At 36.7% G+C, this 57,280-nt stretch overlaps 2 protein-coding genes across 2 annotated transcripts; both read right to left on the bottom strand.

The window, feature by feature from the left end:
• Window positions 1-4,963: 4,963 nt before the first annotated feature.
• On the bottom strand, window positions 4,964-23,150 carry LOC129257722 (uncharacterized). Its single transcript, XM_064097955.1, has 6 exons — window positions 22,944-23,150; window positions 18,376-18,509; window positions 15,740-16,007; window positions 10,162-10,265; window positions 6,644-6,785; window positions 4,964-4,974 (listed from the first exon to the last, which is right to left on the bottom strand). Exons 1-6 carry the CDS (start codon window positions 23,050-23,052, stop codon window positions 4,964-4,966), a joined length of 768 nt encoding a protein of 255 aa, XP_063954025.1. The 5' UTR covers window positions 23,053-23,150.
• Window positions 23,151-38,353: 15,203 nt separating this feature from the next.
• On the bottom strand, window positions 38,354-55,619 carry LOC129257723 (mucin-2-like). Its single transcript, XM_054896116.2, has 3 exons — window positions 55,087-55,619; window positions 47,472-48,694; window positions 38,354-38,738 (listed from the first exon to the last, which is right to left on the bottom strand). The coding sequence occupies exons 2-3, from the start codon at window positions 48,289-48,291 to the stop codon at window positions 38,470-38,472; spliced, it is 1,089 nt and encodes a 362-aa protein (XP_054752091.2). The 5' UTR covers window positions 48,292-48,694; window positions 55,087-55,619; the 3' UTR covers window positions 38,354-38,469.
• Window positions 55,620-57,280: the final 1,661 nt, after the last annotated feature.

Here is a 57,280-nt window from a genome sequence, read left to right as displayed (position 1 = left end):
GATTTGGATATTTTCTGTAATTCAGTAGTTTCTGTCACAAAAAATTCAATACGATATACCCATGAAAATAAACATTGTGATAGTCCTTCAAAAGGAAGTATTATGTACGCAGTTACATGTATATAACCCCTGTACATAAAGCCCGGGATGTGATACTTATACACCACTTGAAAGACGATTTTGGTCATCATGTCTTCCAACTTCTGAAAATTTACTCGCTCGCATTTGGATATTAAGTTTAGTTCAATAGTTTATATCACAACAAATCAATTGTTACAATATAGCCTTAAAAAAAAAAAACTGTGAGGACTTTAACTGAAAGAAAAAAAGCATTATGTACATGGTTATATACCCCCCGCCCCTGTATACATAGCCCTTGATGTGGGGTGCCCACTAAATTTTGAGGTAAATAACTGCTAACATCCCTCCACTGCTCGGACCGGATTTAAGCCAGTGATGTTGTACATCAGACCTGCCAACCTCTGGGAATGAAAAATTGTATTCTGTGATAAAAAAAGTGTATTTTTCCCCCAAAAAGTGTATTTCATAATAAAATGCGTGGCGCACCCACTTATCGCGGCGCTCAAGCTGCATGCAAGCTAAAATGCACACTGCTCTTGCAGATGAAAAAAAACATCATTTAAACAAGTGTATATCTCACCCTGGTTTAAACAAAATGATTGAAAAAAAAAGTTACCTGAAATAACATTGATCTAATAACCATATTTGTGTAAGTTTTATGAAATAGAGACATACATGTATAGAGATGATTTTTCTCAAAAAAATATGATTTTGTAATAAAAGATTTTTTTTTTCACAAAAATATTTTTTAAAGAAAAAACGTATTACCGTATTTTGGTTGCAAAAATGTACTAAATACGCCAAAAACGTACTGGTTGGCAGGTCTGGTACATGTATTACTATTTTGGTTATCCAATTTGACCCTTTGAGCCAGGGGGGGGGGGGCAGTTTAATGTATTGCTGTACACATGCATGACCAAATTATTTCCAAATACCCCCTTAATGAGTTTTTCTCCGTGTGCAAATAACCCCTACACAAGTTTCTCGCGGGCTTCATTTACACATTTGGACCCCTAAATAAGTTGTCGCCAGAATATGACCCCTGAAATTTTTTTGTCTCGGGGCCTGAACACTTTTCAGGAACGAGGAGGAAAAAGCTTGGGGGATAAAACATACCCTAAACACGTTTGGCTAGTCTTTAAAAAAAAAAAAAGCTTTGGAAAAAAAAAGACCCTAAATACGTTTGACCCCGAGATTGAACATTGACCAGCCTTTCAAAACCACCTTTTTTTTAAATCGGTGTTTTTGATACCCTTAACGAGTGCAAGCATAGCTTGCGTCCAAAACTGAAAAAACAACCCACCACACATGTGTACAGCAATATATTTGATGGGCCCCCTGGCCTTTTAAGACCATACCTGGAAATGATTTAAATGCCTTCATCTGATTCATATATTTGCTTTGAAATTAGCTTTTATTTGATACCAAACATGATATGTTCATTCCAGAAAATACGTAACATTCCATTATAATTAGGGTGCATTGGCAATAGAAAATGATCTTTTAGGAAAGGTAGATAAGCAAAAAATCAAGAATAATCAAAAGGCAAACAAAATGAATTAAAAGCAATTTATGATTACATAAGTGAAGGAGTGAAGATTAGATCTAGAGCATATTATGAAAGTGGTGAAAGTGATACAAGGTATGTTACTCGACTGATGGAATCTAATATAAGAAAACAGTAATACGTAAACTAATGATAGAAGGACAAGGCAAAAGCGATTTTGTGTCTCGCCCACTTATGGAAATAAGGAGAAATATCGTGATTTGCGAGGGCACGCAACAGAATTGTATTGAAACTTCATTGTGAAATGACTGGGATGGAATAACACTTGTCATAAGGGCCTTGCACGTAAACTTTAAAGTTGACCTGAAAATGACCTTTGAACTTACCATGTGACCTCTGACTGCAGCATTAAATGCATGTCGCCTAAGTACATCTACCATCCAAGTTTGGTTGAAAAGTGACTTATGGTTGCAGAGTTAGGTGTCATAAGAGAGTCTTGCATGTAAACTTTCACGTTGACCTGAAAATGACCTTTGACCTTACCATGTGACCTCCGACTGCAGCCTAACATGCAGGTTGCCTAAGTTCATTGACCATCTAAGTTTGGTTGAAAAGCGACTTACGGTTGTGGAGTTATGCGTCATAAGGTTTGTGACGGACGGACCAAGAAGGGACGACAGACGACGGACGACATTTGGATCCCTACATTTAAGTCTCGCCTTCACCTCTGATGGGCGAGACAAAAAATTAGCTTTAATCAAAATGAAATAATACAAGAGATACAAAGATTTACAGTAAATCATACTCGCAACAGGAAGGCAAAGAGAACTATATCAATGAAGATGCTTTTTCAAGATATACCAAAATAACAATCGGCTTCATGGGATATCTATGAAGGAAAGGTTACTCAAGGTGAATGTCTGGAAGCCTTAAAACAATTAGTTGATAAATCACCAGGAAACAATTGGCCAAGTGTTGAATTTTGTTTAGTATTTTGGTCAATTCTAGGAAATTGTAGATGCTTTAAATGAATCTTTTTCTACTAAAGAGAAACTTTCAGCACATAAAGAACAAGCAGTTATTAATATTATTATGTTTGAGAAAGATGGAAAACACCCTTTGTTTACTAAAAATTACAGGCCAATTTCATAACTAAATATCGAACTATAAGATGTTAGCACACACCCTCATGATAAGAATTAAACAGGTTTTGCATGAAATTATTGACATTGACCAGGTTGGATATATAAAAGACAGAAATATAAGAGGCGATAAGTTAATAGACTACATGATTTTCTATATGAAACAAAATTCTGGGTTATTTAATGGCAATAGACTCTGTGTCCCATATATTTTTACAAAATGTTTTACATCATTTTGGTTTTGGAGTATCTTGGTGTAGGTGGATTAAAACATTATATAATAAAGCCTCAAGCTGTGTTTTTAATGGAGGCATACATGTATCTACAGGGTACTTCTGCATTGAAAAAGGTGTAAGGCAGGGGGACCTCCTCTCTCCCTATTTATTAATTTTATGTATCAAAGTCCTGGCTCATTTGATTTCTAAATATTCCACCATACATGGAATTAACTTTGGTGATGTTGAGGTTATATAAATACTTTATGCAGACGACATGACCCTTTTTGCAAGAGATCCATTATCAATAGATAAAATAGAAAAAAATCTTTGAAAATTTTGAAAAAAATATCAGGTTTGAAAATGAACAAAGACAAAACTTTCATACCGCTGTTAGGCATCTCAGAAGAAAAAGTTACAATACCTTTTTGGTAAAGTAGTAGAAGACATTCAAATATTAGGTATAACTTTTCGAGGTACAGGAAAGGAATTAATAATAAAGAGATTTTAAGTAACATGTGCCGATACGTTTGGTATCAAGAGCCTTCAGCGTCGCATCAGACAGCAATGCATCTGTGCCCGCTGCTTAGATCTCCCAAACAATCCAACAGGAGAAGAATCGCGGGAAACTGCAGAAAAAAATGGTTTGCATGAGATGACAAAGTTTTGTCAAGATACCACTTGAGTACCCTGACCGGACACAACACCTTGTCCTCTAGAATATAGGAAAAATCTGACGGCTTAAATGGACCTCAACAGAGCCAGTAGAAATTGTGTTATTCTTGGCTATGACTTTTGACCTTACCATGTGAACTTCAACTGCAGCATAACATGGAGGTCTCCTAAGTACATCTTCAACCCAAGTTTGGTTGATAATGACTTATTTTTGCAATTTTTGCAAAGTTATGTGTCATATTTGTTTATGACGGACGTACATTTGGATCCCTTAGTCTCGCCTTCACCACTAGTGGGCGAGACAAACAAACCAAACCTCAAGCACCGAAGTAATAAAGGACAGCAATGATTTTGGTACAAAGGAAAAGCAATAAATACGCAAAATAAATGTATTTTGGAAGTGTACTTAGCTCTTTCAAGCAGAATCATCCTTTACTCTGTGAGATTTTAAGAGATCTATTTTAAGTAACATTAAAAGTTTGTTGAATATGTGGAAACAGTCGGATCTTACTTAAATGGGCAAAATACAATTGTTGAAAACATTTGCACTATTGAAAATAATTTTGATATGGTCACTTACCCTGGTATCATCATGGGTTCTTAATGATATTGAGATGTTAATGTTTGAATTTCAATTGAATGGGAGAGACAAAATAAAATGGAATGTTATGTGTATGGATTACGACAGAAGGGGGCTTAAAATGATAGATTTTCACTTATTTGTATGAGCGCAAAGGATATGTGGCTAACGAGGCATACCGCCCTTTCACACGGTAAAAAAAACTATCGTAATTTGAATGAAGATTCCAGTTCAAAATAAGGCTAATGACAAATTTTTAGCATGTGTGAAACCAAACTAGAATCCCGAAAGCTTAGCACAATCACGAATTCAAATTCTACTCCGGAGGTGAATTCCAGTTAAGTTTCAGGGTACCAATTTTCCGTGTGAAAGGTCCGTTGATTCTAAAGATGTATTGCAATCATCATTACAATGATGATTCAAGATTCATGGGTGAAAAGGCCCTAATACTAAGAGATTTGAAAATAAGGTGGAGATGGTTTTTCATATATAGGATACGTGAGTTTGGGGGTTTACTAATGCTCTTTTGTAACATATCTTTAAATTTGTGCAGATTGTCTCTACCAAGCTTTTACATAAACATGTGGAAATAAAGGGTGATACAAAAGATGCATTACTTAAAAAGGAAAAGGAAAAAAAGAAATGAGATATTCTTCAATATCAAGTTCATGTGTTTGTAGGACACATGTTATTTTAAGAAAGTTTATTTCTTAGATTCTTAGAAATATTAAAAATAACATCATCTCGTTGAATTTTGAATCATCTAGAGCCTTCCTGAGGATGGGGTTAAAAAGAATGAGATAGGATACAAAGAGTGGTGGTGGTTTTCCTCAGTAATAGGCATAATACATGTATACACTGTCCCACATGTGCACATCAGTGTTGGTAATACTCAATATGGTAATTTCATGATTTCACAGAGTTATGTCAACGTTAATAAACTAGATCTAGATCAACTATGATATGGTGACAATCAATTTTAATTTAACCCTAATTCTCCCGGGGGGGGGGGGGGGGGGGGGCCATTATGGCCCCCCCCCCCCTCGACAATTTTTGCGATATATCTGCTGCGCAAAATTTTTTGACCTCGCCGCTCACTGACTTTTTACTTTCAAGTCTCGCGCAAATTTTGAGACCAAATTTGTGACGCCCGGGTACGCGGTTACGACATTACGCAACATTATGTAAGTGCATGTCAGACCCAAAATTGCTCATAAACGTGATTTCATGTACAAATCCAATGCAAATTGTGTATTTGGCCAAAATTCATAAATGTATCATTATTTCTACTTTTAATGATTAAACTTAATTAATTTTGCCTTGTTTATGATTAGAATTAAGTCTGGAACGATTTCCATTGAAAAAACAATAAAAAACAAAAAGTAAAAAAACAAAGAAATACATAAGAAATTTAAAAAACAATAAAATACATGAGAAATCGGTCTTGGTACCAGAATTTTTTTCATTCACAATTGTTAGGAATGCTATAAAGAATATTTTCACCAAAAAATAGCATTCTAGGAGCTTTATTTAGTGAATCAGAGCAAAAAGTATGATTTCATGAATAAATTAGCATAATTAATTCATATAAAATAAAAATATATGAATTCAGTGAAATTTAGCAATGCAACTGCGTAGATTACGTCATTCTCTACCATCATGCAAATTTTCGTTGTGATCGCGCAATCCACTGCTGAGATCTTAAGGGGGGGCCATAATGGCCCCCCCCCCCCCCCCCCCCCGGGAATGACAAGAATCAGAATACCCCGGGAGATTGAGGGTTAAAGGAGAATGAAACCCTTGAAACCAGCTGAATCCATATCAAAGAGAAAATTCAAAGAAACATATTGTTGAAAGTTTGAGGAAAATTGAATGAATAATAAGAAAGTTATGAGCATTTGAATATTGAGATCACTAATGCCATGTAGATCCTCCTATTGGCAATGCGACCAAGATCTGTGATGTCACACACGTACAACTCCCTCATTACTTTAGTACTTATTTCACATATATTCTCACTTTTATAGAGTCTATCACAAGGTGAGGTGTTCTCTTTATGAGAGGACAAGTACAGAGGTTTCACAACATTATATCATTGATGAATCGTTTGTCATATGATTAGAATGAGCAAAAAGAGATGTTTTGGGGTATATTTTCAGTGTCCAAAAGGGGAGAGTTGTTCATCTGTGACATCATAGATCTTGGTCGCATTGCCAATAGGAGGATCTCCATAGCATTAGTGATTTTGACATTCAAATGCTCATAACTCTTCTATTTCTAGTCCTATTTTACTCAAACTTTTGTTGATCTTATTCTTTGATTTTTCTGCTTTCACAAAAGCTAACTTGCTCCAAGAGTTTCATTCTGCTTTAAGGACTTTTTAATGAAAACAATGTTTGCAAATACATATAACTAGCTTTACCCTACATAATTTTGTTTTTACCTGTTCTACAGTTTGGGCTCTCTTTGTACCTCTCTGATATACACATAACAATGGCACATGCATTCTCTATGGCTTCTGCCATTGCTTGTAGTGTAGAGCCATACATACAGTCAACATCTACCCAGAGTTTGTAACCAGCTCTCTGCAAAGAATCAAAACAAATTTTTGTTGCTTCTGCTCTGCAATCAAAAAAGGAAATAATTCAGACAGGCATTCATTAGTTATAGATATGAATTTCAAACTTCTATCAAGACAAATCTCACAGGAAAATCCTCAGGGAGAATTGCCTTCTGAAAGGAGGTCTTCCCGGGAGAGTTGTACATGTATGAGCAGAATAATCCTAACAATCGCAAACATGAAAATACTTACCTGATTCTCTTATTTACAAGATAATCTAATGTATTCATATACTTTATTCTGGTTTGTGTTTCATGAACTCGCCCTTGAATATATGTATACAGAATTAATGCGCAACAGCACCATCTCCCACTAGACTAAAGCCATGCACTTCTGATTGTATCAACCCTATGTCTTCCTCTTTATGAGCCTTCGCAGTAGTGACATGTCGCCACGCAAGGCAGGGGGATGGCGGTAGGGATAGTAGATGGATACATCAGATTATCAAGTATTAAAATAAACAAGTGGAATGCCTCTGGCGGTCTCACCTGCATCACGCGATTCAATATAGCAGCAGTACTGACTTTGAAAAACACCCTTTTAATAATTATTCACAAAAAACACCATTCACATGACATTCATTGACATTTGACCTTGATAATGTGACCTAAAACTTGTCAGTGATACTTGATTACCCCTATATCCTCATGTTATACACTATATCTATAAACTTTGAAAGTTATGACAGCAATCTAAAAATTACCTCTAAAATGGCCAAAGTTCAATGACCTTAAATGACCTTTGACTTTGGTCATGTGACCTGAAACTCGCATGAGATGTTCAGTGATACTTGACGACTCTTATGTCCAAGTTTTATGAACTAGACCAATACACTTACCGAGTTATGATGGTAATTCAACAAATACCCCCAACATGGCCAATATCCATTGACCTTTGACCTTGGTCATGTTACCTGAAACTCGCACAAGATGTTCAGTGATACTTGGTTACTCTTATGTCCACGTTTTATGATCTAGACCAATACACTTTAATACAGAGATATGATGGTAATTCAACAACAAAAAACCAACATTGACAAAGTTCATTGACCTTACATGACCTTTGACCTTGATCATGTGACCTGAAACTCGCACAGGATGTTCAGTGATACTTGATTACTCATATGTCCAAATTTCATGAGTCAGATCCATAATTCAACAGATACCCCCCATTATGGCCAAAGTTCATTGACCTTTTACCTTGGTCATGTGACCTGAAATGCGCACAGGATGTTCAGTGATACTTGATTACTCTTATGTCCAAGTTTTATGAACTAGACCAATATACTTTCAAAGTTATGATGGTAATTCAACAAATACCCCCAATTTGGCTAAAGTTCATTGACCCTAAATGACCTTTGACCTTAATCATGTGACCTAAAACTTGCACAGGATGTTCAGTGATACTTGATTACTATTATGTCTAAGTTTCATGAATCAGGGGGGCGTTTCATGAAAGGACTTGTCGGACGTTTTATCCGACAAGTCCCATTTTATCCGACAGTTACCATAGTAACAGTACCTCTCAGCCAATCAACATCAGAGAAAGATGTCAGATCTAACAACTTGTCGGATGAAAATGTTGATGAAACACTCCCCAGATCCATAAACTTTCAAAGTTATGATGGTAATTCAAATTTGGCCAAAGTCCATTGACCCTTAATGACCTTTGACCTTGGTCATGTGACGTGAAACTCATGCAGGATGTTCAGTAATACTTGATTAACCTTATGTCCAAGTTTCATGAACTAGGTCCATATATTTTCTAAGTTATGATGACATTTCAAAAATTAACCTTAGGTTAAGATTTTGATGTTGATTCCCTAAATGACCTTTGACCTTGGTCATGTGACATGAAACTCAGGCAGGATGTTCAGTAATACTTGATTAACCTAATGGCCAAGTTTCATGAACTAGGTCTATATACTTTCTAAGTTATGCTGTCATTTCAAAAACTTAACCTTCGGTTAAGATTTGGTGTTGATGCCGCCGTCGGAAAAGCGGCGCCTATAGTCTCACTCTGCTATGCAGGTGAGACAAAAATCAGGTTAGTATTTTCATGATTTACTTCAATACTTGTGATGTGTCCATCTACTTTATGCTAGACCAATGCAGGTAAAATCATAGGAAGTATGTCAAAAACCAAGGAAGTAACTAAGTTCTAGGGATGTGCAGATGCCACTGTCTTCAAGACGGAGGGCGCAAACCTCTCCTCACCAGAGGAAATGTCCTTCAAGTAGGACGCATGAAGCAGCCCTCAAAAAGTCGTCTAGGGGAACACCATGAAAAGGTGCCCAAGATAGGGCCTTTAGCATCGCATCAGACAGCAATGCATCTGCACCCGCTGTTTGGATCTCCCAAACGATCCAACAGGAAAAGAATCGCGCAAAACTGCAGAAAATGGTTTGCATGAGATGACAAAGAGTTGTCAAGATACCAGTTGAGCACCCTGACTGGACACCACACCTTGTCCTCTAGAATATAGGAAAAATCCGAGACAGCTGAAAGGGACTTCAACAGAACCAGTAGAAATTGTGTTATTCTTGGCTATGACTTTTGACCTTACCATGTGACCTCCAACTGCAGCATAACATGCAGTTCTCCAAAGTACATCTACAATTCAAGTTCGGTTGAAAAGTGACATATTGTTGCAAACTTACATGTATGTGCCATAATGTTTGTGATGGACGGTCAACATTTGGATCCCTTAGTCTCGCCTTCACCTCTGGTGGGCGAGACAAAAAACCAAACCAGCACCAGCACCAAAGTAATAAAAACAGCAATGATTTTGGTGCAAAGGAAAAGCAATAAATATGCAAAATAAATGTATTTTGGAAGTGTGCTTAGCTCTTTCAAGAAGAAACCTCTATATTCCGCGAGGGCCCAAAAAAAAAACAAAGAGAAAGACATGGTCTTGTTATAATAGGAAGTGCATGGCTATAGTTCAGCGGGATATGGTGCTGTTGCGCATTAAATCTGTGTACATATATTAAAGGGCGAGTTCATGCAACACAAACTAGCATAAAGTAGATGAATACATCACTAATAATGGAGTAAATAATCCATATTTTTAAATTTTGAAATAGAGATCAGAAATAGGAACCGAAAATAAGAATTTTTTTGCCCAATTGATTGTGCGCCCGGCAGCCATTAAGCAACGCCAGATTGATGTTGCTCTATCCCTTAAATCATTGAACGCCGAACAGGGAAGCAGCAACTCCCATTTTTTATCGACTCTTGGTCCAACATGGCCGGGCTTGAACTCCCGACCTTCCATGTGAGGTGGACACTAACAACTGAGCCAACATACTAAAATAGTAACCTATACATGTAGTAAACTACCTTTATTTCATCTCTCATTTGAAGGATCAATGGTTGATTATCCCACTGGTAGCTGATCATCACATGCTGCCGTCTGCTCTGAACGCTCTTCATTGTTCCTGCACCTGAAAGTTTAAAGGGTCAAGTAATACATTCGGTTAAGTTGAAAGGATAGTCAGGTGTCAAGTATATCCAAAAATCGAAGACGGCTCTAAAAATGGGGGTCTTAAATGACTGTTGTTACTTAAAAGCGGATATAGAACATTATAAATACACCTTGGGGTTATTTTTTAGGTGTCTACACTAGGGTTTCAAGGGTAAAAAAATACTTTGGGACTGGTTACCATGATATGCAGTTATCCATTTTGGGTTTTAAAATGACTGCTGTTACTTAAAGGACAAGTCCACCCCAACAAAAAGTTGATTTGAATGAGAAGAGAAAAATCCAACAAGCATAGTTTCATCAAAATCGGATGTAAAATAAGAATGTTATGACACTTTTAAGTTTCGCTTAATTCAACAAAACAGTTAAATGCACATCCTGGCTGGTATGCAAATGAAGAGACTATGACGTCATCCATTCACAATTTCTTTTGTATTTTATTATATGAAATATTCTAATATCTCCTCATTGTCAAGTGCAGGCATGAAAATTGGCTATGAAAAAAAAAGCTGAAAGGGTTTTGGAAATGTCGTTGAAAAGACGGTGGGCGAAACCCACCGGGCGAGCGGTTTGCCGCTCGCTGCTAATGGGTGGGGTCCAGGGTTTTATCAATTTTACAACTCCAAAAACCTGTTTGAGTTGAATGATTGTAATGAAGTATTTATATGGATTTTTTGTCCAAAATTCAATTAAAAAAAACTAAAAAATACTAAAAAATCAAGTACCGTAAACCGGGGTGACTTTGGACACCGGGGTGACTTTGGACAGCACATTCAGCTTCTTTATCGGTCTTCCACCGGTCCGATATGATATGCGCGCCCGGTCGCTGCATGCCCGGCGCGCCGGGTTGCCCCCAGCGATTGCAAGCACACCACTGCTGCACTGCATGCACAGAAACGTAAAACACACTGCGAAATACACGTGTAGAGTTGAGATGTGCTAGATAAGAGATTCCTGCGCAATCGTTGTAAAGGCCGAACGTCATATAACACGTAAGATATGCTAAAACATTTTAGCGCTAAAAATCGGAAATTAAAACGCGGATTTTAGGAGTAAAAAAAATGGAAATTCAGCAAACAAAAACGCGGAAATCCGCGGAAACGCGGAGAATTTTCATGCCTGCAAGTGATACGATTAATTCCTCCCTGAACATGTGGAATTAGCATTGTTTAATACTATATGATTCAGTCAAGTTGGTCCTAATTGTCATATCTATAAAAAATGAAATATTGTATAATTCAAACAATAAAAAACAAAAGAAATAGTGAGTGATGAACATCATCGACTGACTCACCTAGTTTTGCATATCACTGTTTTGTGAAAAATAGCGAAACTTTAAAATGTCATAACTTTCTTATTTTACATCCAATTTTGATGAAATTTTCAGCACTATGCTAGTTTGATTTTTCTCCATTTATTCAAATCAGCATTTTCCAGAGGTGGACTTGACCTCTAAAAGTGGACTTGACTTTTAAAAGCGGACATAGTTCATACAATATCCACCTGTGAGAAATAATTTTGGTGCCCACACTTAAATGCATATAAGTTATCATATTGTTTTATGAGTTGGTAACACCACCCATTTTTATGAAATTTTAGAATCTACCTTGGATTTTTTGACAAATGAAATACATCCTTGTTACTTGTCCCAATGTATTATTTGACCCTTCATACCACAGTTAAAAACCAACATTATTTCTCACAGATTGATATTGTAGAACTCTGACCATTATTGAGTGATAAGATGCGTTTAGATGCGTTTTTGGAAAATTCTCTTGGATTTTTAGGCAAACTGGACAACTGCATATCAATGTAACCAGTCCAAACGTATTACCATGAAAACCATGGTGTGGACACCCAAATCATATCTCCTTGGTGGATTTTAAATGAACTATGTCCATGTTAAAAGTAACAGCAGTCATTTTTAGACTCCGATTTTTGGAAGCCATCTTGGATTTTCGAAATACTGGGCCACTGACTGTCCTTGTAACTAAATTTCTGATATTTAAAACCATTGTTTAGACATCAAAATCATATGCCCTTGACGGATATTACATGAACTATATCCATTTGTAATTAACAGCGGCTATTTTATACTAAATTTTGCATGCCTCCGGGGACTTTTGGACATACTTGACCATCGATTGTCCAATATCCCAAAGTATAATTTGACCCATTTAAGCATGGTATAGACACCAAATTCATATCTCCCAGTGGCGGCCGCACAGAAGCGTTGTTAGCGTAACAGAACACTAGCAGAAGGGCCAGTCACATCTTTCACGGGCGACCACTGTCTAGACGCATTGTTTTCACTAACAGAGCACTAGTAGGCCTACCGGTATCAATAATCTCACAGAAGCTTAGCCGAATTCCTAAAAATCTAACAATAAAAGGCCCAGCAGAAGCTAACAGTGGCGCTAATGTTCATACAAATCACTAACAGTGCCAAGGGCGCCAATAGTGACGATGTTAGTGAATAACTTCTCCCTTTAAAACTTGTCTCCCTTTTTTATACCAAGTAATTTAAAATATACCTCGACCGAATTAAAGGGGTATTTCGGGCCCACACAACAATATACCTTTCAGCCGTATACTTCTTTCGCCGCTGGTCAAGATAACACTGAACTAGCTATCAAAAAGCTTGAAGAATGTATTAATGATGTACTAGATTGGATGTGCTCACACTCTCTTAAAGTAAATAATGCTAAGTCTGAATTCATGTTGCTTGGTTCTAGGGCTCAGTTATCTAAGTCTAATGTTTGCTCCATAAAAATAGGATGTTCTGTAATCAGAGTTTCAGATAAGTGCAGAAATCTTGGGGTTATGTTTGATGCTAATATGTCCATGTCTACCCAGGTCTCTAGTATATGTCAATCAGTACAGTACCAATTACGGAATCTGGGGTTCATTAGGAAGTATCTCATTAAGTCTTGTACAGAGAAGATTATACATGCACTTATTACAGCCCGTCTTGATTTTTGCAATGCTTTAGTATATAATGTTTCACAATCTCAGTTAGATCGCCTTAGGAAACTCCAACATAATGCTGCCCGTATCGTCACCATGTCCCCCAAGAGGAATCACATAACCCCCATTCTCAAATCTCTTCACTGGTTACCTGTTGTACAGCGCATTACATTTAAAATCCTCCTACTTGTTTTCCATTCTATTCACAGAACTGCACCTCAATACGACTCTTCCTTGATTACTCCATACAATCCCTCTCGCAACCTTAGGTCTTCTAGTTCATTCTTACTCGCTGTACCACAATCTCATAATTCATGGGGGGATCGATCATTTCAACATGCTGGGCCTTTCCTATGGAATAAACTGCCAATAGAAATCCGCAATATTTCTTGTCTCACCACTTTCAAAAGTTCTCTTAAAACCTGGTTATTCACGCAAGCTTTTAGGTAATTGTTATTCCACCCCTCTTTTTAGTAGGTTTTCTTTCTTTCTTCCTTCCTTTCTTTTTCCTTTTCTTTTCTTTTCTTTTCTTTATTGCGCCATGAGCATCTTTTTATGATGGATACCGGCGCATTACAAATGTTCATATTATTATTATTTATTATATACGAATAAGGAGTAAAATTAGATGAGCAAATTGCTGAAAATTTCATCAAATCTGATAAAAAATAACAAAATTCTTGAATATTAAAAATCTTAAACTGTTTTTTTGCAAAAGATATTACTGAGCAGCATGTGGCCATGAATATGTAATAAATGGAATGATGATGCCATATCCTCTAGCTCTTTCCCCTTTTCTGAATTTATTGAAATGAACTCATAATTGTCTCCAATGTGTGTATGTCGACTGAGTAACAAAATGATGATCTTTGAAGCAATATTCTGGGTGGACAAAATTTAAATAAACCTAATTTTGTATGATACAACAGACCCTCATTGCCTATTCCTGAAGACATGAATATAAATTTCACCGAAATAGGGCCCAACACAAAATTTAAGATACCATAATTTTTTGTATTCATTTCCAATTTTCATCAATTTGTCAGTGTTTTGTTTGTCTCACTTTACTGTTCAAACCGTATTATTTTCTTCAGCCAGAAGTACCCCTCTATAAAGAATTGGTATATAGTGGGGAATGTTGATTAGTGCCAAGATATGATCCTTTTCATCAAGATTTTTTTTCTTCCAAGATATATCATGTTTTTAAGTGTTTGAAGACATTTTTAAGAATAGACCCTACATTAGAAAGAAGAACAATAGCTGATGGAATTTATCGCATGATAATCATCATTAGCAAATACTCTATCATGAGCATGATGAGTGAAGTCTGTGAAGAGCATTTTCAAACAAAAGAAATTGATGAAAAGTGGGATTGCATTTTTTTTTGTACAGAATCTCCATCGTAATATCATGATAGGCTAATTTTCTTGATCGTTTTAAAGCTTATTCGATATTTTTTTAAATTAAATTAGTAAATATATATTTACTACTTGTTATCACTCATGTTTAAAATGTAATAATAAGTAAATTTTTGTAGGCCTATATATAATAATGAATTATATTCCTTTACCCTTTAAAATTTTAAACTTGTAGGAGGTGCAAATAATCATAACTAAATCTTAAGTTAAATCTAGATCACTATGCACAAATTGTAGATTTTGCCTAACTCAAATCACCAAACAACACTCGCGCCTAACGGCACCTTAACAGTACTTTCTGTGCCTTCTATGCGGTAATTCTACCCATGTTGTTAGTATCTGATTTGTTAATGAATAATAATATACAGATTGTGATGTCAAGCGTTGATCCCAGATGTAAATAAAGCATTACTTTGACATTAGCCATTGCGGCGACGCTAACAATGTTTCTGTGCGGCCGATACAGGTGGATATGATATGAGCTATGTCCAATCTAAGTATCAACAGCCATTTTAAACTCAATTTTTGGAAGCCATCTTGGATTTTGGGACACACCAGACCACTGGCTGTCCCAATGTACTACTTCACCCTTAAAACCATTGAATAGAAACCAAATTAAAGCCACATACATGTTAGTATGAATTGTGGATTTTTAGCCTACGGCAGCCATTTCGGGCGCCATCTTGAATTTTCCTGGTACCTGGAGTGCTAATACTCACTCTAACTTGTATCAATAAATTTGTTTATCCACTGGACCATGGAATATGAACCGAAATAGGATTCTTGGGTAGATAATGAGTGAGTACTATCCATTTTCTGTGAATGGCGGCCATCTTGAAAATAACTACTTTCCTGTATGCGGATTTTGGTAGATTTTTAGTATGTTATTCCTGAGGTCAAAAACTGCCAGAAACAGTTGAAAAATCATTTGTTGCAATTTGTTACGGGTCAAACCATATATTGACCCGTCTATGTTACAGTAGATGATCCTTCTTTACATTTTACATCATTGGCACTTTTAGCTGGGCTTTAATTCTTTGAAAAAATTTACCTTCCGTGCTCTTTTTCTCAAGGTCTGTCTTTTCACCTTCTTTGTTGATTACCCACAATGCACCGTGAGCTGCCTTTGAGACCTCCGGCGATGAACTTACTGAGAGCTCTTGCAATATCTCCATGCAATCTGTATTAGTTCTCAGTTTCTCACTCACATCATCACAGAATGCCAAGCTCCACAATGCATTCACTGCAGCTTCCTGTGCCACTGTAGTTTTCTCATGTAGCATGTTTATAATGAGAGGAAGACCTCCAGCTTCTACAATCTATTAAAAGAGAAGATGGTAAATCATCTTATTGATGTTAATGCCTACTTCACTTGCATATTTTGGTACATACCATGCATTCCATCAGACCCCATGTTTTCAGTCTGCCAATTTTTCTTGAACTTCCCTAGACCCGTTCTGAGACTAAGGTCACCTCCCCCAAATTAGCCTACTCGGTGACCGGGTGGCGAGTTTTTAGCCAATTTCGCCCAGGCACCGAGTGGTGGCCATCCGGGCACCACTGGTTTTGGGGGCATCGCTCAGTCGCCGCTCAAGATCTAGCGCGGAGTTACCCCGCAAGAAAGTGAAATTTTATAGGGGGATATATGTTATTCAGAACTACTTGATGCAGTTAAACAGATTAAATTGGGTAAAGCGCCTGGTCAAGATAGCTTTACAGCCGAATTTTTAAAGTACTTTATAAATGATATAGGAATTTATTTGTGATGAAGTGAGAAGCATGCTTTTTTGACCGGCGAGTTATCTCTTTCACACAAGGCAAAAGCGATTTTGTGTCTCGCCCACTTATGAAAATAACCAGAAATATCGTGATTTGCAAGGGCACGCAACAGAATTGTATCAAAACTTCATTATGAAATGACTGGGATGGAATAACACTTGTCATAAGAGTCTTGCACATAAACTTTAATGTTGACCTGAAAATGAACTTTGTCCATACCATGTGACCTCCCAATACAATAGCATGCAGATCCCGTTAGTACATCTACCATTCAAGTATGGTTGAAAAGTGATTCACTGTTGCAGGGTTATTAGTCATAAGAGATTCTTGCACAGAAACTTTAACGTTGACTTGAAAATGACCTTTGACCTTACCACGTGACCTGGGACTGCAGCAAGACATGCAGGTCTCCTAATTACATTGCAATCCAAGTTTGGGTGAAAAGTGACTTGCAGTTGCGGAGTTAGGTGTCATAAGAGAGTCTTGCATGTAAACTTCAACGTTGACCTAAAGATGACCTTTGACCTTACCATGTGACCTCCAACTGCAGCATAACATGCAGGTTGCCTAAGTACATCTACCATCCAAGGTTGGTTGAAAAGTGATTTACGGTTGTGGAGTTAGGTGTCATAAGAGAGTCTTGCATGTAAACTTCAACGTTGACCTAAAGATGACCTTTGACCTTACCATGTGACCTCCAACTGCAGCATAACATGCAGGTTGCCTAGGTACATTTACCATCCAAGTTTGGTTGAAAAGTGACTTACGGTTGCGGAGTTAGGTGTCATAAGAGTCTTGCATGTAAACTTTAACGTTGACCTGAAAATGACCTTTGATTTTACCATGTGACCTCTGACTGCAGCATAACATGCAGGTCCCAAACTGCCTAAGTTCATTTACCATCCAAGTTTGGTTGAAAAGTGACTTACGGTTGCGGAGTTAGGTGTCATAAGAGTCTTGCATGTAAACTTTAACATTGACCTGAAAATGACCTTTGACCTTACCATGTGACCTCCGACTGCAGCATAACATGCAGGTCCCCCAAGTCTATCTACCATCCAAGTTTGGCTGAAAAGTGACCCACGGTTGTGGAGTTATGTGTCATAATATTTGTGACGAACGGACGACATTTGGATTCCTAAGTCTCGCCTTCCACCTACATGTATGGTGGGCGAGACAAAAAGGGGTAACTTTTATGCTTTTCAGATATTGAATTCAATTTTTTTTTCAATTTAAAGAAAAAAATGACAATTACAATTTATTCAGTGCTCAAATGGATGGACAGCTACAATTCTTCACTAGATTGTTTGCGATTTATTTTCTTAGTTCTTATTTGGCCTCAATTGCTATCGCTTATGTCAGGAAAACTTGTTACACATTATCTGAATGCAGATATAATTTGAAAACTGTGCCAAATAGCGGTAAGCAGGAAATAAAATATGGTGAAAAATTGTCAAAAGCCGTAGATTTCATAGATTCAAGCTTGCAGAATAGATATTTATGATATCTCTATGTGACAGAAGTGAAGAAAATAAAATGCGTAATCTGAATGGGGGAAAATCACCCACTTTTTCTGTGTACAACTATTGAATTGCACAGCTTCTAACAGAACATGACATCATGGTCTCATGGCTGGTGAAAGCATTTACAAGAAAGTCTCGTTTTGAAGCCTGAAAATTGGAGCTATTCTTAAGCATCTTAAGAAAATTGGAGCTATTCTTAAGCATCTTAAGTGATGAAAATGCATAAAGCTGGAATTTCTGTATTAAGTTGTTTATTAGCTTCCGATTGGTATATGATTTGTCAATTTCATTTTGGGGTAGGGTCTGGGTCTTTAAGACCTGCATAGCATTAGGAGCCCTGACCAGACATAAACTTTGATAAAAAAAAGAGTAAATTACACCATACCTTCTTTTTATTGTTGTCATGTGCAGCTAATCTTCCCAAAGCAGCAGTTACTTCCTGATCAGATAACCCTTGACATCTTTTGTCTTTGCTATTCTGGGCATCCTTCAAGATTTCAACGAGATACTCTATCGTGTCTGAAAAGTAGCAATTCAAGAAAAACAATTTAGGTTTTGAACTAGATACTCTATTGTATCTAAAAGAAGCAATACAATAAAAACAATATAGATTTCAACTAGATATCTCATCAAATCTGGAATACTAATTCCACATTAAACTACATTTCAATTTGTCTTAATAAGCAGGGAAAAAAAAATACATGGGGTTGGGGAGTTAGGTGTCATAAGAGAGTATTGCATGTAAATTTTAACATTGACCTGAAAATGACCTTTGACCTTACTATGTGACCTCTGACTGCAGCATAACATGCAGGTCTGCCAAGTCCATCTACCATCCAAGTTTGGTTGAAAAGTGACTTACGGTTGCGGAGTTAGGTGTCATAAGAGAGTCTTGTATGTAAACTTTAACGTTGACCTGAAAATGACCTTAACCTTACCATGTGACCTTCGACTGCAGCATACTATGCAGGTCCCAAAGTACATCTACCATCCAAGTTTCGTTGAAAAGTGACTTACGGTTGCGGAGTTATGTGTCATAAGGTTTGTGACGGACGGACGACATTTGGACATTTAGATCCCTAAGTCTCGCCTTCACCTCTGGGAGAAAATGGACACAAAATCTGATCGAAGTGGACCTTCCTAAAAGCAACACTGTCGTGTGTTGCTGCCCTCTACGTTTGTTGGACGCTACTTAGCAATTTGAAACTGCGCTCGTCGCTATTTTCAAGGCTTTTTCATGATTTTGACAACAAAATTTGGACTTTTACATAAATTAAAGCACGGATTAATGTGCTGGTAATACCTTGGTCACATTTGCCCTATGGCGGCCGTACGGCGAGTTGAAAACAGCCGTTTTATTGATTTTAATTCAAACCACCTTTATCATGTATATGCAGTTGGACAAAAAAATATTAAAACGGCTGTTTTCGACTCGCCGTACGGCCGCCGTAGAGCAAATGTGACCAAGGTGTAAGAAATTGCATTTTTCATGGCTGGTACTACATGTATGTGACGGGATAATTCCTTCAAAAATCATATTTTTCCGGTTTAATCGGGACAGTTGACAGGTATGCATTCAGTTGTCAGCGCAAGTTCTCTACTAGTCTCCCAAAATAGACCAAGTTATAATTCAAATGACAAAAAATTGTAATTTTGAAAGGTATTTCAAATGAAAAATATTTTGCAAAACATTCTTGAAAGATAGTGTGTAGTATCATGGGCAGGGCCACAAGAAATGAAAGGCACCACCAGCATGTTTGTCTCAAAGAATGCTTCATAAATGAGTTGTTAACCAAGACATAATTGGACTTTGGACTGCAAGACTGGTGACTGATCAGGCGGGTGTTTCATAAAGCTGTTCGTATAAAGTTAAGAGCGACTTTAAGAACGACTGGTGATCCTTTCTTGTAGTAAATGGTACACACCATTACATGATTGGCGATGATTTAGCGCGCAAGATTAAAGGATCACCAGTCGTTCTTAAAGTCGCTCTTAACTTACGAACAGCTTTATGAAACGGCCCCCTGGAATTATTCATTCATATGATGCAGGGGGTGGCACTTAGAGGGATGCATAATTTGAGCACTGATTTTGAAAGATTTTTAATTGGAACATTAAACTGAACTTTCATATGGTTTCTTTTGACATAGAAATCAAAGAAAAGGGGGAAACAAAAAAGGCCTGCTTTCATTTGTGAGGAACAGACAATACTCTTTACCCTAGGTGTTCAATAATTGAAACCATAATTGATGTCTAAATTTGTAACATGTGGCTTTGCCAGTTTGCTGGAGAAGTTCTTTATTTGGGAGGTCACCTAAGTAGGTCAACAATTGTGACTTACGAGACGTGATTCCTGATGAACAATCAAATCATTCGACTGTTCTTTCAGGAAATAATCAAATGGTAAAAATGGCATACGTTCCAGGCCTATTACATATCACATCAAAACAGTTTGATAATAAGTGTTTGGGTCTTGGGATGGGAATAATTGCAGACGTTTGAAAATCTTTAAATCAAGTTGATACATATAGAGAAAATAAAGGCAAGTTGTTGGCAGCATGGTTCAAGAACCCTATTTAAAACATAGTCAGGACCTGTTGTTTAATGTAGCTCTTTGACAAATTTCCTCGAATTCTTGAAAGCAAAGCGCAGCTTCAAAGAAAAGCACTATCATGCAATGTGTGTGTATCTTTACCCGGGGGGGGGGGGGGGGGGGGGCATTTACATTGATGAGTGGATACCATGCGCGACCAAAAAAAACATGTAAAAAGGATGTATTTTTCAAGATAGGGCAAGTTAGGTACGTAACGTAATAAGGGTGTAAAAAACACTAAAATAATTTTAAAAGGGTATCTATTCCGCTGGGAAAGCTACATGTTTAGGGTCAAATTTGTGGGGGTAAAAAGACTCAAAATAAAGGATGTACTTTTTGCCCCAACAGTCAACACTGCGTGCTTAGAGTCCGACTTGCGCGAAGTGTGGGAGGTGAGGCCGTATTAAACCCTATGATGTAGGTAAAGGTAAAACCGACGTCCATGACATATAACAATTAAAGTATCGCTGTACTTGTTTAGGGGTTCATTTCAGCGAATACTTGCCAAGGGTATCGTTTTGTTTCCAATACTTGTTAAGGGATGCATTTTCAGAATATGGAAAATACTTGTTTAGGGTGCTATTCGAGACCCCATGATCGTGCATGGTATCCACTCGCCAATGGAAGTGCCCCCCCCCCCCCCCCGCACGGGATCTTTACTCACACTTAGTGTATCTTCAATTGCTGGATGACAACAGATGGTAATATTTATTTTTGACTGTTGAGCCTGATCGTGAGCATTGGGGTAAAAAATTCATTTTTACATTCTTAAGATGTAATCACTGCCGGATATTTCATTGATATCTAAAGTTACTCAAATCCATATTTGTTACTTTGTTAAGGTCCGGAAAGCGACTGGAATGATTAAATTTCGAATAGGGGTGTTGAACACTGCTGTCACGGACGGACGCTTTTGAGAGATATTGATTTGGTCCTATTTTGACAGTCATTAGATTTCCTTGAGTTTTGTTTGCAAGTAATTATAGATGAAACACCAGTTTGCTAAAAATAATACAAAAGAATATTTGGAAATATTTGTCAAGGAATGGTCATACCACATTTTTATATTCATGTTTATGCAATTTTGTCCGTCCGTGACAGAAATAAAATTAAAAAATTTAATGTTCTATTGCTGGAGCAATAAACTTAAAGAAAAACATGCTCAGCTATCTCACTAGCAAAAGACCTAAAACGTGTATGTACAAATACCCAGATCAACAAATATTCATATGCGTAAGTTGAATTTGAATATTGTCACAGACGGATAAAATTTTATCACGGACGGACATTTGCATTGTGTTACAATGGTATATGTAGGGGGTTTCTTATTCAATTATTTTGTAATCGTGTTTTATCAGTTTGGGGAGATATTTCATTACATAAATCCAATAAATAGTATTGTAATTCATAAATATTCCCCCAAATAACCCCTCCCCCCAACACACACTCTCACACAAGTATGTTCATGCCCCCGCTGACAAAGTCTCGAGGGGGCATTAAATGTTGCTCTGTCGGTTCATCCCCCTAATTTCTTTCGGCATGACAATTTCAAAAATATTTGACAGATTTTAAATATTTTTGGGGTGTATGTAGATCACACTAAAATGCAGGTAATTTTCAAATTTGGAGTCCTCAAGTCCAAGCTCAAAAGTCACAGCTCATTATAGATGCAGATTGGTTTCTGGCTGATTGATAGATATTCAACGGAATTTAAAAATGTTTTGGTATGTAGGTAGATGACACTGAAATTCAAGTTCGAAATTGAAGTCTGTCGGTAAAAGGTTGAAGCTCATTAAATATGCAAATGGTTTTGGAATGATAACTTGATAAATATTCACATTGAAATCTGCAGGTCAAAGGTCACAGCTCATGCAAAATTGTTTCCACACATTGACTGCATGATAGCTGGGACATCTCTTTCCTGTGGACACAGAAAATTAGTTTTTTTTTTTTTTTCATTTTTCAAGTTTATCTGTGACATAAAATGTCCGTCTGTGACACAAAATGTCAAGCCATGACGCCAAATGGCCATCCGTGACACTGGAAATGTCCATCCGTGACAAAACTTTTTGTCCTTCCAGTAAAATTTACAGCTTGCTTCAAAATTACATTCATATGCCAGGGAAGTAAATTTATTAGATTAACATCTGCAATGAAAATGAATTGTCAGCATTGTTTTGTTTAGATAGAAACAACAAAAGACCACTGACAAGCGTAGAAACCCATTTCTATCCTGTCCGTCTGTGACAATGAATATTTAATGTATTCTATCTTTAGTAGTTAACCATGGCAACAAAATTCTATAAACATTTAATAATTTCAGTGATTCTCTTTGCAACAGATCAAGTGATCTGACTTACTGGTCCCTTTCTCAGCTAAAATCTCCTCTTGACCTTCCTCAACGATGTAAGCGAGTGTCATCATGCAAACCGCCTTGAGATAAGGATCGCCCTCAAGATACAGTTCCATATGCTCCGCCACTTTCTCTTCTCTGTAAACATGCTTGTTTCCTGGTGCCTTTGCCAAGTTGTGCAAAATATTCAGAGATGCTCTGATCAGGAACAAGACACCCTGTGGACAGATATGATACAAATACTAACTAAAAATATCACTCAAGGAGACCATGCCCTATGCTGTTACCATGGTAATGCAAATTCAAACACATTTAAAAAATCAATCTTGCATGTCTTTACCCAGGGATGAATATTTTCTGTCAATTTTCATGAGCACAGATAGAAAACTAGGAAGCAGTTTGATGCATAATGGGTTTCCTGCATTTTTGGTTCTAATGGTCACCATTGGAATACAATTTCTGACAAATGTGAAAAATTAGTCATGCACATCTTTAGCTCAAGACTTGTGTGTGTGCCAAATTTCATGTGCATAGGCCATAAAATGAAAAAAAGTTGCTCAATGCGCATGATACTTACACATTGTTATAATTTGGCATTACCATGGCAACCCAGTTTCCAACACATGGAAAAAATATGTCTTGCCCATCTCTACCCCAAGATGATTGTGTGAGCTAAATTTCATGAGCATTGGTTAAAATTTGATGAAGTAGTTCTAACCATAAAATTTTACTTAATTTTCATCACATTATATGTTGTTACCATGGAAACACTTGGTCTGACACATGCAAAATATAAATTTCACAGAACTTTACATTAAGACCAATTTGTGTGACAAATTTTATGAGAACTGCTAAAAAATTAGGAAGTAGTTCAAACTGCAAGACTCTTACCTAATTTTTGCCATAATATGTTACCATGGCAACACATTTTCAGACTTATGCAAACAATTAGTCCTGTACATCTTTACCCCAAGACCAACGTGTGTTCCAAATTTCAGGAGAATTGCTTTAAAAACTGAGGAAGTAGTTTGCACCAAATGATTTGCAACGGAAGGAGTGACAGTCGACCTTACTCTGATGCCCCCTTCAAATTTGTTTGGCAGGGGTATACAAAATTAATTAGGCCTAAACATCATCAAGACAAGACCCCAACTGATTGCAACAGTCATACACATAACATGGGCAGAGTTTAAAACACACTATGTGACTAAGATCCAATTGCAACTAAATCACAGTGTGTCCCAACCAACAACGTGCTGCAACTGTGACCCGCTTCATTGCAGACCAAATCATTTCAGCCAATCAGATTTGTCCTCGACAATCACATGATGACCAATTTGCTGTGCAAAAGAAGAGGCGCCATGAGATGCAGCGCACTGCAGAGCTATTGCATTGTGCGCGCTGGCCTCTGATGTGATTGCACTGAGATCGGATTGGCAACTTGTTTCAATCGGATCCTAGTGCAATTGCATTGTATAGTGTGTGCTGGACTTAAAGCCTGTCTTAAGTTTTGGTAAATACCCCCTGAAGTACATGTCACTATTCTATTTCATTACACAATTATATTACCGGTAATACACACGCCCCAAAACGGTTGAAGTATGAAGAAATATAAACTAAAAGTGTGTTTTATTGGATAAATTCACAGAATTTACATCAGATTTTAATTTGATTGGGTGGCCAACCATAATAGAATACATATGCGACAGTAAGGAAAGACACTACGATCACATCATGAAAGGAACACATATTTGTTAAAGCGTATAATTGGAAGTATTATCAACCCCCCCCCCCCCCATTTCAACCTATCATTGACTTCTGGTCACTAGCGTACCTACGGGGGGGGGGGGGCAGTCTCCCCCCCTGACGAGCCACAACCCATGCAAAGGACGTATCCCTGCCCCCCCTGACGAGCTTAAAAGACCTTTTTTGCCCCCCCCCCCTGACGAGCTTGAAGACCTTTATTGCCCCCCCCCCTGACGTGCTTGCTTGTCAAATTTTTTGGCGGACGGTTTTGCCCCCCCTGTGGAAAATCCTAGGTACGCCACTGCTTCTGGTAGTTTCCCCTCATTGATGAAAATCTCCAGAGTTAAACCTATTTATAAGAAAAGATGATGCTCCATTTATTTAACAATCATTGGCCAATTTCCATCCTTTAATGTTCTTTGAAAATAATGATAATAATGATTGAGACATTGTTCTGCTTGGAAACGGTCAAATAGAATAAACTCAAGATGAAACAAGTGGAGCACCTCTGGCATACTCGCCTGCATTACGCGATTCAATATAGCAGCAGTGCTGACTTTGAAAACAGCTATTATTCATAAAAGAAAACACTCATGATAATAATAAAAATACTATGTCCATTGACCTGACATGACCTTTGACCATGTGACCATGATCATTACCCGTACATGTATATGTTTCATGAACTACATCTATACATAAACTTTCTATGTTATGATGCCAATTTAACAAATACCCCCAACATGGCAAAAGTTCATTGACCATAAATGACCTTTGATTTTTGGTCATGTGACCTTAAAAACACACACAAGATATTCAGGGATACATGGTTGCTCTTATATCCCAAGTTTCATGAACTAGATCTATAAGCTTTTAAAGTTATGATGACAATTCCACAAATACTCCCAGGATCTTCAGTAATACACTATCACCTTTATGTCCAAGTTTCTTGATGTAGGTCCATATACATGTACTTTCAAAGTTATGACATTTCAAATTTGGTTAAGATTTTCATGTTGATTCCCCAAAAATGGTCTAAGTTCATTGACCCTAAATGACCTTTGACCTTGGTCATGTGACATGAAACTTAGGCAGGATGTTCAGTAATACTTGATTAACCTTATGGCCAAGTTTCATGAACTAGGTCCATATACTTTCTAAGTTATGCTGTCATTTAAAAAACTTAACCTTCGGTTAAGATTTGGTGTTGACGCTGCTGCCGCCGTCGGAAAAGCGGAGGCCAGTTTCATTATGGCAACTACCATGGTAACAGGGCTCAGCAGCCAATCATAATCAAGGTTACCATGGTAGTTGCCATAGTGGCAAAGTTACAACAGTTGCAAGTCCTTTATGAAACAGGCCCCAGGTCCGTTCGCGAAGCTGATCCACTTAATTCTCGTCAAGGTTGAAACTAGGCTCGGGCATGCCCCGGGCCACCGATTTTAATGTAACAGGGGTCTAAGACATCTAATCATGTTTCTACTGCTTTGCATTAAAAAGATATGATTGGAATTATGAAAGAGATACCCTACTCTACCCTACACGTTTATCATCAATGCCAGCAAAAATTATTGTGATGCACAATAAACAGTACAATGAAAACATATTCACAATATTAGTGAAGATTATCAACTCGTATAATAAACACTTTACACGTCCTAAAATATCTATCAAAACATCAAACTGAAGTTAAACTTGAACCCTAATTCACTAACATGTAGGCTGAAACAATTGTCCCCGGATGTCATGGAACCCGTTAGGAAGGAGTGGGGTCAATCTGCTTTCCTTTGATGCCATGCTCAACACCACAGACAAGTCATGTGCTAATCTGCATCTATTGTAGCGTGTTTATGCTTTCACTATTCAAGCCAGAATCAGCGTTTTCATACGTGATTAGTCCAAAACATGGTTGCATCCATACCCGGGGGGGCCACTTACATTGACGAGTGGATACCATGCGCGACCAAAAAAACACGTAAAAAGGATGTCCTTTTTACGATAGGGCACGTTACATACGTAACGTGATAAGGGTGTCAAAAACACAAAAATAATGAAAAAAGGGTGTCTATTTCATTAGGAAAATTACGTGTTTAGGGTCGAATTTGCGGGAATGATAAAACAAAATTAAAATGTTTTATAAAGGATGTCCATTTTGCCCCAACACTTCGTGTTTAGAGTCCGATTTACGCGAGGTGTAGAAGGTGGGGTCGTACTAAACCAAATAAGGTAAAGCCGACGACCGAAGGACCCGTAACAATAAAACATTCCTGTAGGCTACTTGTTTAGGGGTTCGTTTCAGGGAATATTTGCCACGAGTATCGTTTTGTTTCCAATACTTGTTAAGGGTAGGGTTTCACACGCCAATACTTGTTAAGGGGTGCATTTTCAGAATATGGAAATTACGTGTTTAGGGTGCTTTTCGAGACCCCATGGTCGCGCATGGTATCCACTCGTGAATGGAAGTGGCCCCCCCGGGCATCCATACTAAATTTCATTTAAACGACGTTTCAAATAACTTACAAAAAGGTACGTTTCAAAACATTGTTTGACCAGAATCAGGGTTTCTGGGGAAGTATAAACAGAACCACGATACCACGTAAACGTATTTAAATGACGTCATTTGGTACATGCTGCCGTACTTTGGCAAAAGGAAGCAAATTACAAAAGGATCATTTGTTGTAAATGAGCAATGTGTGTTCGTCATTTACATAGGGATCAATGCAATTTAACAGCATTTTTTCTTCAATATCTTTCCATAGAACGATCATTTCTTCCCCAAATTTTGCCTGAACGTGCAACATACTTCAGAAACAACAATAACTCAAATTTAAATGATGTGTCACTTGCTTCCTTTTGCCAAAGTTCCAGTGAGAAGAAAATCCGCTGGCAAATACAGTCGCATAGACAGGACATTAAAATGTAAATAATCAGAACATACTCAAATATTGAATTTTTGAACAGTGAGCCACATGAAAGTTCAGGCCCCTAGGAAATAAATGTGAATCACTGATTTGCTACACATTTCCAAATGGAGGCTGTAACAAGAGAAAACATTTTTTTTCCACAATCACAATAATTTACCTGTTTTTAGTTTGGCAGTCAGCATGGTAAGTAAGCTCAACAACATTGACTAGTTTGGGAATCTGACATCCACTTGGACTGGCTGTAATGAGGTATTGTTTTACCAAACTGAACAATTGCATCGTTTACTGTGCACATTATATGAAATTGATCCATTATGATGTGAAAATAAAGATACTATTTTTATCAAAAACGTTTTATTATTAGTCTCTATCCCATGATCATGCACACTAATTTAAAACTGGCACTGACACTGTTTAAGGCAGGAATGTACAAAGAGATACGATTGATCCAATCAATCATAACTCTATGGAAATCCATCAGTGTCATAATTTTTTCTACAGGAAATTTGCAAAATTTCCTTTGTTAACAAAGGAGATCACACCAAATTGTCAAGAAATCAATGAATTTATGGATATACATTCATATCTAGAAATTTTTTTGAACAAACATGCATTTTATATGTTGACTTTGCTGGCTTTCCATAGTTGCGATTGATCGGATCAATCGCAACTCTTTGCAAGACGGGCCCCTGGAACACGGGGTAAGTTGAAAGATTGTAATTTTCTTTACAGTGTTGCATTATTAATAGCAATAAATTGAGGGCCGTTATTGCATAAATTTATTAACAGGCGTTAAAGAAAATTACAATGTTTCAACTTACCCCGCGTTCCAACTAAACCCGATCTCCTCTACATGCAAGACATTTTCGTTGATGTTACCCGACTACAAGATATTTCACCATTTAAAAGCAACTATTTCACAAACGTTCAATTAATATCGCTAGTGTTGTGACAAGGTGCACCATTTGATTAACCTGACCTTTAATCATTACCTGATCTGATGGCCCTATCATGCAATATGCAATACTGTTATACTTTAAAGGACAAGTCCACCCCAACAAAAAGTTGATTTGAATAAAAAGAGAAAAATCCAACAAACATAACACTGAAAATTTCATCAAAATCGGATGTAAAATAAGAAAGTTATGACATTTCGCTTAATTTCACAAAACAGATATATGCACATCCTGGTCAGTATGCAAATGAGGAGACTGATGACGTCATCCACTCACTATTTCTTTTGTATATTAGTATATGAAATATTCTAATTTTCTCCTCATTGTCAAGAGAAACAAAGATTAATTCCTCCTGAACATGTGGAATTAGGTCTGTTTAATACTATTTGGTTCAGTCAAGTTGAACCTTATTGTCAAATTTGTAAAAAATGAAATATTGTACAATTCAAACAATAAAAAACAAAAGAAATAGTGAGTGAGTGACATCATCGACTCTCTCATTTGCATGTCACTGAGTTGTGCATATATCACTGTTTTGTGAAAAAATAAGCGAAACTTTAAAATGCCATAACTTTCTTATTTTACATCCGATTTTGATGAAATTTTCAGTGTTCTGCTAGATTGATTTTTTCTATTTATTCAAATCAACATTTTTCTGGGGTGGACTTGACATTTAACAATCATCAAGCGTGCATTGGCTTCATACACTGGGGAAATTAGTCTTCAATTTCTTTTTTAGATTTGTCTGTAGATACTTATTACTAGACAAATTGATTTGTCTATACTCGAGGCAAATCCTTTGAAAATTAAATAAGTGGCTCATTAGAAAAAGAAAAGATTGCATATAACCTACTGGAATCTAATCATTTCCTGATGTATCACCTCGTAAATTTGAATGAAAATTTCCTCTTATAATGCAAGCAAATTTTAATAGATTTTCACAATTCTGACAAGTTTTTTTTATTATGAGTTGCTTACTCAAAATTTTTGAACAGAATTTAGGATAATTATTTGTATAGAATATTCTATTCACTTTGAATAGCTTCTATGAAGTGCTCTTCATGAACAACAATCAATGCAAATATGAATAATTTATTTCAATTTTTACGATAGTTTCGAGGGTACATGTACATCCTCAGGAAATTGTACAATGGAATTTCCCTTTTAATAGATTTTGTTTTTGATAGTGATAAAATAATGAGGAAAGTTTATGGTCAGCTGAAAGTGAAAAAATGAACAGACCATGGAAGGGGGAAAAAACCTTGACATTCTAATTCTTTATCATTCATCGAATCTACATCTACCAAATGCTCAAGCTTCAAGATCATGTTTATAGTAAACTTGATAGTTCAAGGGAGGTAAATTATTCTCCTTCAAAATAAAACCAAAACAAACGGACATTAATATATATTACCTGATAAATATAGCTTTGCCATGCTTCACTCTGCGGCGGGGCGGGGATCAGTCACTGCCATTGAAGAAGGGACAACATGCGCGAAAATCGGCCTGGCAAAACCACCCTAAATAAGGATTCAAGGGCAGGCCGATAGGACATTCTAAACGCAGATTTAGTGCAGATGTCCTAAAATTGCGCTCTCTAAACAGGTATTTTGTTCTGGGGAGCGTTTCATGAGAGGAATTGTTGGATGTTTTATTTGACTCCATTTTACCAGACAGTTATCAGTTACAGTGCTTCTTAGCCAATCAGAATCAAGGAGAGTTGTCAGATCTGACAACTTGTCGGACAAAAATGTTGATGAAACACTCCCAAGATGTACCAGCTTTGCAAATTCTAAACAGGAATTGAAAGATAATGGGGTCAATTCATTTTTAAATTAATTCTTTAAATCCATTTTTATGTCATAATTTCCCAGGACATTTCACTGCCTCATGTTTTACATAGGTGTTGCATTTTTTCCTTCTCTCTCACTTGCCTGATCTTTTCACCTCTTCTCCTATAAACTCCTATCCCCATCTGCTGCTTTCTCCTTTCATTTTGATCCAATGTCTCTTCTTCATTTTCTCCTTTAAGACTCCCCTTCTTCTATTCTCTTAACCCGAAAAGGACTGGAGGGGGCCATGATGGCCCCCCCTCGACTCTTCGCGCGATATTTCAGAAGGGGGGGGGGCCATGATGGCCCCCCAGTCATCAATATATCTCAAATAGCCCAGTCCTTTTAGGTTAACCCTCTTATCTAGGCAGAATATGATTGGTGAGGTGTACATAATTTTGGAAAACTGCTTTGAAAGCAAAATATGTATTTATGATCGAACAATAAAAGTATTTTTGTATCTAAGTTTCTTTCTCATATCATTTTATTTTGATGTTCATTTTGACATGTACCGTGGAAGTGTTTGTGTTGTGAAATTGTCTCCTTTCTGTCGGTCAGTGTAATAACATACTCTATACAAGGTCTAGGCCACCGTGGTTTAGGGGGGTTTTCTAAATTTTTGCAATTTTTACACCCTATTCACGTTCCGCACGTACCTGCGAAAAATACCTTTTTTCCATGTTTTTTTTGTCCACTCTTCAATGGCAGAGACCCAGACACCCCCCCCCCCCAGGCTTCACTCAATATAAGTTTGTTGCACTATCTTGGCTGAAAGATATTGATGAAAAATCAACAACCAGAGGAAAGAGAATTGGATGTGCCCATAATATAACACTGTCAATGTAATTGAAGCATGAAGGAATACTTAACAGAGGGAAATCATTCTATATCAAATGAGGTTTGCTCAGTAAACAATACATTAGATAAGATTTTCATCTGTAAGCATGGCTGAACATGGCATACAAATGTAAGTGAGCTGTATCCGACTATCACCAAGGCTTGCAACACCATTATTTAGCGTAATGGTAGATGTGTAATGGAGCATTGAACACTAATATACTAAAAGCGATGGGCCTTAATTACTTTGCTTTTAGCTTAACAAGTGGAACGCCTCTGGCAGTCTCACCTGCATCACGCGATTCAATATATCAGCAGTGCTGACTTTGAGAACTACTATAAAATAATTATTCACAAAAAACACCATTCATATAATGGTACAATACGACATTCATTGACATTTGACCTTGATCATGTGACCTAAAACTTGTCAGTGATACTTGATTACCCCTGTATCCACATTTTATACACTATATCTATAAACTTAGAAAGTTATGACAGATATCTAATAATTACCTATAAAATGGCCAATGTTCAATGGCCTTAAATTACCTTTTACTTTGGTCATGTGACCTGAAACTCGCATGAGATGTTCAGTGATACTTGATGACTCTTATGTCTAAGTTTTATGAACTAGACCAATATACTTACAGAGTTATGATGGTAATTCAACAAATACCCCCATTATGGCCAAAGTTCATTGACCTTTGACCTTGGTCATGTGACCTGAAATTCGCACAGGATGTTCAGTGATACTTGATTACTCTCATGTCCAAGTTTTTTTAACTAGACCAATAAGCTTTCAAAGTTATGATGGTAATTCAACAAATACCCCCAACTTGGCCAAAATTCATTGACCTTAATCATGTGACCTGAAACTCGCACAGGATGTTCAGTGATACTTGATTACTCTTATGTCCAAGTTTCATGAATCAGATCCATAAACACTCAAAGTTATGATGGTAATTCAACAGGAACCCCCTAAGTTGGTCAAAGTTCATTGACCCTAAATGACCTTTGACCTTGGTCATGTGACTTGAAACTCAAGCAGGATATCAGTAATACTTGATTAACCTTATGTCCAAGTTTCATGAACTAGGTCCATATACTTTCTAAGTTATGATGACATTTCAAAAACTTAACCTTAGGTTAAGATTTTGATGTTGATTCTCCCAACATGGTCTAAGTTCATTGACCCTAAATGACCTTTGACCTTGGTCATGTGACCTGAAACTCAGGCAGGAACTTTAGTAATACTTGATTAACCTTATGGCCAAGTTTCATGAACTAGGTCCATATACTTTCTAAGTTATTCTGTCATTTCAAAAACTTAAACTTCGGTTAAGATTTGGTGTTGACACCGCCGCCGCCGTCGGAAAAGTGGCACCTATGGTCTCACTCTGCTAAAGCAGACAAAAAGCCACACAAGCAGTTGTCTGCCAATTATTTCAATGATCATCCATTCATGATGGATGAAGGTGTAACTATATGAAAGTTAGTTTTGAGTATTGCTTTCATATTTTAAGGGGTTATATAAATTTCTTAGATGCCATATCAAGTCAAATGAAATGTTGATATCTAAACATGTTTCATGATTGTTTTTCTACGAGATTGTTTTAAAGGTCAAGTCCACCCCAGAAAAATATTGATTTGAATAAACAGAGAAAAATCAAACTAGCATAACGCTAAAAACTTCATCAAAATCGGATGTAAAATAAGAAAGTTATGGAATTTTAAAGTTTCGCTTAGTTTTCACTAAACAGTGACATGCAAAACTAGGTGAGTCAGTCGATGATGTCCATCACTCACTATTTCTTTTGTTTTTTATTGTTTGAATTATACAAATTTTCATTTTTTACAGATTTGACAATAAGGACCAACTTGACTGAACGATATAGTATAAAACAATGCTATCTACACATGTTCAGGGAGGAATTAATCATTGTTTCACTTGACAATGAGGAGAAAATTAGAATATTTCATATTTCATATAATAAAATACAAAAGAAATAGTGAGTGGATGACGTCATCAGTCTCCTCATTTGCATACCGACCAGGATGTGAATAGAACTGTTTTGTGAAATTAAGCGAAACTTTAAAATGTCATAACTTTTTTATTTTACATCCGATTTTGATGCAATTTTCAGTGTTATCCTTTTTGTATTTTTCTCTTTTTATTCAAATCAAATTTTTGTTGGGGTGGACTTGTCCTTTAAGGCTAGGAAGGAAATGAATGTTAAACATGACTGTCACAGTATTTGAAGATGTGCTATGACTTTGTTTTCTCAAAGGGAGGGATTTCAGCCACCCTCATGAAATGCATGGGACTTCATTATGAGTGTTAACAGCCACTGCAAATATGTATATCTGGCTGTTGATTATGCAATCACAAAGAAAACTGGCATGCATGTCAGTCATGAATAATCTATAAACGATTTCGATGAATTGTTCCTAAATAAGTCTTCAATGAAAAACATTTAAACACTACTAATAAACGGATGATAAGTGTTAATTGGCGGGGGTAAGGAAAAAAATTCTCAAAAAGTTTCTGATATTTCACATATGAAATGCCCATCTATATTCCACATTTCTACTGAAATTAAAATAAGGTCATTGTACAATTCAAAATATGTACCGAGAATCCCACTGCCTCATTAAACATGCCTACATGTACTTTCACATTATCTATAGTCTACTGAAAGAAGCATAATGGTCCAACAGACGAGAAGATTAATTCAACAGAAAGCTGGACAAGGAAATGATTCCATAGCTGGATGGCATGGACCCTGAAGTTTACAAAAATGCATTGCAGCCAGGTATCATCCGTGGTCTTCCCGCTGAAATGACGTAATAATATATGACGTCACTACAAAATGGCCCTATTTCACCATTTTTTAGACATTCTACACATAGCATGAAGTCAAGGCAGAATATCTCAGCCAAACCATGCTTGTTTTTTATGAAACTTTCAAAATATATTGTTAAAGTTATGTTCAATAGATGTGCAAAATTTCAGGAATGGAAATTGTTTACATATGCAAATTATGTAATTTGCATATCATTAGTTTGGGAGATTTCTTGCTTCAAAAATTGTCGAAAATCGATTAAGAAATTTATTTTCTTTTTACATACTTTCTTTGATATATATTTCCTGTCAAGCATAATATCATTCTCTTCATCTGTATCTCTACTTTTAGAAAAAATATGTCTGTTATTTGAAATGACATAGACTGTGGTTTCAGCCCCCTTTTCAATATGGTGCATAAATAGAAATCATACATTTTTGGCCTGTTTTTCACCATATAGCTGAGGTGTGTAAATGATATGCCTACTTTATTGATGTTTCTTGCATTTTGCATGATATTAAATCTTCCAAATAACATATTGTCATCTTCATTATGTCTCTGCTTATGAATGAATGATCTCATCAAAGATTGATTGCCCACTGGGTAGTCTAGAGGCTAGTTTTCATCAACGAACCTATACCATGTATGACTGTATTAGTCGAGTCGGAAATGGAGGTTCCCATCATAATACAATTTTAACCAACATTTTTGTAATACCTGAAGTGTCTAGTTAATGAATCTTGATGTTACCTTTGCTAAATCGTGTCCCGTGTGATTCAAAATTGACATATTTGGCGGCCCTCTCTATTTAATCTGTCATATTTTTTGCACAGAGTCTGACATTGGGACAATCTTAAATGAATATGCATTGAACAGTAGAAATCGATTGAAATTGTTTTCTGGACAGTCCGGTTAATATATTTTGAAAAAGATTTATCCCAAAGTTGTCATGTTCATGGTCAGAAATTTTCATGTGCATTGATATCTATCTGTTTTTACTTACGTCACCTTTGTTGGTGTGCCTAACACGCAGAAATGTCCAGGTACCCTTGACGACTTTTGTATAAACTATAACCTGTCTCAATAGACTTTGTTTAATCCTAAGTTTCATGAAACAGACATCTATACCCTAAAAGTTATGACATTTCAAAAACTTAACCTCGGTTAAGATATGATGTTGACTTCGCCGCCGCCATGGTCACCGCCGCCTTCGGAATAGCGACATCCATGTCTTGCTTCTGCTATGCAAGCGAGGAAAAAATAGCGGACACGTTAAAGTTATCACAATGTGATTATGCCAGCATCGCCCCAAATTATCAAACATTTGGCCATATTATTTATCAATCAGCAGCTGTGAATCATGGCAGCCATCTTGAAATTAAAGATGGCTGACGAATCAATCGACGGATACATTATGTTTGCAACCCAGGGTATCAAAAATAACGCATAGACCCCAATTTCTGAAATATAATCACCCATAAAAATCGTTTAATATGGGAAACTGCATTCAATATGCCGCCATTTTGTTTTTTGCTGATTTGAGGAGGAAATCGTTGGAATCAAGTTTGGCAAACAGCATTTTTGGATTCAGCACCCCTGAATTACCTTAAAACAATTGATAAATCAGCATTAACACAAATTGCCTAAAGCACTTTTTCTGAGCACATTTGTTTAAATCTGGACCTGACTATATCAGTTACATGTAAAAAAGAGTGCTGGTACATTAACTTCTACCCTATTCAGGGACTCAAAAATTGGCAGATTTTCCCATAAATTGGAAAAATAAGGAAAAGGGGTGGGTGACTTTGGCAACCCCCTGATGGGGAGAGGCTTCAATGTGCCAGCTATTATTTATATGTTAGCAGATAGAGGAAAGTCTACTCGTTTTTCCCTCAATGGGGTTCCAAAATGGTGAATTTTCCAAGAAATGGGCAAAATACAAAAAAGGGGGTGAGGACACTTCGCCGGCCCCCTGGAAAGGGGGGGGGGGTAGGCTTTGCTGTGGTGCCCTCACTTCTTTATAATGTAGCTAATAGAGAATAGGCTTTGCTGTGGTGCCCTCACTTCTTTATAATGTAGCTAATAGAGAAAAGCCTACTCTTTTGTCTCCAAGTGATTTCAATTTAAAAAAATGTTTTTCTACATAGTCGAAACACCATCTTGCCACATTTGGGGCTCCAAATTGCACAACATTTTTTATGGTCAAGTTAATACCTTCCACAGGCTCTTACGGGTGTGACTAAGACATGGAGGTTGCTTTTTGGTGTCATTTTATCGAAATTTCGAGTAATTCATTTGGAGATATATTTGCCCTTTAACGAAGCAAATTAAGACATTAATTCTGTCATGAAGCATTTCAATATTCTTTGTAATATATCCTCTTTTGTGTCGAATGCTGATATTTTGCATTAGTTGTTGATGTTAATGATTAAACAGATATAGATATCAATATGTACATGCAAATTTTGGATAAAAAACATGACAATTTTGTGAAAATTTTTAATTTTTTTCAAAATATATTATACGGACTGTCCATAAAACGATTTCAATCAATTCCTACTATCCAAATCATAGTGAAATGTGTATATATTGTCCCATTGTCAGACTGTGCAAAAATATGAAAATAATTGATTTTCATGACAAATTTAAAAGGGCCACCAAAATTGTCAATTTGAACCCGTGGGACACGATCTGGAAAAGGAAACATCAAGATTCATTAACTAGACACTTCAGGCAATACAAAAAAGTTGATTAAAAATATAGTATGATGGTGCAAAGGAACCCCCATTTCCGACTCAACTAATGCAATCATACATGGTATTAGATACGTTGTTGAAAACTGGGCTGACAACGTAGTCTTTAGACTGCCTAGTGGGAAATAAATCTTTGCTGAAACCATTTATTTATAAGCAAAGACATAATGAAGATGAAAATATGTTGTTTGGAAGATTTAATATCATGTAAACTGCAGGAAACATCAATAAAGTAGGGATTTCGTACTCACACCTCAGCTATATGGTGAAAAACAGGCCAAATATGCATGATTTTTTAAAAGGGGGCTGAAACCAGTCTATAATTTCATTTCAAATTACTGACATATATTTGCTAAAAGTAGAGATATAGCTGAAGAGAATGATATTATGTTTGACAGGAAATATATCAAAGAAAGTAGGCTACACTAAACAAGAAAATAAATTTATTAATCAATTTTCGACAATTTTGAAGCAAGAAATCTCCCTAACTAAAGATACGCAAAATTTCATGACCTACATGTAATATATGTAAACAATAATTTCCATTCCTGAAATTTTGCATGTCTATTGAACATTACACAATCAATATATTTTGAAAGTTTCATAAGACACAATCATGGTTTGGTTGAGATATTCTCTCTTGACTTCATGCTATAACTATAACGTCTTTACTTGTTATTTCTTACATCAAACTGATAATTTTTCATATGCAAATTAATCTTCTGAAGTTATGAACTACTAAATATATATGAAAATAATTTACAATTCTTCTTTCAAATGTCACATGATATTGCAAATAAGGGTTTTTGCTCACAATCATCACATTGTGTAAACAGGAATGAAACGACTGCATAACGTCAGATTGTACATGTCTATCTCTAAATCATATGCAATGTGCCAACTTACCCCATACCATGTTCCAACTTATTATATGGGGTAAGTTGGAACGCTTGCGATGGTCTTGTTCAAGGTGGATTTTTTCGGTAACCATCATAAGAGTTTAAAATTTTATGGGGTACATTTGTAGCCCTAAGATATACATGTATGCTTTAAGCTGATATATTGTTTCTCGAATAAAATCTATTTGGATTTTACAGCCATTTTTGTCAAAAATGTTCCAACTAACCCAGAGCTGCCAAGTTGTATTTTGCATTTTCAGTATTCTTATCCCCCAAAATCAGTATTTTGACAAAAAAATCAGTATTTTTACCGTGTGAGATAAATATTTTGTATTTTTCCCCAAAAAAGTGTATTTCATAATAAAATGCTTGGCGCACTCGCCCATCACGGCGCTCAAGCTGCATGCAAGCTAAAATGTGCACTGCTCTTGCAGATGAAAAAAAACAAAAAACATTGAAACTTGTGTATATCTCACCCTGGTTTTTACAAAAAAATGATTGAAAAAAAAACAAGTTACCTGAAATTACATTGATCTAATAACCATATTTGTGTACGTTTTATGAAATAGAGACATATAGAGATGATTTTTCTCAATAAATTTCGATTTTGTAAAAAAAAAAAAAAATACAAAAACATATTTTTTAAAGAAAAAACGTACTGCCGTATTTTGGTTGCAAAAACGTACTAAATACGGAAAAATCGTACTACTTGGCAGCTCTGCTAACCCCTATCTCCCCTATTAAACTGAGATGTCATCAATCCAATAATAAATTTTGAACGAAAAAAAACATACCTTTTGGTTATCAATAATATCCCTATAGGGTTTGTGTGAGATGTTGATTGTACAAAGTTTGATCATTCCAATCTGACCAAGACGAGTGCAAAGAATCAAACTTGCATCACTTAGGTTCCATAAGGTGTTGTAGATGTAGAAAGCAGTCTTCCATGTTGTGTTTTTACTAAATAGACCCACTTTGTTCAAAGCAAGAAGTATGTTGAAAAATAGTTCTGGAGGGTGATAAAAGAAGAATAAATGCACACTTTCAACACATATTTCACAAGAGGTATTTTGATTTTCAAATTGGTAGTTCAGGGGGATGTTTCACAAAGATAATAAAAGTTAACATGAAAGTGTTAACATGCATATATGAAATCAAGCAATCTAATTTATGAATAGAATCAGACCAATGAAATAACACGCAACCATCATCAAACTCTGTGCAGATACGCTTAAAGGACAAGTCCATCCCCAACAAAAAATTGATTTGAATGAAAAGAGAAAAATCCAAGAAGCAAAACACTAAAAATTTCATCAAAAATCAGATGTAAAATGAGAAAGTGATGACATTTTGAAGTTTTGCTCTCTTTCACAAAACAGTTATATGTACATCCTGGTCAGTATGCAAATGAGGGTACTGATGACACAGGGCGCGACAAACCCGCTTGCCCGGGGCAAGTGAAAATGACGGGCGGGCAAGCATTTCTCAAAGTCAATTGCCCGATCGGGCAAGTGAATATTTTGAAAATAAAATAATAAAATGTCAGTGATAATCACAACTATCTCTCATATATTGTCAAACCAGTCAAAAAACAGTGGAAACGGATGTAAAATCAGCGCCAAATACAGATAATTTATCACCAGGTACCTCGTTCGAAGAACCGTGCCATCTCATCTTACGTTCTATGTGCGCATGCGCTACTATCTTGCGCAATTTGCCGATGCAACCCCCCTCCAAAAAAAAGGAAAAAGTTAAATACATGAAATGGACGTCTATTTTTCATATTACCTTGAGATTATTTTGATCTAGTTGGAAACAACCGAAAAAAATGAAGAATATTAAGCTCTTTCTTGACTCTGATTTTGATGATGTTACGCTCGGTAAATGTTTTTTCTTACTGTTGTCCCACATGTAGACTTTCATGGTGTTGACCAAGTATAATGTTGCAACACCATGAAAGTCTACATGTGGGACCACAATATAAAAAAATATTGACCGAGTGTAACATCATAATACGATGATGAAAAGACAAGAGAGAAGTGAATACTCTTAATTTTCTTGATAGTTTCCAAATAAATCAAAACAATTTCAAGGAAATGTGGAAAATAAATGGCATGGATTTAAAGATGCAAAATGTGAAATTTTAGCCACTCCAGACTGAGTCCAGTTGGTGAAGCCTGAAGGCCTTTTTTTTTTTTTTTTTTTTTTACATCATCAAACGATCTTTTCCAGAATCAAGTAAGAGCTGAATATTTTTCATTTTCTTAGTTTCCAACTAAATCAAAACAATTCCCAGGAAATGTGGCAAACAGATGACCATTCATGGATTTAAAGATGCAAAATATGAAATTTTAGCAACTTTTGGCCGGGGATGTTTTTAAAATTTTTTTTTAATTACTTTTTTTAACCTTTAACGCCCATTTAAATCTACTAGTACTATAGCAAAAGTTTTTTTTTTCTTCAAAGTAAACGTAATGACTCAGGCCTACTTTGCTGAAATTTTATAAATGTGTGTTCTTTACTGTACATGATTCTCAATTGTTTTTATTTTATATGATCTTCATAAATAATAGTACCGTTGTAAAAAAAATAATGAAAGAAAATAATAAAACAAATTGGGCAAGCAGTTTTTTCTATCGGGCAAGCAAATATTTTCATCACTTGCCCTGTTGGGCAAGTGATGAAATTTTTTTTTGTAGAGGCCTGGATGACATCATCCACTCACTATTTCTTTTGTATTTTATTATGAGAATACATCAGAGAGTCTTGCATGTAAAGTTTAATGTTGACCTAAAAATGACCTTTAACCTTACCATGTGACCTCCGACTGCAGCATAACGTGCAGGTCCCCAAGTCCATCTACCATCAAAGTTTGGATGAAAAGTGACTTACGGTTGCGGAGTTATGTGTCAAAGGAGAGTCTTGCATGTAAACTTTAACGTTGACCTGAAAATGACTTTTAACCTTACCATGTGACCTCCAACTAAAGCATAACATGCAGGTCTCCAAAGTACATCTACATGTACCATCTAAGTTTGGTTGAAGAGTGACTTATAGTAATTATTTGCATAGTTATGTGTCATAAGAGAGTCTTGCATGTAAACTTTAACGTTGACCTGAAAATGACCTTTGACCTTAACATGTGATCTCTGACTGCAGCATAAAATGCAGGTCCCCTAAGTACTTTTACCATCCAAGTTTGTTTGAAAAGTGACTTACGGTTGCGGAGTTATGCGTCATAATGTTTGTGACGGAAGGACGACATTTGGATCCTAAGTCTAGCCTTCACCTCTGGTGGGCGAGACAAAAGGAAATAGTGAGTGACATCACCGACTCTCTCATTTGCATATATAAGTTTTGAGAAAAATAAGCGAAACTTAAAATGTCACAACTTTCTCATTTTACATCCGATTAATGATGAAATTTCTGGCATTATGTTTGTTTGATATTTCTCAATTTATTCAAATCAACATTTTTATGGGGTGTAAAACGAAAGACCTATATGAAATTCCATATGGCTACCAATTCTTCAATTATTTGTCAGTCTATTTTACTTTACATGCACAAGGCTCTGCAATTAAGCTTCATGTGATGAGTAAAGTAATCAGGTAATAATTTCCCTTGGGAAATTTGCCCTTATCAATTATTCAGTCTGAAAATGGGATAGGCTTTGTGATGTGATGAATACTTGCTAAGTACTGTAAAGCATGTCGAACAGAGTACACTTAACCAAGCACAGAACTGAAGTCCATGCCATGCATGACAAAGCTGGTTGAAGGCAAAACAAGATTACTACAGCTATTAAAGGTGTCTGTTAATTGGGAGTAAAAAAATTACTGATCTGAAACTGAAAATAAATGTTGTATAGTATCAAATTAGATTCATAGAGAGTATAGCGTGCACAAGATTCTCATATTTCACTCAAGATTTCTTTGGAATTTCTGTGTCCTTCTGAATATATGTGTAATTTTCCCGGGGGGAGGGAGGGGGGGGGGGCACTTCCATTGAAGAGTACCAGGCACGACCAAGTAAACGTGTAAAGAGGATCAAGATTGGGCATGTTATGTACATAACGTTATAAGGGTGTCAAAAACACTAAAATACTGAAAAAAGGGTATATATTTCGCTAGGAAAGCAACGTGTTTATCTTCAAATTTGCGAGGGTATAAAAAAAATAAAATGCTTTATAAAGGATGTACTTTTTGCCCCAACACTACCTGTTTAGGGTCCGATTTGAGCGTGGGAGGTGGGCAGTACTAAACCCAATGTAAAACCCAACGTCTGGATCACGTCTGGGACATAATTAAAATATTGCTGTACTTGTTTAGGGGGTCAATTCAGGGAATACTTTTACCGTTTTGTTTCCGATACTTGTTCAGAGTAGGGTTTCACACGCCTATACTTAAAGGCTCAGTCACAAATGCGTGTTGCATGAGAGGCGCACAGCCAGTGAATTGAAAAGTGGACAAAATGATTGTTGCATCTTTGTGCGCCCAACTCCTGTCAGGATTTGAGAGAGGGGCTAGCGAGCTTGCACTGCATGCACAACGCGCTGCTGGCGTGCTGTGCACGTAATGGGCGCATAAAGACCGCACATAGAGCACATCATCCCAACGAATACACTACATGTTGCGAGCGCGTTGGGCGAATAGCTAGCGCATGCACTGCGCTTTCAAAACACAGCCCGCGAACAACAGCATGCAGTCAGGTGGCTGTGGACGCCCCATTAAAAAAAAAGATAAAATTTGTTAAAAATGATCTGTGACTCTACTGAATGCATAAATGAATTAATTGATCCCTATGACACGTGTAAAGAGACTAACATATTGCAATTGACCAAGTTAATTGTAAATACATATATGGCTTTCAACCTAGTAAAATTGCAATGATCGATCTAATTCAGAAAGAAAAAACTTATCAAATACATGTAGATGGATCAATGCGATCTTGGGTTGAAGGTCATAAAGTATTTACAATATAATGAAACTTTCCCAGTAAGCCTTTAAAGGTCAAGTCCACCCCAGAAAAATATTGATTTGAATAAACAGAGAAAAATCAAACTAGCATAACGCTAAAAACTTCATCAAAATCGGATGTAAAATAAGAAAGTTATGGAATTTTAAAGTTTCGCTTATTTTTCACTAAACAGTGACATGCAAAACTAGGTGAGTCAGTCGATGATGTCCATCACTCACTATTTCTTTTGTTTTTTATTGTTTGAATTATACAAATTTTCATTTTTTTACAGATTTGACAATAAGGACCAACATGACTGAACGATATAGTATAAAACAATGCTATCTACACATGTTCAGAGAGGAATTAATCATTGTTTCACTTGACAATGAGGAGAAAATTAGAATATTTCATATTTCATATAATAAAATACAAAAGAAATAGTGAGTGGATGACATCATCAGTCTCCTCATTTGCATACCGACCAGGACGTGAATAGAACTGTTTTGTGAAATTAAGCGAAACTTTAAAATGTCATAACTTTTTTATTTTACATCCGATTTTGATGCAATTTTCAGTGTTATCCTTTTTGTATTTTTCTCTTTTTATTCAAATCAAATTTTTGTTGGGGTGGACTTGTCCTTTAACATTCCACTGACCAAGTTGTTGCCGAAAAATGATTTTCTGGGGAAATGGCTACCAACTTGGATTTTGTCCTGGCGCACAATTTCTTGGACCCGTGAAAAACATTCATCATTCATTTCATGAAATAGGGTAAGGGAATATAAAAAAATCCCCTGCAAGTTTGTCCACTAAATATCCCACTCTTATATGACGTTACAAAGTACATTGCAAAGTCATTTCCAGTAATTTATTGAATTTGGTCAGCAAATTAGGTACTGAATATACATTGTGTTGGAAAGTATTATAAAATTAAAACAGAAATTCTATTGTTCATGTTCTGTACAGGTGAAATAGAAGGGCAAACAAATGGAAAATAAATAATCCTAGAGCAAAAGTTTTTATGCTGCAAGAGACATGAAACAAGTTTACTCATGTTATGATTACTGATTTTGTCCTATGGTAATATCACTCTTCAGAGTAGATGTACACATGTAATGCCACATGGCCTAAAGTGGAAACATAGTTCTAAATATTATCCCTTTATCGATTTATTACGGGGGGGGGGGGGGGGAGACAAAAAGAACCACTGTGTACTAACATTTCCACATGTTCAATCTATTGAGGGTATAAAATATCAAGGAAACGCAGTTTTAGACAAAATAATAAGTTTGAAAGACCTTTATGATATCAATTGAACGTGCTATCGTCTCAATATAAGATCTTAGGTTTGTGATAAATCAACAATCTAACACATTTCCTCTTTTGATACCCTGTCCATCAACCTATGCAATTGTCTATCCCTACTTGAGAAAAAAGAATGTCACCTTCAAAGATCCATCATATTATAACTCATTTTAATGACAATGATCTAAGCACCAGCCCGAGTCTGTCAGATCGTCACACATAAGTGAACATTTATAACACTTTCTTCAATGCTTCTGGCATACATCTTTACTTGCACTCACATGCACCAAGCACCTCGGTTATATCTTCAACGTTTGTAAACCGTCTTATTAATTCTCTTTCAACAGAACAGATATATTAAATGCGGAAACCTTTTCACCCCAGTGTAAATATTTTACAGCCAGTAGCCCGTATTCTGAACTCGGGTTTAACTTAGACCATGGTCTAACTCTGTGCTAAAATTATGGGAAGCCAAATGTGCCAAAATGTTTATTAAGTTGTATGTTTCTTATGTTTACTGTGCTCTTTCCTGATTCATCGATGGTGAAGACAATCATCTATTTATACTTCCTAGACAATTATGAATGATTTGAGAGCCAAATGAACTGAAATATGATATCTATACTGTTTGTGATTTATGTAACAATTGGCTATCCATACTTAAACCACAACTTTAAACCTGGGTTTAAGTTAAACCCGACTTCAGAATACGGGCCAGTGAATTTAATAAGGCTTTTCATAAATTAGCTCAAAGTGATATTCCTGACTACTTTAGTTAAATGCATTTAAATATAAGCTTACAAAAGAATTTTGATACTTTATGCGAAATTTTATCCACATTAAACACATTTCCATTTTGTATTATTGGTCTCACAGAGACCTGGTTGCATCCAATGTCTCCTCCAATTTTCAACGTTGATAATTACAACTTTCTCCATATAGATCGAAAAGTTGGTAAGGGGGAGGTGTTGCTCTCTATGTACATACAGGTGTAAAGATCTTAATTACAAAGTAAGACATGATATTGAACTTCAAAATATAGAATCCTTATTCATTGAAATTTCTAATGCTAAAAATAAGAAAATAATCGATGTAATTTATAGACCCCCAATAAGTAATGCTGAGATATTTTTGAATGAATTGGAATCAAGTGTCGAATCAATTTCTCGAGAAAACAAAAATATATATATCATGGGCGACCTTAACATTGATTTGTCGTTTCCCTATACTACAATAGGTCAACATTTTACTAATCTATTATCATCATTTGGATTACAACATCTCATTAACAAATCAACTAGAATTACTAACATATCAAATACAATACTTGATAATATTTTTTCTTATGCACTTGATAAAAATGATAATGGAATAATATTATTATTATTATCATTTTGTTTGGCGTCACCTGTGCCTGGGAGGCGAAAGCGAACTGAATCACTATGACCCGCAGGTCCCTCCTCCCGATATACTATGATATTTCAGACCATCTGCCTATTTTTGCAATGTATCCAAATGATAAACGCCCTCACCAAACTAGGGACAAAGAAAACATAATCCGACGGAAAGAAACCCAATGAAATATAGAATCCCTGAAGGTAGATTTGGCTGAAGAAGATTGGCGTGATATTTACCTATCTAGAACAAAATGCTAATGATTCTTATGAAATATTCTTTAATAAACTTCTTTATTATTATGATAAAAACGTGCCATTAGTAAGAGTTAAATCGAGTAAAAAGAAGAACAAACAACCATGGGTTACACAAGGTATAATTAAATCCATATTCACTCAGAATAGACTGAATAAAATATCCATTAAAACACGTACTAATTCAAAACATAAATAAAAATACAAAAAAATTTCGCAACAAATTAACTTCAGTTATCCGCCTAGCTCGCAAATCTTACTTTTCTGATAAAATTGAAAATAACAAAGATAATAAAAATTAATTATGGAAATCTATAAATGAAATATTAGGTAAGAAAAAAGAAAACTGTGATAACATTAATTTCGTAAAAAATGGTCAACACTTGCAAAACCCAAATGATGTTGCTAATGCCTTTAATAACTTCTTCAATAATATCGGTCCAAATTTAGCTTCAAAAATAATATCTAATGATAATGACTTTTCTGAATACTTTAACAATTTTTCGGAACATTCTTTATTTTTAATCCAACTAATACTCATGAGATCTTAGAAATTGTTAGGTCTTTGAAACTGACTGTCTCTCATTAAACTTCAAAACAGTGGAAACTGATGTAAATTCAACGCCAAATACAGATAATTTATCGCCAGGTACCTCGTACGAAGAACCATGCCATCGCATCTTACGTTCTATGTGCACATGCGTGTGCTGCTATCTTCTTGCGCAATTTGCCGATGCAAGCCCCCCCCCCCCCGCCTTGGTCATGTGACTTGAAACTCAGGCAGGATGTTCAGTAATACTTGATTACCCTTATGACCAAGTTTCATCAACTAGGTCCATATACTTTCGAAGTTATGCTTTTATTTCAAAAACTTAACCTTAGGTTAAGATTTTGATGTTGATTCCCCCAACGTGGTCTAAGTTCATTGACCCTAAATGACCTTTCACCTTGGTCATGTGACCTGAAACTCGGGCAGGATGTTCAGTAATACTTGATTAACCTTAAGTTTCATGAACTAGGTCCATGCTTTCATTTCAAAAACTTAACCTTTGGTTAAGATTTGATGTTGACGCCGCCAACGCCGTCAGAAAAGCAGCGCTTATAGTCTCACTCTGCTATGCAAGTGAGACAAAAAATGTGTTCTTCAAATTTCCTCAAACTCATCCCAGAGGTACCTTATGATGTCAAGAAGCTTCCACATAAGTTTTGTGATGGGCACTCCAATAGTTTCTGAGATATGAGCAATAATGTACGTATGGCATATAGGTTCGAAAGCAGCGTTTGTCATATATTATTAATAATGGTGGGCTGTAGAATTTTGATGTTTCAGATCACAGCAAGGTCCAGCTCTGGATATCGCTAGGAACATGCCTAAGTATCGCTTGGAAGTTGGAACACCCAAAGAATGTTGGGAGCGTTACAGACACGTTCAGCATTCCTCCAGCATGCTCATATTTGCTGCATGTTCGCTGGGAATCCGTTCAAAGCATGTTGAGTGTGCGCTTGCTGTTGCAACTAATACTTAACATGAACCACGTGTATGTTTGGAGTTGGTCTATGCGTGTCTGGCGTTCTCTTGGCGTGTACAGTTATGTGTCGAGCTCTGTGCACATTTTTTAGCATGCTCAAAATTATCCCGATTTACCAGCGGATGGCGCCGAATAGATAACGTTTGTATGACGCGCTCGACGTACGCATAACGTACAATGACGCACACCTAGCGATGAAAACTGGCCAAAACTGCAAAATTTCAATTCACTGGCTGTGCGCCCCTCAGGCGACACGCATATGTGACAGGGACATAACAGGGAAAGAGAGAGATAACTTACCACCTCCCTCTAGTTCACAAAAAGCATCTGCCATTTCTTGCTGGTGTCCTTGTGCATCCCAGTACAATTTACTGATACCTTCAACAAGTTGATGAGCTTCGGGAACTGACCACATAGACATGCCACGGAGCTTCACCAGTCTGTCTTTCAGGTCGTCAAGCAATTTGTTCTTTACATCATCTGTGTTGCAAGTTGTGGAGTCTGGAGATTTCATTACTGAGGCGACAGGTTCTATATGTCCCTTTGATGGAGCTTTGGGAGCGATGTTTGCCCTGTTTGGAGGGGAGTTTGTTGGTGGGGAGGTGGTTGGAGGGGGATCTGTTGATGGGGAGGTGGTTGGAGGGGGATCTGTTGATGGGGAGGTGGTTGGAGGGGGGTCTGTTGGTGGGGAGGTGGTTGGAGGGGGATCTGTTGGTGGGGAGGTGGTTGGAGGGGGATCTGTTGGTGGGGAGGTGGTTGGAGGGGGATCTGTTGATGGGGAGGTGGTTGGAGGGGGGTCTGTTGATGGGGAGGTGGTTGGAGGGGGATCTGTTGGTGGTGAGGTGGTTGGAGGGGGGTCTGTTGATGGGGAGGTGGTTGGAGGGGGATCTGTTGGTGGGGAGGTGGTTGGAGGGGGATCTGTTGGTGGGGAGGTGGTTGGAGGGGGATCTGTTGGTGGGGAGGTGGTTGGAGGGGAGTTTGGTGGTGGGGAGGTGGTTGGAATGGAGGGTAGGGTAGAGGAGGAAGGCAAAGAAGATGAAGAGGGAGAAGAAGACAAAGGTGATAGAGATGAGAGGGCACCTGGTTGGGAGGAGATGGACGACTCCAAGGTAGAAGACATGACTATGGAATTTCGTGGAGTGTCCAAGAAATAAGAGAAGTTGAAAGTGTCTTGATTCTACATGTAATTTGACATGAATATTAGAAACAAGAAAGTATGGTGCTGACTAGATTGATGGTGGTGTACTGATGATGCTAGTGGGGTTTGTAGTTAAGTTTGTGTTTATACTGAAAGTGATTGGAAGTATTGGGATGATGCAATAGTTGAAGTAGAAATCATGGAAGAATAGCAATAGAAAGAATATGAAACAGGATTGACTTTTCACAGAAAAGGCTAGGATTGGGCAAGGAGAGGTTTACAGAAGGGTTGACTGGTTTCAGGCGTTGGCATCACAATGTCACCACATTAAGCCTTATTCACCTCTGAAGTTCTATTGGTTTTTAATAACAGATCACCAATGCACCTGCAAATTGAAAAATACAAGTATATTACATGAATGAGTAAATAGATTTAGAAATCAAGATCGCAATGTTGATAAGTTGATTGACCCCGGATAACCTCTGACCTGAAACTCATGCAAGACAATCAGTGATATTTGATTACCCTTATGACCAACTTTAATGAGCTAGATCCATAAAGTAACTTTCAAAGTTATAACATCTAAAAAATACCCTCATCATGGTTAAAGTTTGTTGGCCCTAAATGACCATTGACTCAGGTCATGTGAACTGAAACTCACGCAGGATGTTCAGTGGAACTTGATTTACCTAATGTTCAACTTTCATAAACTAGGTCCATATACTTGGTAAGTTATGATGAAATTTCATAAACTTAACCTTGGTTAAGATTTCCATATTGACGACACTGCCACGGCCGGAAAAGTCTCGCTCTGCTATGCAGGCAAGACAAATATGATAAGGAAAGAATGTTAGCTTAAAGATACCCATTCCAACATGTGGTATTACCCAAGGATCATTTGTACCAAGTGTGGTCAGAAATAAAGAAATGAGAGCAAGTTGAACAAAAAAGGATGGACAAGACCTCATATCATTTGACATTTTGACCCCAAGATGACCTCTGACCCCATCAACCTCATGAATACACGTGTTATTACCCAACGATCATACTGTATGTTCCAAGTGTGAACATAATGTAGAAAAATGAGCACAAGTTGACCTTTTGACCCGTAGATGACCTCTAACGGTTAGTAACCCCATCATCTTCATGGACACACGTGGTATTACCAAAGGATCACCCGTATCAAGTGTGAACACAATTGATATAGAAATAAATAAATGACCAATTGGCCCTTTGATCCCTAGCTGAAATCTGACCCCATCTTCCTCATGGACACACATGTGGTATTACCATGGACCTATTTACACTCATTGATTAGTTAATGAATTCACTAAAATGTGAGACTCTCATTGTGCTCTGAATAACATTCTCTTCATAATTATATCCAACGTTCTCACTACAACGCTTCACGGTGGGCGGGAGCTGACTACCCTGAAAATTTTTAGGGCAAAGCCGCCAACCATGAACGTCCCCAACAACCGTGGCCGACAACTATAAAACAGTCCTAGATCGACACCAAAAACTGAATAATACATATATATTTTTTAATTGCTTTACAGATCCTAAAATAAACTTGTTGATTAAATACTTTGTCCATGATTTCTTTCACTCACTCAGCTCTTCTGTTTATTACGATTCGGGCAGAGTGAATGAAACATTATCAGGGCCCAAAGTTCTCTCTCGAGCTCTCCCTCTCTCAGCCGCGGTGGCGCGAAGATGTTTACCTCGCATTGCTCACATTACTTATGTCTTAACAAGTGGAGCGCCTCTGGCAGTCTCACCTGCATCGCGCGATTCAATATAGCAGCAGTGCTGACTTTGAAAACTACTATAAAATAATTATTCATAAAAGAACACCATTCAAATAACAATACAATACTACATTCATTGACAATAAATGACATTTGACCTTGATCATGGGACCTAAACGCCACCGCACACTTTACGACTGTTCGCGATCCGATTTTGGAACAAATCGCATTTTGCTCATTTTCTGAAAATGTGAATGGAACATATCATTTTATTTGAGGTTTAAATTAATTGAAAGAATACTAGTAGTAGTACAACCATTTTGAAAGATTGCAAGCCTTTATTTCAGAGCAAAGGCCAAATTAGTTTCAAATCGTAGCCAATCGTACGACTGCTATGACGTCATTACAACTAGATATTAAATTTTAAGAAGGATGATAGCATAGTCACAGATTTGAACATAGATATTCGTACGATGATTTAGAACATTACACAGTAAGATATTCCAAGTCTCAATTTAGCATCAAATTTTACTACATTTTACTCTGAAATCGGGTCGCAGACCAATCGTAAGGTGTGCGGTCACCTTAAGACTTGTCAGTGATACTCGATTACCCCAATATCCACATTTTATAAACAATATCTATAAACTTTGAAAGTTATGACAGCAATCTTAATAATTACCTCTAAAATGGCCAAAGCTCAACGACCTTAAATGACCTTTGACTTTGGCCATGTGACCTGAAACTCGAATGAGATATTCAGTGATACTTGATTACTCTTATGTCCGAGTTTCATGGATCAGATCCATAAACTTTTAAAGTTATGATGGTAATTCAACAGATACCCCCAACTTGGCCAAAGTTCGTTGACCTTAAATGACCTTTGACCTTGATCATGTGACCTGAAACTCGCACAGGATTTTCAGTGATACTTGATTACTCAAGTTTCATGAATCAGATCCATAAACTTTCAAAGTTATGAAGGTAATTCAACAGATACCCCCAACATGGCCAAAGTTCATTGACCTTTGACCTTGGTCATGTGACCTGAAACTCGCACAGGATTTTCAGTGATACTTGATTACTCAAGTTTCATGAATCAGATCCATAAACTTTCAAAGTTGTGAAGGTAATTCAACAGATACCCCCAACATGGCCAAAGTTCATTGACCTTTGACCTTGGTCATGTGACCTGAAATTTGCACAGGATATTCAGTGATACTTGATTACTCTTATGTCCAAGTTTCATGAATCAGATCCATATATTTTTTAATATATGCTGTCATTTCAAAAAAATTTGGTGTTGATGCCGCCGCCGTCGGAAAAGCGGCACCTATAGTCTCACTCTCCTTCGCAGGTGAGACAAACACGCACATTCTAATTATTTTTTTTGTAATTAACAGGATAACTAGATAATTGATTGAAAATTTGAGATTCTTTTCTGAAAATGAATATGAAGGACAAGTTTTTAATAAAGAACACAGTTTTAGAGCGTGATTTATACCTTCAACCGCTACAATTCTAATCACTGTCGGTATACATGAAGCAGTTGGAACATTTCCTGATTCCATCAGCTTAATCATTTTTCCAACAAACCCTGCTCTTGTAAAACAGACAGACATTTGCCCAAACGGACAACATCTCAAACTCCGCATTTCATTTTGCACCAACACAGGGGCAGATCCAGCCTTTGCCAATTGGGGGGCCTGGAATTTTTTTCAGCCCGATTGGCTCTCGAAGTTGTTTCTGTTTGTGGTAACTCCCATATAGGAACTTGGCAGGACAGCATTTTGCTGGTAAACGCCAAGCTGGTATATAACCAATTACCTAGGAAACATTTTACGTCTAGGTTAATCAGTCATAGTGGCTGACCTTATAGACGACAGATATTACTCTTGTGCCTTTTCATCAAAGTGGAGACAATGGCAAGAGTGGGGATTCGAACTCACAACCTTGCGATTATGAGTTCAATGCTCTAACCACTGGACCACACGACCCGTGTGGTCCAGTGATTTTTGTTTCTTTCTTTGAAGGGGTAGTCCTAATAGTCACTTCTAAGCTTTATTCTTATAAATCAACATAAATATAGAATAATCTCATACGCCTTATTTAAGTAGTGCAAGCGCGAAGAGCGAGAGCTATTTTTTTTTTTGTCCTAAAATTTAAACATTCTTGGCAACGTTTGTGATCCTAAACGAGATGTGTATCCAACTAAATACTTACTGCGAGCGGGAGCAGAAATTTTTAATATTCATTTTTATTTGATCAAACAAGGATCTGTTAACGGCTGCTTGCAGTTGGCCATGAGGACGTTATATATTTCAACAATCAAATAATGAAAATTTTAACATTTCTACCTGAAGAATAGAAATTTTAAGCACTTTTTGTAAAGGATAAGTATATTTTTGAAAATGATAAGTATATAACTTTTGATGCTAGTGCAAAGTGCAAGCGGAAAAAATTGAGATTTATGTAACCTAAAACAGAAACACTTTATTCATGTTTTGTAAATTGATCATGAAAAGGATTAGTAATTGGAAATCTTCCTACATCCTACTTCCTACTTCCTGCGAGCGCAAAGCACGAGCAGAAAAAAATGTGATATTGTGATCTGAAACTGGATATATAAGCTGAAAGCTCATAATGATTTAAATAGAGAACAAGCTGAGTATCTGAATAAACATGCGTGCATTGTATGTTTCAGATTTCGACCTAGAATCTGGGCATTCTAAATACCTTTTTTCATCATGAAAATCAATAAAGCAAGCGCGAAGTGCAAGCTTAAAATATTTGATATTCCGATCTGAAAAAGTGTCAATTTAAAGGAAAATAAAACCTTTGAAACAGAAAAATCAAAGAAACAGATCAACAAAACTTTGAGAAAAATTGAATAAATAATAAGAAAGTAATGATCATTTGAAGTTTAGATCATTATTATAATGTAGATTTAATTTGTTCCATAACAGTATTGTAAATAATTAATTCACTATATCATACATTAAAAATAGTGGTAGTATATTAATATTTTGGCTTCATAACTTTAATATAAAGAATTACTTTAATAAATTTATTTCATTTCAATCACTAAGAATAAAAATTAAAATAAATAAAACGGTAAAAAAAACACATGTCTACCATCCCCTATACCAACCATTTTAATCACTAAAATAAAAATCATTAACCATTTTAATCACTAAAACTAAAAATCTAAAAAACAAAAATCTGCCTACCCCCCCTTTACCATTTTAATCACTAAAATAAAAATAAATTAGAAAACAAATAAACAACCAAGAAGCCCCACCTCGTCCTTTTATCATTCCAATCACAAAATGAAAATTAAGATAAAAAGCAACAAAGAATAAAGCAATGCTATTTATTGAATTCAATCTCTATAAGCAAGGCTCCACATTAACTTTTTTTGGTGGTGGCCCGTTCGGGCCACCAAAACCTTCAAATATTTTTTTTTGGTGGCCCGATATTAAAGTTTGGTGGCCCGAAAAATATAAAGAAAAACATTAAAAATGAATAAACGGGTATAAATGGTTTAACCACTGTCAAAAAAATGAAAGAAAATAAGACGGCAAGAAAATAAGACGGCAAAAAGTGTGAGAAAATTCCTTCCCTAAATTTGCCAAAATGTTGGAAAAATTCACATTTCATATTAATGAAATGCCTTCCCAAAGTATTTTCTTTCTCAAGAGTTGTTTAAGAAGTCATTTATAAACAAGAAAGAAAGTAACTGTCTGTTTATTTTTGGCTAGAAAAGACCGGAAAAGACACAGCTACGAAAGAAACCAAGTAACAACATACATACAAATGCACATGTGGGACTGTGATGTACTCACCTATGTGTTTTTATGTGTATTATTTTCATTTGGAAATCGGTCTTTTTGAGTCAAAAGAGAGGTCATGATTCCTCTTTTTAATGCTTGCAAATAATCAGGATACACCAGATTTTAGCAAAAAGGTCTGTAGAAGGGCATTTCATTGGTGTAAAATGTGACTTTGACTTGGATTTTCACAGTTCTGTGGAAGATTTCTTAGCAGCAACATTTCGTACTGCAGCTCCCTGAGTCTGAATAGGCTGCTAACGCACAGCTGCCTCAAGCATGCAAAGCTCAGCTACTTAATGCTATAGCGGTAGGCCAATTTTGTGTGTGTGTTTGTGTGTAGATCAACAAAAAGGGCGCATGACGAACTGGCTTGCAATTTGAACTGTAGAAAGTTGATAGATGCGTGCAAAATGGGGAGAAAAATTGCGCTATTCTGAAAATTATTGGTTGCCCGATTCGGGCCACCAAAACTTAATATTTTTTCAATAATGGTTGCCCGAGGTGAATTTCTGGTGGCCCCGGGCCACCGGGCCACCGCTAATGTCGAGCCTTGCTATAAGAATGAGATTTTTTTTTTTAATACGGAATTAACAAGCCATGTTTCTCCCCTTTTATCATTAATCACTAAGAATAAAAATTATCATAAATAAAAAAAGAGCCCCCCCCCCTTATCATTTCAATCACTATGAATAATTTATTCAATAAGAAATGAAATAAAAACAAACAATGAAGCCCCATTTATAATTTGAATTACTAAGATCATAATTTAAATAAAGGCAAACAATTAATACGCTCACCCACCCCTTTATTTAAATTAAAAACAAAGAAGACCCCTCCATCGATCGTCGCACTTCATAAAAAAATAAAACAATAGTATCGATAATGAGCGTGCGCGCGTGTTTTGCCAGCTGTCCGGCCACTGAAAGGTACTGTCCGAAAACTAAAAGGGCGAAAGGGGTCCGAAACGAGCGCCGTTACGCTCGACTCCGACGTCGGCAGGCCATGAAATGAACATTGAAATCAATGCAAGAATATTCTTTAGCACTTGGCAAGGTAAATTTATTGATCATCTACATTGAGACTAGCCAGGAGGCTTCTTGAGAGTAAAAATTATTATTACCACGAAGTCATCAAAAAACCTTTTTACCCGTCCGAATACCGGGTACTGGCATGAATATGAATACGGTACTCACCACACAGCTACACTACAGACAGGAGGGTGGACCTTGCAGAGTGCAAAAGTGCCAATGATCATGACGCAATGTAGTGGGGTCGAGTCGGCATGCCGTTGAGTCACAGTACAGTTTTTCAGAATACCACCCCAGAGACTGAACTTCTGAACTGTTAAGATCTAACACGAACAGTTACTATCGTCTAGCCTCGGCTTTTGGCTAGCCAGCCCTGCGCCTCGGCTAGTAGTAGTACCGGTATTACGGCGACGCCTCGCGCCGGGGACGTCGGAACGAAAGTTCGTGCTCGAATTCGGGCTGCCGCTGAGACTGAGTCTACTCTGGTCTTAATCTTTTCAGCGAGCCGGTCGTTGGCCTTTCTACCTTCGACACAGACAGCGCGACGATGTCGATGACTAAACAGGCAGTTCAACCTCTGGTCGTCCAATATCTGTTCATTAGTAGTCAGTATCACATTTTTAGCACGGTTTCTTTCTCAAACAGACACAAAAATGATTAAAGTCATATCACAGCGCACTGTACTGCAGTAGCTCTTCTAGCTGAAGCGAACGTAGAGGGCAGCAACACTTTTTTTAAAATGCTTTTTGCCTTTATTCAGATAATATCACATTTTTCATACATACAAGGGCAAAATATACAAAATAAAGTGAAGTACATGTATACAGCAATATAACAAATTAAATATTATACATTATGATAAACATTTTTTGAACAAAGATTATCACAACTCATAATACAATCAAAGAAAACAGTTTAATGGCACTGCATATTTCTTTACATGTATAAAGAACCCTTCCCAGTTATTGTAAATCATATAAACTATTACATGATTTAATAGAGCATTGTGTTTTATATTGTCTCTAACACCAAGTAAAACTTCAAGCCAATGTATATCAAGGAATTTTTTTTTAAATGTAATTTGTTTCGATTTCAGTCCAAATCTTAGACACTTCAGCACATTTATAAAATACATGAGGGCAATTCCATAAAATAATGTACATCCGACCCCCTATGTGTGGGACCTTCATATAATAATAATAATAACGTTTTATTTACCCAGGGTAGCCACTTCAATCATAAGACTGCTCTTCCAGCGGGCCCTGCATAACATGATACGTTATTATTACCCTTCTCCAGTGTAAATGCTGAACGCCAAGCAAGAAGGCAGAAGGTCCCATTTTTATAAGTCTTTGGTATGACTCGGCCGGGATCGAACCCACGAACCCCGTTCATGAGGCGGACGCTCTACCACTGAGCCACCATGCCCGGTTTAAGACTTTTCTGTCTCTGATTTCTTGTTCTTTTGACAGTCTGTAATGTTCTCTAAGGACCATGACTTGGTCAGTTTATTAAGTGAAGTAAGGCTTGAGAAAAATGGGGGTCGGATGTACAAAAAGGTTGACCATTTTATGGAATTGTCCATGATAATATGTTTCTATCTCTTTTCTACAGAAAGAGCATGTATTGGAATGTATTATACCAAACTGGAAAAGTTTGTCATTACAAAATATGATGCTATGTATCATTTTGTTTTGTAATTGTCTTAACTTCCAGTGTAACGTGGAGACTCGAGGGCAGTGGCGTACCTGGGATTTTTCACAGGGGGGGGGCAAAACCGTCTGCAAAAAAATTTGACAAGCAAAAAAAAAAAAAAAAAAAAAAAAAAAAAGGGTCTTCAAGCTCGTCAGGGGGGGGGGGGCAGGGATACGTCCTTTGCATGGGTTGTGGCTCGTCAGGGGGGCAGACTGCCCCCTCTGTCCCCCCCCCCCGTAGGTACGCTAGTGCTCGAGGGATAGAAAAACAAGTTGCAACTGCCGACTTATTCAAGTTTAATGCTGATACGTCTGGATGTTTGAAAGCAAATGAATCTTGTATTGTATTAATAAATATATATTATAGATCATTTTGGATGACACAGAGGCAAAGGAAAGCACATTCTTGTTAATATCAAAATGGATGTTAGAAAAATCAATATTATCGTGCCTGAATGCATGTTGGAAAAATTGTTTTCATTTCGTTTCCTTATTTCCACCAAGAAGTCTTTTTATCCACAGTAACACGCTGAGCACAAACCATGTATTTAAAATTTAACATTTTCATACCTCCATGCATCCAAAGGAAATAAAAACAGATCTTTTCTTATTCTTTGAACGCCCATTGTGGCAGGCGCGTAGCCAAGGGGGGCGGTGGGGCGGTC

The sequence above is a fragment of the Lytechinus pictus genome, chromosome 3, assembly GCF_037042905.1.
Source record: "Lytechinus pictus isolate F3 Inbred chromosome 3, Lp3.0, whole genome shotgun sequence".
NCBI classification, from domain to species: Eukaryota; Metazoa; Echinodermata; class Echinoidea; order Temnopleuroida; family Toxopneustidae; genus Lytechinus; species Lytechinus pictus.
This window is presented reverse-complemented; position numbering and strand designations above follow the sequence as displayed.

What these genes read in the sequence shown, in the direction of transcription:
- LOC129257722 (XM_064097955.1), bottom strand. Translation starts at nt 23,052, where the DNA reads ATGGAACTGTATCTTGAGGGCGATCCTTATCTCAAGGCGGTTTGCATG. An exon ending in ATGACAACAATAAAAAGAAG is followed by an intron (nt 16,008 to 18,375) that starts GTATGGTGTAAT and finishes CTCTTTTAATAG; the next exon opens with ATTGTAGAAGCTGGAGGTCT. An exon ending in TGAGAAAAAGAGCACGGAAG is followed by an intron (nt 10,266 to 15,739) that starts GTAAATTTTTTC and finishes TTAAACTTTCAG; the next exon opens with GTGCAGGAACAATGAAGAGC.
- LOC129257723 (XM_054896116.2), bottom strand. Translation starts at nt 48,291, where the DNA reads ATGTCTTCTACCTTGGAGTCGTCCATCTCCTCCCAACCAGGTGCCCTC. An exon ending in TTGTGAACTAGAGGGAGGTG is followed by an intron (nt 38,739 to 47,471) that starts GTAAGTTATCTC and finishes ATCACCCTCCAG; the next exon opens with AACTATTTTTCAACATACTT.